This window comes from Lycium barbarum, chromosome 7, assembly GCF_019175385.1.
Source record: "Lycium barbarum isolate Lr01 chromosome 7, ASM1917538v2, whole genome shotgun sequence".
NCBI lineage: Eukaryota > Viridiplantae > Streptophyta > Magnoliopsida > Solanales > Solanaceae > Lycium > Lycium barbarum.
Window position 1 is genome coordinate 133,626,057 of NC_083343.1, and position 72,089 is coordinate 133,698,145.

Consider the following 72,089-nt stretch of genomic DNA (forward strand, 5'->3'; position numbering starts at 1 on the left):
TCATACTTTGAACTAAACTACAAAAATCTTCATATTAAATCTTCATATTATTAAATAAAGTTTTTACAATAAAATCCTAGGTAATGTCTCTAAAACACATGGCTAATATCTTATTGACTTGAATTGATCCTCACTAATATAAATACTAATGTTACTACATGAAGTAAAAGACAACAAGTATGAAAAATAAAAAAAAGGCAACACTAATTTATTTTTTTATGTAATTTTACCTACTTAAAAATATTTATTGTAATTATATTATTTTATGAAATACAAAAAATTAAATATCAATGGGGCTTACGCCTCGCCGAGGCAAATATAAAATGCCCCGCCTTACGCCCTTGCCTTTTAAAACACTGGTAATTACTAAGCCTAGTAATTATGCAGTATAGTGATTACGAAGACCTATTTGTTTATCATATCGTAATTACAATGTAATTACAAGTGTGTTGTTTGGTTGCACAAATGTAATTATACAATTTGGTTAAATTTAAAAAAAAAATTATTTTCCAAAATTTACAAGTTAACATTTGACAAATATGTACCTTTATAAATGATATCAAATTAGGTATATGAGATAGATATTGTTTATTAAAAATATATTAATAATTATATATTTGTAAATAATATTATAAAAAAATTGACGTATAATTCTCAAATTAATAATATTTTAATTTAATTATAAAACGAAAAGCATGCATTTTGTAAGAATAACATGGATGACAGGTTTAAGAAAAAGATTATTATTTTTTTTTGGTAGTTAAAAAAATTAGTATTTATAAATATAATGTCAAACATTATTTAAATATTTGACAACAAATATAATTTATCAATTCTAATTGGAAAAAAAAATAGCATACAATGTTAAATAACAAGTCAATACTACTAAAACAAATAAATTGGAACTGAAAATATAATATAAATTTAAAATTATTTTTTTAACATAATAGTCTTATGTCAAATTCCTAACAACATAAAATAAGTTTCAACATAACTGAACTAAAGATATTCATAAGAAAAGAAAAACATAAGTGTATAACTTCATTTTAATAACGAAATTGTACTTTAATGTCATCACTCGTTAGATGTCATGTTTGTTTATGACTCATTTTTTTCTAATATTAGAAATTATAATTTTAAAATTAGAATAATAACATTGTTACGCTAAATGAAGATGTTGGATTTCATGGTGTTTCTTCAGAAATTAAGAAGGGAATTGAGGTGAAGAAGATGCTAGAAGAAAAAGATTTTGTTTCTATGTTCCTAGTAGGTGTCTAAATAAGGAAAAGGACGCAAAATTTTACTATGTGTGAGGCATGCCAAGTCATTTTTGTGTGAGGCATTTGCTTGATTGACAAGTGGATTGATGTAGACCCCACTTTTCAAGCAATCAAAGACCCATGGTCTTCTTTTAGGTGAACAAGACCCCACTTTCCAACCAGTCATTTCTTTTCTATTTGTAGTTCACTATTGGTTATCCATTTTTTTTTTGCAACATCTCTTCTTTAATTTATCTCGGCTCTCTCTCTTTCACTTATATTTTCATAGCTATTTTTGATAGTCCTATCAAAAAGATGGATCAATACCATTATTATTTATTTCTCTAACTTTGTTATTCATACACTCATCTGTGTTGTTACGATTCATTTGATTGGCTCTTTCTTTTGCAATTAATCATTGTACCCCTCGACCAAATCAATAATAAAAAAATAAAAAAAATCGTTTTACCTGGAAAAAAAATCAAAATCTGTGAAAGTTCTCATTTCACATTTCACAAATTGAACTCAAAAGATAAATCTTGAATAAGAAACTCGCGAAATTTATATTTGCAGTAATCATTGGATTGACACCAAAGCAACGAGAAAACTAACAAATATGAAAAGAAAAAAATTGCTCAGTAAATTCTTCTTCTAATCTCTAATAGTTTCACCAAAATATCTCCTCCTTATTCATGAGCAACTGAAAGCACACCTGTAAATACTCTAAAACCTCTATTGTCATTGTCTAGCTTCAATATTCTTCTTTTTTTTAAAAAAAAATATATTTTGAAATTCTATAGCAGTGTTGAGCTTATTGTTAAAATTCTTTTAGTTATGAAGTCTAAGAATCAACCAAAAAAACATAAATAAGGAAAATAGACCGCAACCTTTATAGGGTCAATCTTTTAAGGAATAAATTTCATGAATGATTATATAACTTTGCATTTTTTCACCAAAGTGACATAATTATATTTTTTAGCAAATAAATTCACCTTTCTATACAAAAGTCACAATTGCCCGAAAACTCAACTTTCCGACGACGTGATAATTTTTTACTTCTATATTTTAACAATTTTTTTATTTTTAATCTAACAAATACAGATCCAATTAAAAGAGGACTGATCTGATCCAATTTTTTGGTCTTCAATGAGTGATGATCCATAAAAACAAAAATGTAATTATATAACCATTTATAAAACTTACCCCTTTTTTAGAAATTGTACAAGAAAACACTTAAAAAAACTGGATTAACATTACTCCATTTATCTCTATTTGATTTTTGATAAATGAAAAACAAAACTACAAATATAGAAGGGGAGACAAAATATACAAGATGAAAAGGGGTGTGGAGAAGAAGAAAAGAACGGAACAGAAGAAACTCACAACGGGAATTTGAGGAAATGAAGCTGAATGAGAGAGACTACTGACAGGGGCCCACAAAACACTTGTAAAAAAAAAGGTACCCTCGTACAAGTAGGACTTGGCATGCCTCACTCAAAATAAAACTTTTCGAAAAGGACCATTTTATGTGTCATTATGCTAGAGTCGATTGAAACACAGCTGGACGAATCAGGACCGTAGACTATCATTATGACAGATTTAATTTGGACCCTACAATTATTTCTCGTCAAGGGCATCCACTGAAAATTTCCAAGCACATGTTTGGCATATGAGAATATTTATTATTAGCTAGTTTGTTACTTATCAACCAATAAAAAATAAACAAATTATATTGCATTATTTTATTTTTATTTCTTTATTTTCTTAGCTGCTACAATCGTCAATCTATATATCTATCCATCCATCTATATAAAAGAGAAACATAGATCCGTCACATGGCACTCTCACAATTCAGTATTCTTATTTATCTTCTCACATTTTTTTGGGCCAATTTCCTTAATTAAAAAAAAAAAAATCGCCTTATTCAACAAATTGCCTCTCTACCTCTTTTTAATTCCACACACTGCTTCGCTTTCACCCGTTACAAGTTTACAACGCTTCCTCCTATCTTCCTCAATGGTTCTTACTATTCTTTCTTCCACTTCCACAAAAGGATCCCAATATCTATTCCATATAGGAACACAGTGGCGCCTGTTCAAAAAAATTGATTGTACCTAAGTTGTATTTTCCTGGCAAAATTTGCTAGAATTTAGAAGAAGCCATTCCACTCAATTATTTAAAATCGACGAAGGAATTAAACTGCAAATATAATTTGATGTTCTCATCAACCAAGCTACAAAAAGGACATTGCCATCCTAAAATCCATGCATATCGAGGGGATATCCATCAGTTTAAAGCCAACAATATTCACAGATTTTTTTCACTTCTGACAAACATAAGTTTCAAACTGTTCCATTCCTCCATTTGTTCTACCAATAGCAAAGAGTTAAAAAAAGAGTAGGAAAAGTTGTACCAATTTGTTGCCGGAGATGAAAACAAAAGTGTGAAATGTTTGGTATTTGTCCATGAATTTCTTTTTCACTAGAAAGAAAAATTGTGCCAATTGGTAGCCATGAGATGGAAAAATATCAGAAAGTTTGTTGTTTGTCCATGAATTTCTTTGACCTATTTATTTCTCTTGTACGTGAGAAAATCTTCATAACCCAAATTCGAAATTTTATTATTTTTTGACGACCTGATTTTTCTGATTAGTCTTCGTCACTTCTACTGCAGGGTCATGATCGAAAATGCCTGTTGTTCAAATGCCACCAATGTTATGGTAAGCATAATTTACTGGTGTCTTTGAATTCTTTTAATAATACAGTATTATGTGTCAATCTCGATAGTTGAGGTCCATTTTTCCAGTGAAACCATTTATACTATACAAATAACATAGGTGCATTTGATGTATACTTTGAAGGTCGGTAAAATTAAACTTCAATACATTTTGATTAGTCCTAATCTCTTTGGTTTTCATCTTGTCACAATGCCCAATTCATAGTGGAAGAACACATGGGATTCTTTTGGAAACAATTATATTTTGATCGGATTTGTGGTTAGGAGATCAAAGATTGATGCAAAAGTTACCCATTTCACATAGCATTTTCTTGAATAAGCAGTGTACGGTGGCATAGTGCTATATAAATTCTAGGTGGAAGCTGCATTTCAGGGGAAAATTTAAACGACTGGGAGATGAAGGATATTAGTCATTTGTTACATTTACTGGATCCTATTATAGAACTCTCTAATCTGGACAAAAAGAAGGGAGTTTCTCTGTTAATAGCAACTACATTGGGACCTTTCTTGGCCATGGAAAATATTATGAAAAACTAAAGCTCCAACAAAAGTAGCTTACTTTGGCTGGATGCGCATGCCTAATTCAAAATATGGTACAGAAGAGAGGTTTTGTCTTGTGGAGTAGATGTTACTTTTGTGAAGAATATTTTGAGTCCACAAATCACTTACTACTACATTGTAGGCAAACAAGGCAAATCTGGGATCTGTTTTTCAACATTTGTGGAGTACAATGGGTAATGCCTAAAACAGTCAAACAATTACTAGAATATTGGCAGAACTAGGGTGTGAAGAGAAGATTTAAGGTGATTTGGAGGACAATACCTTTATGTATCATGTGGAACATATGGCTAAAAAGTAATTGGAAACTTTTTAATGATAAAAGACTTCACATTTCTTTTGTTTAGAATAGATGTTTACGAAGCTTATACTTTTGTTTAGGAGTAGCTGATTGATAACATATCCCAGTGTTTAGAGATATTTGAGTTTCTTGGTACTTCTTCATTAATGGAATTACATTACTTTATTAAAAACAAAAAAGGCGCAAGCTGACCCAAACACCACGGTTATTAAAAAGAAAGATTCTCACGGATATAAACCTTTCACTTGAAAGTTTACATATCCTTTGATGGTCACTGGTTTATCGACAGTGAGCTCAATTCATTAAACGTTTTGGTTAAAGCATTTTTAGTAACTATTTAAATTTATTCGTTGTGTTTCAACTCTCTTTTATCTGCAGCTTTTCACGTTACTGATTTGAATGGAAATAGGTAAGTGGACAAAAGTGTCATCAGTTACATTGGACAACTATTCCACTTTACTAAACTTTTCTTGCTTTCTAATTCTTTAGTAGTTTATATGAATAGACATTCACTCAAATTTGTCATAATTTATCTTAGGATTTCTTCATTAGGCATACTGATGGAACCCCAATTAGTTCAGATTCTGAAAACAATATGTAATTCTATGCGTACATCGAAAGAAGTGCATCTAATCGGTAATTTCACTGTTTGAGAAAAAACATTCAATTATACACCTCAGTGTGTGTTTAGAATCAGAGGTGACGTTGGAATTCTTTTGGAAGATGTAACCAACCAAACTTATATGAGACAAAAATAGATAATGAGAAAGTTCTACAACATCATTATACAACAAAGACTTGATGAGGGGCACACTTTTACAAGTTGTTACTTTGTGAACGGTTACATGGCAACATAAGACGAAAGACTTCGTTATGTCCAGGATAATAAAAAGAAACTAAAGACTGATCTTTTCCTGGATTGATTATACTATTCTCCAAGGTGATTTTGAGTGTTAAATGGTAGGAAAGAACATTATTGGCGCCTTCGTCGTACACCTGGGGGACCTTGGTATGGGGTACAAGATTTCCAAACTGTAATGCCAATTTGTTGAGATTGAAGTTTTAACTATACTATAGGACTGTCTTCCTTTTTTTGTGTTTTTTGTTTACATTCTATAACCTTCTTTAGTACTTTAATGTTCAAGTGTAGTTTCTCTGTTGAATTTGGTGTTGAGATTTTGAAGAAGAGTCTGGCAGAATATATCACAGATTAGTATATGCAATTATTGTTTTTGGCCTTTTTGTATTTCTTCATTAGCCAGAGAAATAAGGGCGAAGATTACTGGAAGACCACTGTGCTCGGCAATTTTCAATGAAGACTATTATTCACTTAAAATTCTGATTAATTTTTTTTGGTGTGTTGTTTATTAACGAGTCCAATTTATTTGAACTCACCATTAATTTTAAAACGGTGATAGTTTTATGAAACCTTCACATCATGAAAGTTCTTGAGAAAGAGTATAGGGCACGAAACTGATAGCTTTAGGGATCTTTTTTTCAGCACGTTCAGCTAATAAAGAAATTGGTGCTCCCTTATTTCACGAAAGATCATTCAATAATGAGAAGTTATCTATATCAAGGAACAAATGTTACTGTCGAGAATATGGAGAAGATAAAATTTATCACAAGCAATCATTCATTAGAGCTTTTTGAGATATGTGACAATTTTGAATCCTCTAATTATTTTAGAATATTCTTAATATTTTAATTTTTACTTGAACTAACCTTTTCGTTCTTATTTATATTTCAATTTTAGGAAAGAATCATTCATAAGCTTAAATACGTCATTCATAACCGCGCAAAGCGCGGGCAAATTACCTAGTTATAAATATAACAAAGCATAATGGTAAATTTGAAAAAAAAAAATAACCAAGAACGCCACATATAAAGAAGTATTAGGTAAGAAACAATCATAAATTCATAATATGTACATGTTCGTACCAAATAACATCAAAATTAATCTTACTACACATTTTATAACCTGACTAACTAAATTGACTTGTTCAACCTCGCAAGTTCAGCGTCATCTAATTATTTTACATTGAACAATCGTGTCCGTGATATATGCTCATCAATTGTTTTCTTAAATGAATTAGCAACTTAGCTAGATATGATCAACTGCTTTCAACAACTTAAATCTTTTCCTTTAATTTTAATTTTATAATTTAAATATTAAATAGAGTAACATTTACATGATTCTCTTTAATTCTATAGGGATACACGAGTTTTGCATGTGTCCAGAGACTAGTTTTCCAAAAACCTTGGACTCTGTCTTTACATAATTTCGAATAGAAGACAACAGCTTCAAGCTATTTAACTCAAAAGAAATTAATCACATGAGCTAAAGTATATATAAAGAGATGCAACTACTACTAAAAAATCTCTATTTTTTCCTGAAAAATGTTTAGTGGTTATTTCTCATTGAATGTCGGTAGGAGAAACCTAAATAGTAGTGGTTTTACACGAAAAAATTACGAAGTTTCCTAGCGTTTCAAAGGGAACCTGTTTCCCACCATGCGCTTTCCCGGTGAGCTGGTTCAGTGGGAATTAGGTAGAAAATCATGTTTTATAGTACAAATTTTGAATGTCGATGGGAAAAATTTCTATTTTTAGTAGTGAACCGTCCAACATCGGTGTAAGACCGATTGATATTTAATTCTGTCAAAGGATAGCGTATGAGTATAGCCAAAGATCCCAAAAAAAAAAATAATAAAGCACCCTTCAACGGGGGAAATAGCTTGGGGAAAGAGGAAAGAGCAGTAACAAGGAAAAATAACGAGTCTGCGAGAAGTGATCAGATTAGAGGAGATTTAGTGGCCAAGGGAATTGCTTTAATGGACATAGGAACATAAACAATTTGGAGGCCTTGAGTGAGATTTGGACAATAATTTTCCACATCTGCCAATTTCACTGATCGGTAATTCTTTATTTTTAGAGTTGGATGAGGTGACTTTGCCTGATAATGAATTTGATGATCATAAATTATTAGCTGTGTTTAAAATTCCTGCAGATGATTAATATTCGCGTTACGGAGTATTGATTAAAAAATGAAAAGCCTCACATAAAACTGCAAAAATATTTCACTAAAATCTGATTCTAAAGGATGTTATGTGTGGTCTGATTTAGGCACCAGCACAACCGTATTTCTATCAGAAGAAAACAATCATCTGAAGCTTATTACAGTCAAAACTCTTTATAATTGTCATTCGTTATAATAACATTTCACTATAACGGTATGATTTTCTCTGAAACCGATTTTTCATGTTATATTTTACTCTCTATAACAACACTCTACCTATAACAACAGTGACATTTATTAGGGGTACACTCTTTGTAAAATTTACCTCTTTATAGATATACTTTTTGTAATAATATTTTGTAAGAGATAATTATGTATAAAAATAAAATATTAAAATATTTATGGTAATCATCAATGGAAAGCTATTGAATTCATTTTTGCTGCAAGTTTGGACAAACATCTTTCAAACTGTTACAGTTTTTGGAGCAACATTGTGATGTAGATGATGTTTGATCAGTTTTTGGACCTTTTGGTATGCTTCTAAGCACTGATAGTATTACAGTTATTTCATTAATAAAAAATGCATTAAGTGGTAGATTTACCATCTTTAAATCCTGATTTACCTGAGATTTCACCTCATAATCATATCTATCTATCTACATATAGTAAAAATACGAATAATTTTTGCTAAATGTTGAACGACGAAAATATCCTCTAAATGTTGATCGACTTTTATGCCTTTAATTATTTATATTAAATTTTATAAGAACTAATAAGAGAAGGACACGATTGAAAATACACATTAGGATAAAGAGTTGGACACGATTGAAAATACACTTTAGGATAAAGAGTTTATATTAGTAAAGGAATTAAACTGTACGTGGAAGAAGTAGATACTAGAATTACAATGGAACACAAATTGCTTTTGTGTAAGAGATAGTGATAAGCAAGGAGTCTATAATCTATCACTAATTAAATTTGAAATGACCTAATATTAACGACATTATAATGAGCTGATGTGTGAATATATTACTTTGACTTTTCATTTAAAATTTTATTAGCTTTGAACTTGAAAAAGATTTTACAATTTGATTCCCAATCGAAGAGTGTCAGCTTTATATTATTTTACGTCGCAAATAAATTGTGCAGATCTATAACATAGAATCACATTGTCATGGATGTTTTGCAAGTTAGTTACTATTGGTCTGAGTATAAAAAATTTACACAATATTATAAAACTCAATATTTGGAAGAGTCGTGTGTCTTAGGAAATTAAGTGGATCGGAGAATATAACAAATATCCTCATGATACTTTCAAAATTGACTCAAATTCATAAGCAGAGGAAATAAAATAGCAAAATTGATTAACTGAAATAAGAAATGACGAAAGAATGGGGATGCCATGCATTTATTAAGAAGTTAGAGCACAATATAATTCTATTACTGCTTTTATTACAAAAATTTATGGATAGAAATTCTGCGAACCAATTTTGGTTTAAAAAAAAATGGTTTCTTATCTCATTTAAAAAAAAATTATGGAGCGTTTGTCTAATTTACACAAGGAAAACAAATTTCATTCATTATGCTATTGGGTTGTATGTTGCGCTGCACGAACAATTGGAGGATGCACGGTTTCTCAAGTCTACTTCCTCCATTTCAATTTATGTGACAAAATAAATATGGAGTAAAAAAGAAATGAGATTTTTGATATTTATGATCTAATATTATAGTATTTGTATGGTTATAAAACTTTTGTAATTCGTGGTTTTAAGCATAACATAATATTCTTGTGGTTATAATTGCTTCTCATTAAGTATAAAATGAGAAGCGTATTTTGATTTTTGATTTTTTTTTAAAAAAATTGAAGTGTGTTTGGTATTGCATATATTGGAACAGAGAGGGAGTACTTACTTTCACCTTTGAGTTTTATTCTTGTGTTTGAAATCTTAGGGGTTGTTCAGTAGCTGTTTGGAGTTGAGTTATGCAGGTATTAAATTTTATATAAGTAATATCATGTTTTGTAGTTTATACAGTGTTTGGTTAGCAATTTAGAAATATGCATAATTAATACACGTATAAGTTATGAGGGAACCTATGTATTATTTTATGCAGGATAGAAGCTGGAATAACTAATACATGAATAACTTATACATGAGTAAACTAAACTCTACTTAACTAATACTTGCATAAAATAATATATAGATTTCCTCATAACTAATTCATGTATTACTAATTCCTGCATAATTCTAAACAGTTGCCAAACGACCGCTAAGGGTTTGAATCTATAGATTTTGTTCATTTAATTCTATTGAATAAACTTTTGTTTGATGATGTATATATATATAGTGCAGAGAAAAGTGGCACATGATATGTGATCGATTGGTGCAGGATGCTTTTCGAAACAGAGTCATGTTAATTACACTTTTTATATAAAGCCATGAGCGTGACTATATCGAAACAATTTAGTTAAAAGTAAATCAAAATGAATTTAACAAATTGATTTAAATATAAATTGGTCTGGATTGCATTTTCAAGAGCGATATAGATGCAAGAGTCTGGTTATAGCAGACAAAAATATATATATCAAAAACACCGTCTTAGAAATATACTAGGTAAGGTATAGGCGCATTACATATTTCTATTGTTCTACACCATCTACAAATACTAGCTAACTTAACTAAATTGATCATATTTGCAAGTTCAGAGATGTCTAAATTTTGATAATTTTAAAATCCAATATTATACTAATGCAATAACATTGACTTTTTTTTTCGCATTTAATTATTATTTCATTTTTTAACGTCAATTGCTTTACAACGATTTCTTTTTTCTGTATACATTTTGAAATAAATATTTTTTTCCTTAGGTATAAAATAATTGACTAATGATCTACGTGTGAGGCACGTACATAGGAACTAGTTATACGAAAAGTGGAAAGCTCCTACTTTCAAAGTTGTATTACGATTTTGCCCTGCAGTAAATCAAAATGTAATAAACCATCTAGTTAATTCCTCTCTCCGGATCAAAAAAAGAGCCCACTTAACCTTTTTTTGTTGGATCAAAAAAAGGGTCAACTTAGCAAATCAAGAAAGAATTAACCTTGCTTTACCATATTTGCCCCTATTAAATATTATATGATCAAATCCCAATGTCTATTTAATGAGGGGTAGTTTATCAAATTGCCAATTTTTTTCTAGGAGTTAATATTTTCTTAAGGGGTGTGCAAATGGCTAAATGAACTCTTTTTTTTATCCGGAGGGAGTATTAAATAGTACTCCCTCCAGATTAAAAAAAACGTCCACTTAGCCTTTTTTTCTTGGATAAAAAAAAGAGTTCACTTAGCAAATCAAGAAATAATTAACCTTGCTTTTCCATAATTGTCCCTATTAAATGTTATATGATCAAATCCCTATACCTATTTAATTAGGGGTAGTTTAGTCAAATTACCTATTTTTATCTAGGAGTTACTATTTTCTTAAGGGCGTGCAAATGGCTAAGTGAACTCTTTTTTTGTTCTGGAAGAAGTAATATTTTAATCTATCTAAATATATAATTAAAGTTTAATAGTTATTACTCCAAAACTTTTCATGTAATGGCAGCCAAGCAGTGAAACTGCAACTTGAATAGCCATAGGAACAAACAGCGATTTCTATTTGTTACTCCACTATTTTGTGTATTAACTAAAGGACTACAATTAATGTACACTGAATCTGCCAGAAGTAATAAACCCAGGGAACGTGCATTCAATTACTAACGCTAATTACATACATGAACTTAATCATCTATCTATCTATCTATAATCTTCTATATATAACATAAAACATAATATAGAGTATAATATTGGAAAGCCCCTATAGTTAAAGTTGAATTACTAAAATGTCCATTAAAAGTTAAACGATCTTTATATCCTTTTCTTGAATCTTAATCCTATAATATTCTTGTACCAAAACGACCTTTTAATCTCTCTATTTATATTTTTTTAATCTTTTTTTGGGATTTTCCTTCATTTATTATATTTTTCTATATCAGAGCAATTACGTACTTCTTAATTAGAACTGTTACAGCTGTTTTGGGAAGACCAAGAGTTATCTCTTAATAGATTTTGAACATTATTAAACGTGAACCCAATGGGAGTTTGATATTCCAACTTGGTGTCTGTCAGATTTCTAATAGCAATTCTTCATTTTCTTTCTTGCTCTATAACAATTTGGGTATTTTCAATATCATTTATATTGAAAGAGCTGTTGATTTTTTGTTTTTTTGGGGGTGGAAGTGAACAATTTCTCAGGTATAATTTTTCCGAATTCTTTGTTTGCAGATTTGTCTTTCTAGAGGACAGTCCGCTCACTTTCTTAAAGAAGGTTTTATATGTGATAATGATATAGTTTCTTTTGTTTCATTCACACACACATTCTTTGATAAACATGTGACAATAACACTTAATTATTTCAGGGTCATGCGAAGCATAGATAAGTATATGCTTAGTATTCAAGATTTTAGATCTGGATTCATCTAATGCGGTAAATTTAATTTACCAGGCAAAAGCTTCATTATCTCCACTTCAATTTTTGGTGCCTTTATTACTCAAGATTTTATATTTTTAAGTTGGATTTATCTAACATATTCATATGTTGCAGGTGTAACGACTGATGCTAAAGCTTTGTCTTATCGAGTTGAGGATGCAGTAGGCGAAGCAACTGAGAATAAATATCCTTGACATGTAATGAGATAGTCTATGTGTTGATGTAAAATCTTCTCTTCAGTTTCTTAAATTGAAAAGAAATTTCAAGAAATATTGTACTCTAATGATTATTGTGTTCTTATAATAGCCAATTACATTAAAATTTTAAATTCCTGTATTAGAGTGAGATAAATTTTTGTATAATCTATTTATTTAGTTCCATGTGCGAAAATATGCTTTGTTGAAACTCTACCCTCCTCTCTTAGTTGCTTTCGAACGATGCAGAATTTTATGAGATATGAATTTTCACTAAAGTAAAAACCAATTAGGGAGTAGGGCTGTAAATGGTCATTAAAATGGAAATGCAACAGACTTAGCAAAATACCACCCAGAAACAGCTTGGTAATTTAGTGGAATAGGTTTTTTTTTTTTTTTTTTTTAGTTGAGTTAATATTTTCTATGTATCATTTTCAGAAGCATATAATGTTCTGCTTAAACTTCAAGACATGACAAAATGGACATTGCTTTTATTCACATTAGAGCTATATGTTGTTGAAATATTGAAAAACAAAGAAATGATCAACCTGAATATTTAATATATTAGAAGATCTTGCTACTCATTAGTTCTATGATTTAATATTTACACTAGTTAAAAGAGTATGTACAATTTGATATGGGATACACATGTAACACACGTTTTGAGAAACTAGTAATATATAAAATTCACTATTACACATACGGGTGCATATGTCAAAGTTGTGTAGTTAGAACAGAGACAATCAAAAAATGTGACTTCTATACAATGGGAAACATATTAGCAAAGTACGAAGAGATTCAACTCTGAAAAATCGGTCCGAGACCAATTGAAATTTAATTGTATCAAAATATTCGAGTATGAGAATATGTAACTCTGCAATATCTAATACTAAAGGATGCTATATGGTCTGATTTGGGCACAACCACAGTCAGATTTATTTTCAAAATGTTAATCTGTTTGAAATATTAAAATTTCTCAGTGATGAGTTCCTTTATAGCTCATTCTGTAACTGACCTATTATGAATTTGAACAGAAAAAATACTAGCTATTGTTTTTTTTTAACAGATAGCACAACATTTAAGAAAAAAACGTACTTCGCCTTGAAATCTTACAATTGGCGGCCTGTGAAATAAAAGAATTAACTAGAGTAGAATTTTTATGATTGTCAAAGCAACTTTGTGAATCTGTAATGTTTGCAGATATGAAGGTCCCGAAACAGGGGAAATAAGTGAGGGGGGTTTCCAATTTCTAACCCGCTCAAGAAAAAAGAGGTAAAACAAAAGCGTCTTTCCAAAAAGAATCCTCACATTGAACTGCAAAAAGGTTTTCTTCAACAACTAATGCTAGAAAAATAGGTAAACACAGTCGAAGAAGAAATGGCTTTGAGGCATGAAAGAATCGACTTTTCTTAAAGAGATATTGCTCGAATACAGATTAGAGAAAATACAAGCAATTCCCTTCATGATACAATAAAGCCAAGATTATACCTATAGATTTTTCTGTATTATACTTCAAGAGTGTCCTTATATTTATAGAATTTGAGAGATGACTTTTCAGAGTAGTCATGTCCTTTCACTAATAGATGTGTCTATTCAATTTAAGACCTCTTATATTACAAACTATCTAACATCCAATACCTAAAGGATGATACATATGGTCTAAATTTAGGTACCACCAGAACCATGTTTCTGTTTCCGAAAAAACGATCAGCTGAAGCTTGTTATATCCAACCAACACATCAGCACCACAACGACACGAAGGATGTTGGCAGCAAGCGATCACCATATACACACACACACACACACTCTTATAAATTCTTAAAATAAGAAATCCAGACATGAGAAATAACTCAACAGTTCATTCAAACCTTAAGATGCACCCACAGTTTACAAACTTTTACAGGGCGCTACAAAGTGCTTATCAGTATTCAATACTTTTTTAACCAGACACTAACGACAGAAGCTTTCCAACACGTGACCTTTTTCTAGAAGAAGAAAAGACTCAAAAACGACTTTGCAGAATTGTGCATCTGTTACCCCAACTGTTACGGATGGCACACTTGGCTGTTTTTTAAAGTTCAATGACATATTTAGATCTTTTTCTTTTATAAATATCACCTAAAAGTGTTTTTCAGCACTTAATACTTATGCAATTTTTAATCAATCCTAAATGGACCCCATATTTACACTGTCTCTGAAAGTGGTTGCTTTTCCATGCTCGTTACTTTTCCACAAGTAGAAAGATTTCCACAACTTTAAACTTGACAACTTAGTAATTGCCAAACACATTTGAATTGTTAGTCTTTACTTTTGCATGGAAAGTGCAACGTTGACTCATTGACTCCTCAGTCATTCTAATTCCATTCCGTATTTCACAAGCTAAAAAATATTTATTTATATATATGCCATTGACTCGCAGGACTTGTGATGTACTCTGCACAAGTTACTTAATTTTGATCAATGTAAAGCCAAAATAATCAACTCAAAATATGATGATGGTTTTAACGACCACCACGGTTTAAAGTGCTTTTAAGTTGCAATAGAAAATAATTTTTAGAAGTTTAAAAAGTAATTTTTTTCTCATAAAAACTTTTGGAACCTTGGCCAACCAAAAAATACTGCTCTCCAAAAGTATTTTTCCGAAAAACAATATATATATATATATATATATATATATATATATATATATATATATATATATATATATATATATATATATATATATATATATATATATATACACACTCTGCACAAGTTACTTAATTTTGATCAATGTAAAACCAAAATAATCAACTCAAAATATGATGATGGTTTTAACAACCACCGCGGTTTAAAGTGCTTTCAAGTTGCAGTAGAAAATAATTTTTAGAGCAACAATGTATGCATATACAACAATACTTAGCCACTTGGATAGGTCCTTGTCTGAATTAATTGCTACCTTGTCCTGATCTTTTGCTACTTAATTCAATTGAAAGTTGCTCTGATTCTATGCCGTATTTTACACGCAAGTCTTGTACTGGTTTACTACAATATAAAAAGCGAGATCTGCACCAAGTTCATCCATCAAAAACCAAAATAATCAACTCAAAATCGTTGAGCAATATATGATGATAGTTCCCAAATTCTTTTCTATTTTTCAACTTTTTTCCTTCTTATATCTCTTTACAGTTAGCTTTGCTTCCACTAAGGAAGCAACTTCCCTTTTGAAATGGAAAGCAACTCTCCATAACCAGAATAATTCCTTATTGAATTCATGGAGACCAAGTTCTAATGCATGCAGGGACTGGTACGGAGTTATATGCTTCAATGGTAGTATAAACAGGTTGAATATTACAAACGCTACTATCTTTGGTACACTCTATGAGTTTCCATTTTCATCTCTCCCTTTTCTTGAGTATGTTGATCTTAGCAGGAACAATATCTCTGGCACCATCCCACCTGAAATTGGTAATCTCACTAATCTTGTCTATCTTGACTTGTGTATGAATCAGATTTCAGGAACAATCCCACCACAAATCGGCTCACTATCCAAGGTTCAGACCCTCCGCCTATTTGACAACCATTTAAATGGTATCATTCCTAAAGAAATAGGTTACCTAAGGTCTCTTACTAAGCTATCTTTGGGTACTAACATTCTTAATGGTTCTATTCCTGCATCATTGGGGAACTTGACCAGTTTGTCTTTTTTGTATCTTTATGAGAATTACCTTTCTGGCTCCATTCCTGAAGAAATAGGTTACCTAAGGTCTCTTAATCAGCTATCTTTGCGGAATAATTCTCTTAATGGCTCTATTCCCGCTTCATTAGGGAACTTGACCAGCTTGTCTGATTTGAGGCTTTATGATAATCACCTTTCTGGCTCCATTCCCGAAGAAATAGGTTACTTAAGGTCTCTTACTAACCTAGATTTGAATACTAACTCTCTTAATGGTTCTATTCCTGCTTCATTGGGGAACTTGACCAGCTTGTCTATTTTGTGTCTTTATGAGAATCACCTTTCTGGCTCCATTCCAAAAGAAATAGGTTACCTAAGGTCTCTTAATCAGCTATCTTTGCGGAATAACTCTCTTAATGGCTTTATTCCCGCTTCATTGGGGAACTTGACCAGCTTGTCTGATTTGATGCTTTATGAGAATCACCTTTCTGGCTCCATTCCCGAAGAAATAGGCTACCTAAGGTCTCTTACTAGCCTAGATTTGAGTACTAACTCTCTTAATGGTTCTATTCCCGCTTCATTGGGGAACTTGACTAGCTTGTCTAATTTGAGGCTTCATGAGAATCACCTTTCTGGCTCCATTCCCGAAGAAATAGGTTACCTAAGGTCTCTTACTAACCTAGATTTGAGTATTAACTCTCTTAATGGTTCTATTCCTGCTTCATTGGGGAACTTGACCAGCTTGTCTTTTTTGTATCTTTATCAGAATCACCTTTCTGGCTCCATTCCAGAAGAAATAGGTTACCTAAGGTCTCTTAATCAGCTATCTTTGCGGAATAACTCTCTTAATGGCTCTATTCCCGCTTCATTGGGGAACTTGACCAGCTTGTCTGATTTGAGGCTTTATGAGAATCACCTTTCTGGCTTCATTCCTGAAGAAATAGGTTACCTAAGGTCACTTACTAACCTATATTTGAGTACTAACTCTCTTGATGGTTCCTTTCCTGCTTCCTTTGGCAATTTGAGAAATTTGCAATATATAATTCTTGATGCTAACAATCTTACTGGGAAAATTCCTTCATCTATGTGCAATTTGACATCACTGAAAATGCTGAATCTGGAGAGAAACAACTTGAACGGAGAAATCCTGCAATGTTTGGGTAATATTAGTGGCCTTCTGCTTATGAAGATATCACAAAATAATCTTAGTGGAGAGATCCCTTCATCTATTTGCAATTTAGCATCACTGCAAATTCTAGATTTTAGTAGAAACAGTTTGAAGGGACCAATTTTGCAATGTTTTGGCAACATGAGTGGTCATCTTGAGGTTTTTGATATGCACCACAACAATCTTTCTGGGACTCTTCCAACGACTTTTAGAGTTGGAAGTTCACTTAGAAGCCTCAACTTGAATGGTAATGATTTGGAAGGAGAAATTCCCCAATCTTTGGCCAATTGCAAAAAGTTGCAAGTTCTTAATTTAGGAGACAATCACCTCAATGACAAATTCCCCATGTGGTTGGAAACTCTACCAGACCTACAAGTTTTAAGTCTCAGATCAAATAAGTTGTATGGATCCCTTAAAAATTTAATGATTGAAAACCTATTTCCCAAGCTTCGGATCATAGATCTCTCTTACAATGCCTTCTCAGGCCACTTACCGACGAGCTTGTTTCAACATTTGAAAGCCATGAGGACAATTGATCGAACAACGAAGGCACCAAGATATCTTGGAGATTCATATTACGATGATTCTATAACAATTGCAACCAAAGGATTGGAGCTTGAACTTGATCGAATATTGACTGTTTATACAACTATTGATCTTTCAAGCAACAGATTTGAAGGACAAATTCCAAGTATTATGGGAGATCTTATTGCGCTTCGGGTGCTAAATTTGTCTCATAATGGATTGCAAGGTCATATACCACCATCACTTGGAAGTTTATCTGTAGTCGAATCTTTGGATCTTTCATTTAACCAGCTTTCAGGAGAGATACCACAACAACTAGTTGCTCTTACGTCTCTTGCATTCTTAAGTCTCTCTCACAATCATCTCCGAGGATGCATCCCTCAAGGATGTCAGTTTGCTACATTTGAGAGCAATTCATATGAAGGTAATGATGGATTACGTGGATTCCCTGTTTCAAAAGGTTGTGGAAATATTTTGATACCAGAGACAAATTATACCGATTATGCGGTAGACGATCAAGAAAGCACTTCTGAATTTTTCAATGAATTTTGGAAAGCTGCTCTTATGGGCTATGGAAGTGGACTATGTATTGGATTATCCATAGTTTATTTCATGATCTCGACTGGAAATCTAAAATGGCTTGCAAGAATCATTGGAGAGTTGGAAAACAAAATTATTATGCGACGGAGAAAGAAGCAGGCACTACAGTACAGTAGAAGAAATAATCGCATCTAGAAGAGTTAAACATTCAGGTATACAATTAAATTCTAGTTTGATCTTTAGTTTATCGCAACTATCTATGTTAAAGTTTTCATATTAGTTATGTCAGCAACTAATTAAATTCTCTACAAAGCATTGCTTTTCCTTTCCAAAATCAATTAGTAGAAGCAATTAAAATGGATTAGCTTTTTCAAAATTTAAATATGTTTTAAGCTAGTTAAAGTTTAATTTGATATGCACAGAGGTGGAATGATGTAAAAAAATCGAACCTCTGCAAATTTAGTTGGTCCAATATTCTAGTTAGAGGCTGGTTTAACTAGTGCTTCAAGAGCAAACCAACTGATTATTTCATTTTGGTGTAAAGTAAACGTCAGACATAAATAAATACAAACATGCAGGTGCTTGGAGGAGCATTTGGTGGAACGGTCATCGGAGATGCAATAATATCATATGTTGCAGCCTATGATGCTGGATCTGATTAGTTTCAATTTACTTTTATATGTTAGCTTTGTCACACCCCTTTTTTCGCCCCGCGCGGGATGAACGCGCACGTGTTTTTATTGTTTAAAGGATTTTTCCATTTGAAGTGATTGTTTTGAATAGGAATTATTTATTTACAGAGTCGCCTTAGAGTTGAGTTTTGGTATTTCAAGTCACCTTATTGAATCCCTAATCAAAAGAAAATGACTTTTTATTTTTTGCTCTGCGAAAACAAAAGACTGGGTAAGAAATTATGTTGATCGAGGAGAAGGTGTTAGGCATTCCCCGAATCCCGTGATTCTAGCACGGTTGCTTTTATTGGCTTATACTTAGTTATAATCAATTCTTGGATAAAATGTGTTTTAATTGTTTAAACTTAGAAGCGTGTATGCACATAAGGTCTTTCATTTATTATTAGAGTGTCAAGGAGTGGGGTGACCTACATGACTTTTCTTTAATTATATCCATTTAACTAAGAAACGGGTCTGTCCACATGGTCAACACAATTATTTAAGCGCGCTTAAATTTGCCTAGCGCTTTCATTTAAAATAACTATTGAATTACTGAGTCTTCAATAAAAAATAAAAAAAGAAATCTGATTTTTATTTCATGCATACGCCAGCAACTCGAAATCAAATTACCACTCCGTCTACTGTTAGTTAAATGAAACAAAGCCATAAACAATTAAATATAGCCAGAAGTAATTATTCATTTGATAAAGTCATTCAACAATGATAAATATTACTGTATAAACGATAAACAAGAAAATATAACCAGAAGATAGAAAAGAAAGCTACTTGCCTATGAATCGCACCTACTGTGTATCAACCTAACCATTTCTAAACACCTCAAAAACACCAAAGCAACAAGTATAAAGGAAATAAACATTTTAGGTATAAAAAACATTCTATGGAGCTCTTTTTTTTGGTGTTAATGGAGGTTTGGAGGTGAGTTTATATGGCTATTTTAATGGAGTTTTTGGGCTGGTTTCCATTGGAGCTTATGGGTTTTTAATGTGGTTAAAACGGGTGAGTTTAATGGTGTTTTATATGGTGATTTTGGCACGGTGAAGACAGTGGTTTCACAACCCCTATCTGAAAATAGGGCTTGCATGGTTGACAGATCTGAAAATGGTTACTTTGACGTGAAACTACCGAGTAAGGAAGAGGATAGGCGCTGTGATTTCTTTTCCTGCTATTCTACTTTTTAGGAAGGAAAATGCGGCTGATTGTTGTCTAGAATTTCTAGGTGTAGTGTTCTTGTGGATGATGAATGTGTAGAGTCTCTACGTTAGGAAATTAGGGTTAGCTTCCTTTTTATAGTGTGTCTAATTTTGGTAAGTTTCCTAAAAAGTCCTTCTAATACTAGAGTATTCTTATTCCTAAAATGAAATATGCCATGGATATGGGTGGGGATGAAATTTGTCATGTGGCGGGCTATCATCGGTTCAATTTTCTTTTTCTTTTGATTAAATAAAAATGCCAAGATAAATTATTAATCAATTACTTTTAAATCAAAAAATAAGAAACTTAAATCATTACACTAACGAAAAATTTATTAGGTAATTAACTAAAAAAAACTAGATTAAAAGAAACCTTTTTTTGTTATTTTTCTTTTGTTAAAATACAAAACTTGTACTCTAAAATTAGTGAATATTTTTGTCTTTTTTTTCTTCATAAATAAACCTACTGTCATACCCCTTTTTAACCGGGATTAAAGTAGAAGTACGACATATTGGAGATTCCTGTTTTTGTTGTTTTTAAGGAGTCGACACCTAATTATTTATGGTGAATTAGGACACCTAAAGTTACTTAAAGTTATTTTCTAAAGTTAGCTCTGTTTAAGATCTGCGAAACTTAAGATTCTAGGTAAGGGTTCAATTAGTCTAAAGGGAAGGTATTAGGCATCCTTTAAGACCCATTAACAATGGTTGACCGACCGGACTTATGATAATTAGGCTAAGGGTAAATATAGTATTATAAATGTTTGAAAAAATAACCTATAAATATAGCTAAAGTTTTTTAAAGTAAAAGGTAATAATGTTATTAGAAATAAGACATGTAAAGATAATAAGTTGTATAAAAGAATATTCCTAATGTTACTTTGTAAACACGACTTATAAATGTTGTTGATTTTTAAACGAAAGTGTAATAATAATGTTTAAAATAATACTTGTAGAAAATGTAGTGATTTAATAAGAGTTTAATTATAAATAAACCAAAATAAATGGGATGAATGATGTTTCATATGTATTCCGAATATGAATTACGCTAACTAGCAAATTAAAATGTATTTGTAAAGTTATTGCAAGATTTACATTAATGTTTTAACAAATGTGTATTTCAAGTGTTCTAAGATAAAGGAATAAATATTGATTCTTTTAACTCAAATATATATAGTCATGCTATTTAAAAATTATTCCAAATAAATGTTATCAATACTATATAAGTAGTTTAAAACATAACTAGAAGTGAATGTAATTTTGTGAAATTAACTACCCACAACTAAACTAAAACCCTTAATGTTACTAAAGTTTAATTAACCAAGGGCCAAGCGCCATTGATAGGTTTAGTAGGACATGCACATGCTGAGGTCAAGTTGTATTGAAAGAGGATCACTAGCACATTTCATTCACACAGGTCCAAGGTAGGTTAAAGTATATATTCTGGAGGAAAAACAAGATAATGCAGAAGAAAGAAAGAGAAAACACATAGGGATATGGCAGAAGCAGTGTCAAAGGAACAACTCAGGCTTCAATAGTAAAAAAATGTAAGAAAAAGAGTACACTATTTCAAATCAAATTCAGTATCCTAGAGCATTTCCTATTTCAATGAATTAGAAGAGTTTTAAGGAGAAAAGTTCAGTACCCAGATTCAACAACAGGTCGAGAGAAAAAGAATGCAGCGTTCCCTTTAAAAGAAAGGGGACCTTCAAAATGAACTCTGTCTCTACATGTTCATTTATCAAACCCCTACCAACCCACAGGATTTTCATGCATTCATACAAGTCCAAAGAATACACTTCAAGAGACAGAAAATAATGCAGAGAAGAGAACAGGAAAGGGCACACATATTTCAACAATTGTAGTGCTTTGGAATAGTCCATACTTCAACATCAAACATATGTAAAGGAAAGTTAAATGTTCCAAATAGTACTCTTAGGGACTTAATCCAGATTATGAGGAAATGATTTTGGTTCCCTTTATTATCTTTTTACAGTCAGAATATTTGATAACCCATGAACACATAAAGTTAACTGTTAGTCTTTTCCACTTTTGTTCAACAAAAATCATTCAAATGAACTACATGCACACATACGAGGATCTCGAAAAGAAAAGAAAAAAAAAAGACAGCAAGCAGGTTTATTGAGTTTTGAATCCATTATACATGAGGTAAAACTTGATGCCATGAGATTAAATGCAAGTAAATGTCCTAAATTGCACATGACAGATGACTAAATTATAGATTAAGCAGAGAAACGTATCGAACAAATATATAAAGGGCCCTTTAATAGACTGTTCTGCCCGAAATCAATAAAGTTGCACTAGGCATCATATTAAGCCAACCAAACAGCACCTAATACATAATTATCAATCTAATCTAACAACTTAATATGATAAAATGTCACGCTTACAAATAATTGGCTGGACCACATCTGACTAATATTAAACATACTTAAACTACTAAAAAAAACTTGGATAATGACTAACGAATACCAGCAGAATCACACTAATCACTAAGCTAATACTTAATGGTCAACTATGCATGAGTTAAACAGATGGGTAAACACAAAGCAATGATCACACATGTATACAGATATCAAATTGCAGGAATTGAATCAACATGAGTTTGATTGAAGAATACTCTGACTTCAAACACGAAAATCACCTTAGACGACAAACAGCCAATGACTAAACTAATCTAAACAGGTCCGAATAAACATAACTATGTCAAAACACCATCATCATGATCATCCCCACGTGAACTCGTACGGACATCTAAATACCAACAAAACTGAAATTGAACTAAGCTAAATTTAAGACATAAACAAATAGAGTCTATCAACTTCTAAACTGCAAAAACCCGAACTAAATTAAGACACGAACCTACAGGAATCATTAAAACCAAAATCAAACTAGCCAATCCTGAACATGCTCGATACTACAAGTTATAAACTAAGATTCAAACAAAACGAAACAAACATGCGAACACATTCGAAATTTTCGATTTGAAAGAAAAAGAACATACCTTTTGGGGATGCAGTGAAGTGGGCGTCGAAGCCTCGAATCTACTCTCGTATTGACAGATTCGAAACTCGAGTCAAAAATTAAAATGTCTTTGTTGTAATTAAAGCTCTTTGCCGAGCAGCGACGAAAGTTGATTGAATTGTGGAAACTTTATTTTCAACACCAATCTCATAACATAGAGTATTCTCTGATTTGAAACAAAAGTTCAGGACCCGATTTTTGAAAGTGAGAGAAAACTTAAGCCTTTTAGAAAATACTCATGTATCACCAATCCCCCCTCCAAACGATTCAACTTTGGATCCCATTTATAGGGTTTTGTTTGTATTAAATAAAGGGGAGGAGCGTATGAGAGAGATGAAAGAGCGGGGGACAAGGGAAAGTGGAGATGGCAGAGAACGTGAGGGACAACAGTGGAAGTGGCAGAGATGAAGTGGGGGTGCAGAGGCGTGGATGACGAAGAGAGGGAAGCGGGAAAGAGAGAGGGAAGGGGAGCGGCGGCGAGAGTAGAGAGAGGAGAAAGAGTGAACTGAAGAGGAATGGGGGTGAAGGGTTAGGTTTTAGGAATTGGGTCAGGTCAATTTCGGGTATGGGCTGGACCGAGTAGTTTTTGGGCTGGCCAATAATTCGTTTGGGCCGGTCTATTAATTTAAATATGGGCTGATATAAATGTGGGTTGTTTGTTTGGGTAGGAAATAATATTGTATTTGTATTTTAAGCCATTAATTGGCTGAAAATTGTAGACCATTCCTCCGCTATTTAATTATTCTTGGGCTTCTAATTTAATAACTGGTAAAGATGATAAATAATTAATAATGTAAAAATAAATATTTTGTAAAGTGTTGTCTTGTAATTAATTTAACGAGTCCAAACCCGAAAAAATGAAATGATGACGAATCATTAAAAATTTGTGGTAAAGTAATACTCGTAATGTTAAAAATAAAAGTAGCGAAAATAATAGTAGTGAAAATAAAGTATTTGGCTCGTCAATTAGACTCCCCGAGTGAATAAAATTAAATAAAGGAGGGACAAAATTGGGTGTCAACACCTACTAAATACTAAATACTAAATATTTTATGTGTACCAAAAGGGACTATAGACTAATGCTATGTCATATAATTATGATAATGAGTATATAAAGTGTATTAAAAATAATTGTTATCAAGGTGAATTGAATAAATATTACGGGTGCACAATTATCGTGGGAAACAAAGTGAGGCAATTTAGAAACAAAGTGGACAAGTGTAAAGATTGATGAGTCCATGTGGGCCATGAAAAAAAAACAAATATAAAGCAATGCATGGCTGTACTATATATTATTTGGTGGGTGGACAGTTGGGACAATTACAATTAGTAAGCAAGAATGGGGCTGGATGAGTCATGCACATTAAAGTGCATAATGACACGTACAAAAGAAAGAATGTTGAATCCCTTTCTCTTTTTAAGCATTCAAACTTAAATCTTTCCCATTTTGCCTTAATAACAAACGTACCACACCATTATTTTCTCTCTAGCTAATTATTTTGTTGTTTCAATATGCAAGGAAGCAACAACGTGACTTCCATTTATATGGAAACAACGCAGTTTTGAATTGATAGAGCACCAACGTGACTTGGTATTTTACGGAAGAAAAATGTAGTTTTTTTTTTCTCAAGAACAATATTCGGATTTTGCTCACTGCTTCGATCTCGTTATTCCGTCTTATCGTGTTGTTGAATCCGGGCTTTCTTCGTAGTGAAGTAAGGTGGAAGAAGATTATTTCTTGGAATATAAGGTAAGAATTCTCCTCTACTAGATATATTTAAATTCATCTAGGCCATAGTTAAATTGAGAGACGGGAACTACAAAATTAATTGCGAAAAATCAGATAAATTGTTATTATTATTACCATGTGGACTGTTTGGTGGTTGTCATAAATTGTTTGGTGTGCTGGAATATCGTGATATGGGCTGTAGTTGTTGTTGTTGTGTTTATTGTTATATTATGGATATACGAAAATAAAGAAGTGTATACAAGCATTGATATACGAATGTATATTGGGCTGTTTTGGAAGCGATTTAAGAATGGATTTAATTCTAGTTTGATATGAAATTGTTGGTATTGTTGTTGCTAGTATTTTTATTGATGTTTGGCTAAGTTGGAATTTCGAGGATTGTTAAGTTTACAGGGGAAATGCTGCCCGAATTTTGTTAAGTTCCATTCGTACTTGGATTGGTTAGTAAGTGATGTGGATAATCTAATTGTGGCCTATGTTGTCTTAATTTTAGACCTGCAAGCTCGAGAAGTAGACGTTGGACATTAGATAGAGTTCAAGGTATGTGAGGCTAGTCCTTTCTTTCTAATGGCATGAATCCTATAGCATGAGTTCTTTTCCTCTTCATGAGTTCCTATTTTCCAGAAAGCTAGAAGCCTAAGTCCATAAATGTCTATATAAGATAAGAGATATGATATGATGATGCCATATTGATAATGATGTTATTTATTGCTTACACTCACCTTAAGTACTAATTCCTTAAAGGTGAGGCAGAATGTCAATAATTGTTCCATAATGAAATCGGGGGATCACGGCCTTAGGCCACCCCGATAGAGTATAGTTGATCTTGAGTCTTATGCATGTACTATGATAAGCATATTATGATAAGCATATTATTACAAGTATTTTTGATGAGCATGTCATGATCATATTACACCGCGCCTAGTTGGCCGGGCAGTCACCGCTAAGGCGGGCAGCTATACGGATACACCATGACCTTTTGGCATGGGCAGACACGACTAGTGGGCGGCATAAGATGGTACCCCGGACGCGGGAGGCCTGGACGCGGGCTAATGTTATTGATTATCACACTGTTCCGATATGGACGGGCAGCTTGCATATTATGCATATATGAGATTATGATGAGTATGAGTAAGACAACATGCATTACTTCTTTTATGATTGTCATTCAGATTCATATGTTTCATATTGATGTTCACATTATATTATTAGTGTCTTTCTTCATTGTTTATGCCTCTCATACTCAGTACAATGTTCGTACTGACGTCCGTTTTCTTCGGACGCTGTGTTCATGCCCACAGGTAGACAGGGAGGTGAGCTTGATCCAGATTCTTAGTAGCTGTCAGATGATTGAGAGCACTCCATTGTTCGGAGGTGCTTATGATTCTTCTTTTGGTATATATGCATATTTTGGGCACAACGGAGTCTTGTTCCGTCTATATGTTTAGTATGTCAGTAGAGGCTCGTAGATACGCAGTGTGGGTCAGATGGTCTCACAAGATGTTATTATTATGTATATATTATTTTGGTGGCCGAGAGGCAAAAGTGGTATAAGTATTTATGTTTCTATATAAAATATAATTTTCCTACAATTCGTGTATAAAATTGGTAAAAGAGCATTAAATGAGTAAGATGAGTATTAGAGCGAGTGGTGCTCGGTGGCTAGCCCCGGGTACCCGTCACGGTCCCTAGCTGGGTCGTGACAAAAGTGGTATCAGAGCAGTTCGTCCTAGGAAGTGTCTACGAGCCGTGTCTAGTAGAGTCTTGTTTATGGTGTGTAGCGCGCCACGCCAATAAACAGGAGGCTACCGGGCATTTAGGAAAAATGACCATCTTTCATCTTAAGAGATCGTGCGATAGAGCCAAAAGATAGGAAATGGTATCCCTTATATACTGAACTTTGATTTCAGCAAGAGAGTGGTGTCGACAAGAGAAGACAAATAATGCTACTGGAAATTACAGAGATTAATATATCATTGAGGTTACGTTATCAGAAATTGTATATACGGAATGGCGACTGGTCATCATCACGGTTAGTAATTGTGAATATAGTAAGAAAATGGATTGAATGTATATATATTGATGATAAGTTCAGTTACAAAGTGTGAACAGAAGAAGCTGAAGAAATTAGTAAAAAGATAAGTAAGCAGGGTATATGTTAGATATAGTGCGAATGTTGCATGTATGATTGAAATGTCGCTAGAGATTAAAAAGGGAAAGTGAACAGAAGAGTATAACAGGTACAGTTTGAATTGGACATACGAGGTAAGTTCATCATTTCCATACAGTTGTTGATATCGGGAGCCCTGTGTGGCTATGATATGCTACATATATGTTGGCCCTGTGACGCATTGTTGGTATTTTCTGCGTGTAGGTTTTGGGATAGTAAGAAATACAGAGGAAACTCTATCAAAAATTTTCTTAAAAAAAAATAAAAAAAAATAAAAAATCTTGAAAAGTCATGTCAACAGTAGTGATAGGATTTGATCAAAGAATAAATTTTATGCATAATTGATTAAGGGGGGCGTCTAGTGGAAGTAAATATATCGATTAATAGATAAGTTTTATTAAGGAATATGTAATCCACGTGCCACTGGTAAAATAGGACCAAGAGACTATTTACTATTAAGTATAGCTAATGGTGACACATGTAGGACCAGACATTATTTCTTTAGAGTAACGGCAAAAGGGGGGGGGGGGGGGGGACCCCACGGTCCACTAATATTCTATAACTATTGTCATACCATTGATGAATATACTTACCTCTTAAGAATGTATGTGTAAATGTTCATATGACCAGCAAACGATGAGCTAGCATGGAAAAATATGTATTTTCCTTTTTCTAAAATTAAGTTAGGCAAAGTCCCCTTAAAAAAAAAAATTGTGTAATTGGCTAAATGAGAAATATAGTGGAGAATGATATTAAGCTAAGCAAGGAGAGACACGACATGATAGAAGAGTAATTGATTCTTCATAAGATAACCATATCCAGTATACTTATACAAGACTAGTTTAACATTCGAGGACGAATGTTCTAAAGGGGGGAAGAATGTTACATCCCGTATTTTCGTGCGTTGCAAAGCGTGCGAGTTAAATGACATTAGTAACGGAAGCGAGGTTATCCCTCAACCTTATAGGCGGTATTGATGGGACAAATGTGTTATAAATATTAGAAGTTAAACAAAGCTAAGAAAATAAGTTTCGTCGAGGTTCGAAATTTATTTAAATGAAATACAGTCCAAGCTATAATATCCTGTATTTTTGGACTAGGAAATCGAATCGTCCAGCATGAGCAAATTGTACCGGCTGTAAGTTTTGGTCATAGTCAAACATGAAAATAAAAGAATTCGGTGTATACGAGAAATGGAGTCCCGAGATGATTTAAGAAGGAAAAGTGTGACGACGATGACTGGAAATAATATTTTATGTGTACCAAAAGGGACTATAGACTAATGCTATGTCATATAATTATGATAATGAGTATATAAAGTGTATTAAAAATAATTGTTATCAAGGTGAATTGAATAAATATTACGGGTGCACAATTATCGTGGGAAACAAAGTGAAACAATTTAGAAACAAAGTGGACAAGTGTAAAGATTGATGAGTCCATGTGGGCCATGAAAAAAAAAACAAATATAAAGCAATGCATGGCTGTACTATATATTATTTGGTGGGTGGACAGTTGGGACAATTACAATTAGTAAGCAAGAATGGGGCTGGATGAGTCATGCACATTAAAGTGCATAATGACACGTACAAAAGAAAGAATGCTGAATCCCTTTCTCTTTTTAAGCATTCAAACTTAAATCTTTCCCATTTTGCCTTAATAACAAACGTACCACACCATTATTTTCTCTCTAGCTAATTATTTTGTTGTTTCAATATGCAAGGAAGCAACTGTTAGGATTTAAATCCCAAATCCGACCTTTGTAAGCAGGTTCGCAGGAAAGATTGGAGGGTCACAGCTGGACCACTTAAATACCAACCTCCTTAGACAGAACCTACTTACGCCGTGATGTAAGCGAAGAATAAATGACACACACAGATTTATAGTGGTTCACCCTCAATGTGAGAGCTACGTCCACGTTGCTGTTGCAGATCTTATTAAAGAAGAAATATTACAAGTGTTTACAACACTCAACCTCACAACCCCAATCCCAATTACACTCAAGAATTTTACCACAGAAAATTCTCTCAAAGACCTTCTCTTACTTAGGCCTTTCACTAAGAGTATTTCTCTTAGATTTTCTCTCTCTTGGGATGTGTATAGCAAATGATCTTAATGATATCTTACAAATGAACCATAAGCTACCTATTTATAGGAATGAATTTCCTATGATGAGGTAAGCGCTTACATCACAACTATTATGAGGTAAGCGCTTACATCACGACTATGTGAACAAAAGAATTGACTTGTTTGGCCAATTCCACACCTAACAAATCTCCCACTTGAAGACTAATTTTAATTTGTCTTCACACTTTGATCGATGCAGCAGCTCTTTCCTACTTTCATACTTCGTGCAGGCCAACTGAAGTTGAGCATAGCTTCAGTTTGTCTATCGTCACTGCCTTTGTCAGCATGTCTGCTGGATTCTGACTCCCTGCGATCTTCTCAAGCACTAGCGCTCCATCTTCCAAAGCTGATCTAATGAAATGGTACCGGAGTTGTATGTGCTTCGTTCGAGCATGGTAAACCGGGTTCTTTGCCAAATGAATGGCGCTTTGGCTATCACAATATAGCACACTTCCCTCGTGGTCCTGATCCAATTCCCGCAGAAAAGATTGTAGCCACATCATTTCCTTTGTGGCCTCCGTCACAGCAACGTACTCAGCCTCACAACTAGAGAGAGCTACTATCTTTTGCAACTTGGAAACCCAAGAGATTGCAGTACCTCCGAAGGTGTAAACATACCCGGATGTGCTCTTTCTGCTATCAATATCACCACCGTTGTCAGCATCAACATACCCTTGCAATCCTGTTTTTGATTTTCGGAAATACAGAGCTGAACTCGAGCTGTCTTTCAGATATCTGAATATCCACTTCACAGCCTCCCAGTGTTGCTTTCCCGGATTGCTCATAAATCGGCTGACAACTCCCACTGCATGTGCAATGTCTGGCCTTGTACATATCATTGCATACATAAGACTACCTATTGCAGATGCATAAGGTATCTTGTCCATCTGCTTCTTCTCATCCTCGGTTGTCGGCGACTGATCCTTTGACAACCGAAAGTGTCCAGCCAAGGGAGTGCTGACTGGCTTGGCATCATGCATGTTAAACCTTTTGATAACTTTCCTCACATATTCTTCTTGTGAGAGTTTGATGCCCTCCTTGCTTCGGTCGATTCTCATCCCAAGGATTTGCTTTGCAGCTCCCAAATCCTTCATTGCAAACTCTTCCGATAACCCTTTTTTCAACCGATCAATCTCCTGTAGGTTTGCTCCTACGATTAGCATGTCGTCGACATAGAGTAGCAGTATCATGTACGAGTCTTCAAATTTTTTGAAGTAACAGCAGTGATCTGCCTTGCACCTTGAAAAATCAGCTTTCTTCATAAAGCTGTCAAACTTTAAATACCACTGTCTTGGAGCCTGTTTTAGTCCGTACAGACTCTTTTGAAGTTTGCACACCAGATTCTCCTTTCCTTTGATTTTGAATCCCTCCGGCTGTCGCATGTAGATTTCCTCGTCTAGATCACCGTGAAGAAATGCAGTTTTCACGTCTATCTGTTGCAGATGTAGATTTTCCTTTCCTACCAACCCAAGGACAGTTCTGATAGTCACCATCTTGACTACGGGAGAGAAGATCTCTGTATTGTCAATGCCTTCTTTCTGTTGAAATCCCTTTGCAACCAGCCTTGCTTTATAACGCTTGCTTCCATTGGGTTCTTCCTTTATCCAATAAACCCATTTGTTTTGCAATGCCTTTTTATCCTTTGGCAACTCGGATAATTCCCATGTATGATTTGCTGATAGTGAATCCATTTCATCCTTCATTGCCAGCTCCCACTTAGTCGATTCATCGACTTGCATTGCTTCTTCATAACATTCCGGCTCTCCTCTATCAGTGAGTAGAATGTAGTTGAGGGATGGAGAGTACCTGTGAAGCGGCTTCCTGATCCTGGATGATCTACGCAGCTCTGTGATTGACGTCTGTTCATTTTTTTCAGAATCAGCACTTTCATCAGCACCTTCTCGGATTGTTTGTTCCTCTGCCTCGGTTGTACCTGGCTGCGGCTCAGGTGCCGGAAAGTCCCTCAAATCGACTATTTCCGATTCCTTGTCCTGACATTCTGAATTCTTTTGCAGCTTGTCTTTGTACAGTACCTCTTCGTTAAAGACAACATTCCTGCTTCGGATGATCTTCCGATTTTGTTCATCCCAAAATCGGTACCCAAGCTCGATGTCACCATAGCCAATAAAGTAACACTTCTTTGATTTTGGATCAAGCTTGCTTCTATCCGTATCATCATTATGAACATATGATAAGCAACCGAACACTTTCAGAAATGAAAGATTTACCTTCTTGCCACTCCAGACTTCTTCTGGAATTTTGAAATCCAAGGGAACTGACGGTCCTCGGTTAATTAAGAAGGCCACGGTATTGACTGCATCTGCCCAGAATGTCTTGGGCAGTCCAGAGTGTATTCTCATACTCCGAGCACGCTCGTTCAACGTTCGGTTCATTCTTTCGGCTACTCCATTCTGTTGCGGCGTTCCACGAATAGTCTTCATCATCTTGATCCCATTATCGGCACAGTACCATTTGAAATCACCATCAGTGTATTCTCCGCCGTTGTCGGACCTCAAACACTTCAACTTGAGGTTTGTTTCATTCTCGACCATAGCTTTCCATCTTTTGAATACACTAAACACATCAGATTTATTTTTCATAAAATAAACCCATACCTTCCTGGTTGAATCATCAATGAAGGTCACGTAGTAGTGTGATCCTCTAAGGGAGGGTACAGTGGTAGGTCCCCATACGTCTGTGTGCACCAATTCCAGCTTTTCGACCTTCAACTCTCTGCCTGCACTTGAGAAGCTTACTCGCTTTTGTTTTCCGAGAATGCAGCTCTCACACGTATGAAGGTCCACCATCTTCATCTCCGGAATTAAGCCATTTGTCACCAACAGCTTCATCCCCTTCTGGCTGATATGCCCAAGCCGACAATGCCACAAATCTGTCTTCTTTGTGTTGTCAACCACAACAACAATATCACGACAGCTATCCGTCATGTAGAGAGTGCCAATCTTCTTTCCTCGGCCAACTACCATGGCACCTTTCGCCACCTTTCAAGACCCATTACCAAAGTTGAGATCATATCCCTCATCATCAAGCTGACCTACTGAAATCAGGTTTCGCATCAGCTTTGGAACATGTCTAACTTTTGTAATCTTCCACGAGGATCCATTTGACATCTTCAAATTAATGTCTCCCGTGCCAACAACGTCTAGCGGCTCTCCATCGGCTAAATAAACTTTGCCGAGATTCCCAGCCACGTAGTTTGTCTTTATATCATGATGTAGGGTGGTATGAAAGGACGCTCCTGAATCAAGCACCCAAGAGTCTATCGGGCTGTCAACCGATAGCAACAACGCATCGCCAATGTCTTCCGTAGCAGCGTTGATTCCAGCCCCCTTGTTGTCCTCCTTCTTTGGCGCCCTACAGTTCTTCTTGAAGTGACCTGGTTTTCCACAGTTCCAGCACTCATGTGTTCGTCCTGGTCTAGATTGACCCCTGCCATTCCTTGACTTTGATCTGCCCCTATTTCGGTTGTAGTTTCTGTCATAATTTCTGCTTCTGTTTTCAACATTAAAAGCAGAACTCGTCGATGCCTCTCCCGAATCTGTCCTGCGCACCTCCTCAGCAAGGATACGATCCCTGACATCGTTGAACTTTAGTTTGTCACTGCCGACAAAATTACTAACCGCTGCTCTCATTGGCTCCCAACTATTTGGTAGGGATGCCAACAAAATTAGAGCTTGTACTTCATCATCGAAATCAATTTTTACCGATGACAATTGATTTACAATGGTATTGAATTCATTTATGTGTGCAGCAACATGAGCATTTTCCATCATCTTTAGATGAAATAGTTTCTTCATGAAAAATACCTTATTATTTGCCGAAGGTTTCTCATACATGTCAGACAATACCTTCATCATATCTGCGGTGGTCTTCTCCTTTGCCACGTTGTGAGCAACGTTCTTCGACAGCGTCAGTCGAATGACTCCCATAACTTGTCTGTCGAGGAGATCCCAATCTGCTTGCTTCATCTCCTCTGGTTTCGGACTCAGAGGTTCATGAAGCTTTCTGCCATATAAATAATCTTCAATTTGCATTCTCCAGAACGCAAAGTCTGTACCATCGAATTTACCGATGCCGTGCGTCGTACCATCTTCGCCTCCCATCGTTTCTAAATCACAACACAACATGTTGCTCTGATACCAGTTGTTAGGATTTGAATCCCAAATCCGACCTTTGCAAGCAGGTTCGCAGAAAAGATTGGAGGGTCACAGCTGGACCACTTAAATATCAACCTCCTTAGACAGAACCTACTTACGCCGTGATGTAAGCGAAGAATAAATAGCACACACAGATTTATAGTGGTTCACCCTCAATGTGAGAGCTACGTCCACGTTGCTGCTGCAGATCTTATTAAAGAAGAAATATTACAAGTGTTTACAACACTCAACCTCACAACCCCAATCCCAATTACACTCAAGAATTTTACCACAGAAAATTCTCTCAAAGACCTTCTCTTACTTAGGCCTTTCATTAAGAGTATTTCTCTTAGATTTTTTCTCTCTTAGGATGTGTATAGCAAATGATCTTAATGATATCTTACAAATGAACCATAAGCTACCTATTTATAGGAATGAATTTCCTATGATGAGGTAAGCGCTTACATCACAACTATTATGAGGTAAGCGCTTACATCACGACTATGTGAACAAAAGAATTGACTTGTTTGGCCAATTCCACACCTAACAGCAACAACGTGACTTCCATTTATATGGAAACAACGCAGTTTTGAATTGATAGAGCACCAACGTGACTTGGTATTTTACGGAAGAAAAATGTAGTTGTTTTTTTCTCAAGAACAATATTCGGATTTTGCTCACTGCTTCGATCTCGTTATTCCGTCTTATCGTGTTGTTGAATCCAGGCTTTCTTCGTAGTGAAGTAAGGTGGAAGAAGATTATTTCTTGGAATATAAGGTAAGAATTCTCCTCTACTAGATATATTTAAATTCATCTAGGCCATAGTTAAATTGAGAGACGGGAACTACAAAATTAATTGCAAAAATTTAGATAAATTGTTATTATTATTACCATGTGGATTGTTTGGTGGTTGTCATAAATTGTTTGGTGTGCTGGAATATCGTGAGATGGGCTGTAGTTGTTGTTGTTGTGTTTATTGTTATATTATGGATATACGAAAATAAAGAAGTGTATACAAGCATTGATATACGAATGTATATTGGGCTGTTTTGGAAGCGATTTAAGAATGGATTTAATTCTAGTTTGATATGAAATTGTTGGTATTGTTGTTGCTAGTATTTTTATTGATGTTTGGCTAAGTTGGAATTTCGAGGATTGTTAAGTTTACAGGGGAAATGCTGCCCGAATTTTGTTAAGTTCCATTCGTACTTGGATTGGTTAGTAAGTGATGGGGATAATCTAACTGTGGCCTATGTTGTCTTAATTTTAGACCTGCGAGCTCGAGAAGTAGACGTTGGACATTAGATAGAGTTCAAGGTATGTGAGGCTAGTCCTTTCTTTCTAATGGCATGAATCCTATAGCATGAGTTCTTTTCCTCTTCATGAGTTCCTATTTTCCAGAAAGCTAGAAGCCTAAGTCCATAAATGTCTATATAAGATAAGAGATATGATATGATGATGCCATATTGATAATGATGTTATTTATTGCTTACACTCACCTTAAGTACTAATTCCTTCAAGGTGAGGCAGAATGTCAATAATTGTTCCATAATGAAATCGGGGGATCACGGCCTTACGCCACCCCGATAGAGTATAGTTGATCTTGAGTCATATGCATGTACTATGATAAGCATATTATGATAAGCATATTATTACAAGTATTTTTTATGAGCATGTCATGATCATATTACACCGCGCCTAGTTGGCCGGGCAGTCACCGCTAAGGCGGGCAGCTATACGGATACACCATGACCTTTTGGCATGGGTAGACACCACTAGTGGGTGGCATAAGATGGTACCCCGGACGCGGGAGGCCTGGACGCGGGCTAATGTTATTGATTATCACATCGTTCCGATATGGACGGGCAGCTTGCATATTATGCATATATGAGATTATGATGAGTATGAGTAAGACAGCATGCATTACTTCTTTTATGATTGTCATTCAGATTCATATGTTTCATATTGATGTTCACATTATATTATTAGTGTCTTTCTTCATTGTTTATGCCTCTCATACTCAGTACAATGTTCGTACTGACGTCCGTTTTCTTCGGACGCTGTGTTCATGCCCACAGGTAGACAGGGAGGTGAGCTTGATCCAGATTCTTAGTAGCTGTCAGATGATTGAGAGCACTCCATTGTTCGGAGGTGCTTATGATTCTTCTTTTGGTATATATGCATATTTTGGGCACAACGGAGTCTTGTTCCGTCTATATGTTTAGTATGTCAGTAGAGGCTCGTAGATACGCAGTGTGGGTCAGATGGTCTCACACGATGTTATTATTATGTATATATTATTTTGGTGGCCGAGAGGCAAAAGTGGTATAAGTATTTATGTTTCTATATAAAATATAATTTTCCTACAATTCGTGTATAAAATTGGTAAAAGAGCATTAAATGAGTAAGATGAGTATTAGAGCGAGTGGTGCTCGGTGGCTAGCCCCGGGTACCCGTCACGGTCCCTAGCTGGGTCGTGACAAAGGAGTCTATAATCTATCACTAATTAAATTTGAAATGACCTAATATTAACGACATTATAATGAGCTGATGTGTGAATATATTACTTTGACTTTTCATTTAACATTTTGTTAGCTTTGGACTTGAAAAAGATTTTACAATTTGATTCCCAATCGAAGAGTGTCAGCTTTATATTATTTTACGTCGCAAATAAATTGTGCAGATTAATAACATGGAATCAATCACATTGTCATGGATGTTTTTCAAGTTAGGTACTATTGGTCTGAGTATAAACAATTTACACAATATTATAAAATTCAATATTTGGAAGAGTCATGTGTCTTAGGAAAGTGGATCGGAGAATATAACAAATATCCTCATGATACTTTCAAAATTGAATCAAATTCATAAGCAGAGGAAATAAATAGCAAAACTGATTGACTGAAATAAGTAATGACGAAAGAGTGGGGATGCCATGCATTTATTAAGGAGTTAGAGCACAATATAATTCTATTACTGCTTTTATTACAAAAATTTACGGATAGAAATTCTGCGAACCAATTTTGGTTTAAAAAAAAATGGTTTCTGATATTTAATATTTATACATGGAGCGTTTGTTTAATTTACACAAGGAAAACGAATTTCATTCATTATGCTATTGGGTTGTATGTTGGGCTGCACGAACAATCGGAGGATGCACGGTTTCTCGAGTCTACTACCTCCATTTCAATTTATGTGACAAAATAAATATAGAGTAAAAAAGAAAAATGAGATTTTTGATATTTATGATCTAATATTATAGTATTTGCACGGTTATATAACTTTTGAAATTCGTGGTTTTAAGCATAACATAATATTTTTGTGGTTATAATTGTTTCTCATTAAGCATAAAATGAGAAGTGTATTTTGATTTTTGATTTTTTTTTAAAAAATTTGAAGTGTGTTTGGTATTGCATATATTGGAACACAGAGGGAGTACTTACTTTCACCTTTGAGTTTCTATTCTTGTGTTTGAAATCTTAGGGGTTGTTCAGTAGCTAGTTTGGAGTTGAGTTATGTAGGTATTAAATTTTATATAAGTAAGATCATGTTTTGTAGTTTATACAGTGTTTGGTTAGCAATTTAGAAATATGCATAATTAATATATGTATAAATTATGAGAGAACCTATGTATTATTTTATGCAGGATAGAAGCTGGAATAACTAATACATAAATAACTTATACATGAGTAAACTAAACTCTGCTTAACTAATACCTGCATAAAATAATATATAGATTTCCTCATAACTAATTCATGTATTACTAATTCCTGCATAATTTTAACCAGCTGCCAAACGACCGCTAAGGGTTTGAATCTATAGATATAGGCAGAGAAAAGTGGCACATGATATGTGATCGATTGGTGCAGGATGCTTTTCGAAACAGAGTCATGTTAATTACACTTTTTTTTATAAAGCCATGAGCGTGACTATATCGAAACAATTTAGTTAAAAGTAAATCAAAATGAATTTAACAAATTGATTTAAATATAAATTGGTCTGGATTGCATTTTCAAGAGCGATATAGATGCAAGAGTTTGGTTATAGCAGACAAAAAAATATATATCAAAAACACCGTCTTAGAAATATACTAGGTAAGGTATAGCCGCATTACATATTTCTATTGTTCTACACCATCTAATATTATTAGCTAACTTACTAAATTGATCATATTTGCAAGTCTAGAGATGTCTAAATACTACAAAAAAACTGAGTAATTTGCGGAGGTTGAAAGTTCCAATTTGCAGAGGTTTTTAGCCTCCACTATTTGCTAGCGAAAAATAAAACCCTCGCAAATTATAACTTTCAACCTACGTAAATTATTCATTTTTTTGTAGTGACATTTTGATAATTTTAAAATCCATTATTATGCTAATGCAATAACATTGACTTTTTTTTTTTTTTTTTTTTTTTTTTTTTTTTTTTGCATTTAAGACATTATTTCATTTTTAACGTCAATTTCTTTACAACTATTTCTTTTTCTATATACAGTTTCTAATAAATATTTTTTTCTTAGGTATAAAATAATTGACTAATGATTTACGTGCGAGGCACGTACATAGGAACTAGTTATATTAAGAGTGGGAAGCTCCTATCTTCAAAATTGTTTACCATTTTACCATACAGAACACTAATTATATACATGAACTTAATCATCTATCCATCTATAATCTCTATATATAACATAAAATATAATCTATTTATCTATATAAAGCCAGGACATAGGCCCAGTGTCGTGACGCTCTCTAAGGCCTGAAATCCTATTTATCTTTTTTGTGGTGTTTTTGGCATTTAATTTACCTTGAATTCTACCCCCGCTCTAATATATGAAGAAATAAAAAGAGTCGCAACTACTTGAAGCCACCCCGTCGTTCCTATTACCAAAAGAAACAAACACCACGCATTCTCCTAATCCCTTAGTGGAAAACCCAATAGCCTCATTAACTTGCCACCGTTTAAGCAAACCCACTTCATAAATCAAAGGAGATGAACAAATCAATAGTCGCTGACAAATTTTCCGCCAGGACATAGGCCTAGTGATGTGGCGCTCTCTAAGGCCTGAAATCCTATTTATCTTTTTTGTGGTGTTTTTGGCATTTAATTTACCTTGAATTCTACCCCAACTCTAATATACAAAAGGCCGAAGAGTGGCAACTACTTGAAGCCACCCCGTCGTTCCTATTACCAAAATATTACCAAAAGAAACAAACACCACGCATTCTCCTAATCCCTTAATGGAAACCCAATAGCCTCATTAACTTGCCACCGTTTAAGCAAACCCGCTTCATAAATCAATGGAGATGAACAAATCAATAGTCGCTGACAAATTTTCCGCCAGGACATAGGCCCAGTGACTTGGCGCTCTCTAAGGCCTGAAATCCTATTTGAGTATCTTTTTTGTGGTGTTTTTGGCATTTAATTTACCTTGAATTCTACCCCCACTCTAATATACAAAAGGCCGAAGAATCGCAACTACTTGAAGCCACCTCGTCGTTCCTATAACCAATAGAAACAAACACCACGCATTCTCCTAATCCCTTAATGGAAACCCAATAGCCTCATTAACTTGCCACCGTTTAAGCAAACCCGCTTCATAAATCAATGGAGATGAACAAATCAATAGTCGCTGACAAATTTTCCGCCAGGACATAGGCCCAGTGACTTGGCGCTCTCTAAGGCCTGAAATCCTATTTGAGTATTTTTTTTGTGGTGTTTTTGGCATTTAATTTACCTTGAATTCTACCCCCACTCTAATATACAAAAGGCCGAAGAATCGCAACTATTTGAAGCCACCTCGTCGTTCCTATTACCACAAGAAACAAACACCACGCATTCTCCTAATCCCTTAATGAACCACCGGAAACAACCATCCAAACAGAGGATTAGTGGAAAACCCAATGGCTCATTAACTTGCGACCGTTTAAGCAAACCCGCTTCATAAATCAAAGGAGATGAACAAATCAATAGTCGCTGAAAAATTTTCCCATTTAACTTCAAAGATTCCTGCCAAACAGCCTCTTCATAAATCAAAGGAGAAGCAGAATTTTCTCTGGTTTCTTATCCCTGCGAAAGTGACGTCTTTCATTACAGACTTTGGGAGTTGCATACACTGAAAGGTCATGTCGAATATATTGTGGAGTTGAAGGGTCTCGCCATAGAGATAGTTCGACAGGCATACATTGTTTGCGAAGAGTATGCTTGACTGGTGACATTTAACCGGTCAAAAGTGATGATGATTAAAAACATTCTCGGTGCGCAATTGTGGGTATCGTTGCATTGGCCAGTTCACACTAGCGATGCCTTAAGCACTTAAAACAGTGCCATCTAGATATGATCTATTCCTGAAGTTCTTTGTTTGGTGTTTGCTTGTCTCATTTCTTGGCTCCATTAGATTAGTAATCTAGAATTGTGAACATTTTTATTTTTTTATACAAAGCAAATTCATTGCCTATTGATTTTTTTACAGAAAGTGGACTTTTATTGTTCCGAAGTCCTTAATGAAGGAGTCGAAGCAGAGATTCAGCCGAAGCTTCTCACTTATACCTTTATCTCATATTTTGGTACGTCACCTTAGAGACTAATTATGATTCTTCCAATATATATATGTTGGTTGAAAATCTCTGATTATTTTACTTAGTTTTTCCATGGGCACGTCAGTATGATTTTGTTGCCTCTTGTGTTGCTAACGAAGATTATTGCTCTTTTATTATGTAAGTCTTGATATTTTCGATTTAGATAGTGTCGATTTACTTGACAATTTTCAAATTTTAATTCTTTTGTGACTAGACATCATAGCTTCTTGGTAACACTGTTCTCTTTTTATGAACTCGGAGAATTTGGCACTACACTATATCATTTAGCAATGATAGGGTTGTTTCAGAAATGAATAAAGTCTGTCTTTGTCCTCCTATCTCAAACATCAAATAACTTGGGGGGGGGGGGGGGGGGGGGATGCGTAGGTGGTGGATGATATTTTTGGAAGCGTGACAGTCTTAGACAGACTTTTCTATAAATAACTGCTTATGCTCTTCTCATACCAAATATAGAAGAATATATTTATGTTACTTTGAAGTTTTGTGCGCAAACTGAAGCATCAGCTTGTGTTTAATTGCCAATAGCTACCACATAAGGTTTAGTTTATGCTCCGTTAGATGTCCTATTCCTTGAACACGAACATGTGTGTTTATCTTTTGGTCATCCTTCAGTTCCAGCATAGTATTATTTTTATTGATGACAATTGCAGGCATTTGAATTTTTATTAAAAGAAGAATTTCAAGATCATTGTTTGGCTCTCCAATTGATTCTTGAATAATGAGTTTCTTTACATAATTTTCTAGGATATTATTTGGTACTGCTTAGAACTTTCCTTTACATCTCTGTGGATAAAAGAACAGGATGCATATGTGAACGATTGCATATTCGAGGTGTATGAGCAATAGGCATGGTGGATATGCAGGATATTATGGTTTTAATGGATTTGGGATGAGGCAATTCAAGGAGTATGATGAGAGGGTGCTTGTGGAGATTTACAAGTCCAAGGTTATGGCACAGGGACAGTTAGTTCCCCATGCTATTGCTGCTACAAATTTGGCTCTGAAATTACGCGCCACGGTAATTAATCCCAGCAGAAAGGGTACTTATTATCCATGAATCCATAAATTTTTGTTTGGTTGGTTGGTTTTTATTGATTTCCCTTAACGAATAGGCTAGCTTTATCTCTCAATTTCCTTACTGATATCTCCAAATGTTGTGCAGCAACCGCTAGAACAAATCTTTTCAATGCCAACATAGAGGGAAAGAAGAAGAGGTGAACTGCTCTAATAAAGGTAATGGGTCCATAACGGGGCAGGTATGTTAACATTCCAATGACACAAAAGAGTGATGCCCATATTGCAGGTCCATGTAAACTCTTAAATGTATTTTATACATATAACGAGACTATCCTGTCCCTAAACAGCTGATGTTTAAACTCAACGTGGCTGCTGTTTCTTCTACTAATACAATATAGATACGCTAACGAAAGTAAAAAGACTTCTACCTCATAGTTCAATTAAGCATGTAGGTTATATTTCACTCTTTTCATTATGCTACCATATTATTAAGCATTGAGTTATTATTAACTGATGTGAGCTCAAGATCATACATGTCATAGTTCAAGAAGTTATTAACAGCTGCTGCAATCATAGTTGATTTACCGTAAAGAATATAGCTGCGCTTCCATGCCTTACCAACCTTGGAATAATAGTCCTTCCTCATGCAAAAAAACAGTGAGATCGTTGATTATTCCTCCTCCTTCTTAGGGTCCATATCCAGGTATTCAATGTTGCAGGATGCTCGAAATTGATGTGGTTCCACATGCCATACCAATACGAATACACCAATTATTCCCATTGTCATTAGAGTAAATCCTATGTCTCGTATTCTTGAACTCAATGGCCTTGCCTTCTTCCCGCACATGCCTCGGGTATTGTCCAGTGACCACGTCTATATATTGTTGATTGAAAGTCAGCGTGTAACATATCTTTTCAATCAGAAGTTGGAATGGCTGCGCCCTATAGAATCACCAGGCAATGTTTCCTTGTAAGAGTGCTACCCGAGTTTGGCACCTTGAAATCATCAATGACCTCTTCTCCTTCATCCAAGCTAACAGACTTGCTCTTCTTGAATTAGTACTATTTTGCGTTTTTTTTTTTGTTTTTTTTTTAGAGAAAAACAATGAGGGAATTGACAAGGACTCTCCGAATTTTTGTTCGGGACACATCTTTCGGTGGGGTAATATTACAAATTTACAATATTGATTCACACGGGATTCGAAAGTGAGCCAGTGATGTTGTAACAATAATATATATAGATAGATAGATATCTATATCGGCTGTTTACAAATCATACTAATTCATCATGTTTAAGTTTATTAGGGTGAGAATACATTACTTAACCATGATAAGTAAGACAAGTGTAGCTTGAAATTAAAATTAGACAAAAAAAAAAAAAAAAAAAAATACAAATTTGCATCGTGTTTCGATTTTCTTTCTAATGTAGTCTTACATTATATATGTAGTTTCACTTTTCGTATTATGAAAATTTTATTTTTTAGCTCAATTTTGTCAGTTCAGGTGTTGACCGCTTGAAGTGGGATAAATTGACTAGTATAGAGTATAATATTGGGAAACTCCTATAGCTAAAGTTAAATTACTAAAATATTCATGAAAAGTTAAATGACCATTTTATCCTTTTCTTGAATTCTAATCCTACAATATTCTTGTACCAAAAAGGTAAATTTAGCTCCGAATCTCTCTATTTATATTTTTTTAATCTTTTTTTGGGGATTTTCCTTCATTTATTATATTTTTCTATATCAGAGCAATTACGTGCTTCTTAATTAGAACTGTTACAGCAGTTTTGGGAACTTTTAATAGATTTTGAACATTATTAAACGTGAACCAATAGGAGTTTGATATTCCAACTTGGTTTCTGTTTTTTTTTTTTTTTTAAATGCAGTGAACAATTTCTCAGGTATAATTTTTCGGACTTCTTTGTTTGCAGATTTGTCTTTGTATAGAAGAGTCTGCTCACTTTCTTAAAGAAGGTTTTATATGTGATAATGATATAGTTTCTTTTGTTTCATTCACACACATATTCTTTATAAACACGTGACAATAACACTTAATTATGTATCGGATTTTTTTAGGGTTGTGCCAAGCACAGATAAGTATATGCTTAGTATTCAAGATTTTATATTTTTAAGTTGAATTTATCTAACATATTCATATTTTTAACCCCAAAATGTGTTGAAGTTGGAAGTTTTTGTTGCAGGTGTGATAACGTCCAAATCCACTCCTCAAAGAGAAAGTATACACGGTCGTATGCAATATAATTTATCCAACTATGAGTCGGGGTCGATCCCACAGGGAACAATATACTAGGCGATTAAGAAAGTAAGGAACTTTCACTTACCAAGCTAAGCCAAACGATAGATAATATTTTGGTTTTTGAGAAAATTATAACTAATGCGGAAATGTAAACTAACCTAGAAAGCAAGTAAAATGATCAATGGCCACAAGCATGGATACAAGAAACTCTCAAGTAACGATCCAATGTATTTTATGATTTTACAACTAAGAGTCGGTTTGTGTTGATAGATAATGATTTCTAAAATCTCATTGAAAGTCTTCCAACCAAATCAATGAATTTCACTCTAAGCTTTTCCAAGCCTTAGAGTGTGATATTAGGTACAATCAATTTAACCTCAAGTAACTATCCTCTTCCGAGCTCAAGTTATTAGATGGGTTTAATGACCCAAATTCTTGTTAATTAATCTTTCCCAACCTAGAATTCCTCTTCCGAGCTCAATCAAAGTAAATGGGCGAGTCTTAGGGTTAGCTAATCCCTTAAGAAACATTAAAGAACAAGATTAAATAAAACAACAAAGACCCACTTCAATAGCAATAAAGATCATTCAATACATAAGCATAACAAGAGGTTTCATCCAACTTTGCAAATGAATATTTTCATAACAAGATTAAAGTTATGGAATAAAATTCTACACACTTAGATATACAATACAGAGCAAGGAATTGAAGAAATGAGTGAAGGGTTAAGAAATTTCTTATCAAAACTTCAAATCTTCAATCCCCAAGTGTGATGTAGGAACCCTAGTCTCCAAAACTTGTGTTGAATGGCCAAAGATGAGTTTTACAAACCTTAGCATTCTATTTATAGAAGTGTCAAAACGGGAACAAAATCTGGACAAAAATACCCTGCGTGCACAACATGCTACTCGCATCTTGTGTCGCATGTTGCACCAAACTGTAGCATGTTGTGCAAATATCTCTGTCAGCACATGCTGCAGCGAGTGCTGCTCGCATGCACAACATGCTACTCGCATGTGCTGCTAGCATGTGCCGCATTTCAGCCATTTTTGTTCCATTTTGCTCCGTTATGCTCTCCGGACATCTTATCCTATAAAACGACATAAATACACGAAAAATAACAACAAAAGTGCTTGAAGAGTCACAAAAGCTTAAGGAATTAGCATCGAATATCCCGTAATTTCACGGCACATCAAGGTGTAAGGAGTGATGCTAAAGCTTTGTCACATCGAGTTGAGGATGCAGTAGGTGAAGCGACTGAGAATAAATATCCTTGACATGCAATGAGATAGTCTATGTATTGATGTGTATTCTTTAATCAATCTTCTCTTCAGTTTCTTAAATTGAAAAGAAATTTCAAGAAATATTGTACTGTAATGATTGTTGTGTTCTTATAATAGCCAATTACATTAAAATTTTAAATTCCTGTATTAGAGTGAGATAGATTTTTGTATAATCTATTTATTTAGTTCCATGTGTGAAAATATGCTTTGTTGAAACTCGACCCTCCTCTCTTAGTTGCTTTCGGACGATGCAGAATTTTATGAGATATGAATTTTCACTAAAGTAAAAACCAATTAGGGAGTAGGGCTCTAAATGGTCATTAAAATGGAAATGCAACAGACTTAGCAAGGAAATTGTCAACCTGGATATTTAATATATTAGAAGAGTTGCTACTCATTAGTTATATGATTTAATATTTATACTATGTACAATTTGATATGGGATACACGTGTAATGCACGTGTTCAGAAACTAGTAATATATAAAATTCACTGTTACACATACGGGGGCACACGTCAAAGTATGAAGAGATTCAATTGTGAAAAATCGATCTGAAACCAATTGAAATTTAATTGTATCAAAATATTCGAGTATGATAATATGTAACTCTGCAATATCTAATTCTAAACGATGCTATATGGTCCGATTTGGGCACAAACCGCAGTCATATTTCTTTTCAAAATGTTAATCTGTTTGAAATATTAAAATTTCTCAGTGATGAGTTCCTTTGATGAGTTCCTTTGTAGATCATTCTGTAACTGACCTATTATGAATTTGAACAGGAAAAATACTAGCTATTTTTTTTTTCTAACAGATAGCACAACATTTAAGAAAAAAACATACTTCGCCTTGAAATCTTACAGTTGGCAGCCTGTGAAGTAAAAGAATTAACTAGAGTAAAATTTTTATAATTGTTAAAGCATCTTTGTGAATCTGTAATGTTTGCAGATATAAAGGTCCCAAAACAGGGGAAATAAGTGAGGGGGGTTTCCAATTTCTAACCCGCTCAAGAAAAAAGAGGTAAAACGAAAGCGTCTTTCCAAAAAGAATCCTCACATTGAACTGCAAAAAGATTTTCACCAACATCTAATGTTAAAAAAATAGGTAAACATATAATAGTCGAAGAAGAAATGGCTTTGAGGCGTGGAAGAATCTATCCTTAAAGAGATATTGTTCATACACAGATTGGGGAAAACACAAGCAATTCCCTTCAGGATACAACAAAGCCAAAATTATACCTGCAAATTTTTGTATATTCTTCTTCAAGAGCGTCCTTATATTTATAGAATTTGAGAGATGACTTTTCAAAATAGTCATGTCCTTTCACGAATAGATGTATCTATTCAATTTAAGTCCTCTTATATTACAAACTATCAAACATCTAATACCTAAAGGCTGATATATATGGTCTGAGTTTAGGCAACACTAGAACCATATTTCTATTTCCGAAAAAACAATCAGCTGAAGCTTGTTATATCCAACTAACACACTAGCACCAGCAACGGCACGAAGGATGTTGGTAGCAAGCGAGCAACATATATAATATAAATTCTTAAAATAAGAAATCCACACATGAGAAATAACTCAATAGCTCATTCAAACCTTAAGATGCACCTACAGTTTACAAACTTTTACAGGGCGCTACATGCTTATCAGTATTCAATACTTTTTTAACCAGACACTAACGGCAAAAACTTTCCTACACGTGATCTTTTTCTAGAAGAAGAAAAGGCTCAAAAAAGACTTTGCGGAATTGTGCATCTTTTACCTCAACTATTGACGGATGGCATACTTGGGTTATTTTTCAGTGGCCTATTTAAATCTTTTTCTTTTATAAATATCACCTAAAAATGTTTTTCAGCACTTAGTTCTTAGCTATTTTTAATCAAATCCTAAACGGACCCCATATTTACACTCTCTCTGAAAGTGGTTGCTTTTTCCATGCACGTTACTTTTCCGCAAGTAGAAAGATTTCCACAACTTTAAAGTTGACCAATTAGTAATTAACAAACACATTTGAATTGTTAGTCTTTACTTTTGCACGGAAAGTGCAACATTGACTCATTGACTCCTCAGTCGTTCTAATTACCTGGCGTATTTCACAAGCTAAATATATATTATATATATATATATATATATATATGTATGCCATTGACTCGCAAGACTTGTGATGAATCACTACAATATATTTAAAAATGTACTCTGCACAAGTTACTTAATTTTAACAACCAAAATAATCAACTCAAAATATGATGATGGTTTTAACAACCACCATAGTTTAAAGTGCTTTTAAGTTGCGGCGGAAAATAATTTTCAGAAGTTACCAAAGTAATTTTTTCCTTATAAAAACTTTCGGAATCGTGGCTAAGCAAAACATACTGCTCTCCAAATTATTTTTCCGGAAAACACCTGTGACAAAAAGCAGTTTTCAAAATAAACATATTTTGGAAGTTTGACCAAACAGACTATTACTTCCTCCGTTTCCTTTTACTTGTTCAACTACATTTTCACTCTCCTTAAAAAAAATATTAATTAAATGCAAATATTACCAAATTATCCTTGTGGTACTTTGGAAATTTAAATTCGACTACTAGCAGCGCCGGCTCCATGCCCAGGCAAGTAAGGCATATGCCTTAGGCCCCCAATTTGGGGGGCCCCAAATTTTACCAAGAATTATGTGTTAATTTTTTCTAAAAGAAAATTAATTACTCATTATAAAGAGTACAATATTTTTCATAAATTTATATCATTTTATTATCTTTAACCTTTTTCAAATAGAAGAAACCAAGAAAATGTTGTTTTGCCTTCTTACATTATGTCTGGTAACACTCATATTATTTTATCTCTTTAACTCTTTTTGTACTCTATTTTTTCAAATTTCTAATAAGTTCGGAGTAATACTCTGTTAAAAGTAAGAGCCAATTATCATAAAGCATTGAATAAAGTGAATCGAAAATTCTTTTTGTTTCTTCTTAGGTTTTCAAGCATTACAACAAACATATTAAAGTGTGGGTATACCAAGTTATCAACTTTTTAATTTAGATTTTATGTTTCTAAATCTATTCTTTTTACTTAAAATTTACCAATTTATTGCGTATAGAATCATGTTAACAATTCATGTAATAATTGCCTCAATGAAAGGATGTTTTTCAACATTGAAAGAAATCATTTATAAGAAAATTATTAAGTAATAATTTTGCATCTAATGAAAGTTAGAAAAATAGATTTCAAATACAACATCTCGAAATTCATTTAGGTTTTAGGCCTGTAGTTAAAGTTTCGCTTTACACCTCCAATTATGTTGAGCCACCCTGACTACTAGTACTCCAATTAGTTTGAAAGCCGTTAATTACTTAATGATAAGAGTAAAATTGAAAAAAAAAAAATATCGATTTGCTAGAATGAAAAAGTAAAAGGCAAATTTTATTTTAGTATTTTTTGATTAAGTAAAAGAGGGAATACTATTGTTATTTGCCAAGTGGTGCATAATAGATTGTGAGACAAATCCCACTTATCTAAATGTGGATGGTGCTTTCATATCAAAGTGCATGGACAGGTCATCATTCTTAATTCAAGATTTAAGGGCTTAACATCTTATCCTGTTGGTAAGAAGAAAACATTCTTAATTATCCCGGGGGACAACTATCTAAGCAAAAAGATACTGTCATACATTTCAAGAGAGATTTACTTGATTTTTCAAAAAAAAAAAAAAAAAAAAATCAAGTGAAAGAGATGACATTTACTAAAAGCATCTTATTTTACGGCAAAACTAAGACTATTAGTTTTTTTTTTTTTGGTTGTGATTCACTTAGAATGAATAAGATCCTTTCACCCTTAATTAAAGGTATCAAATTTAAATTTAGTAGGAAAAGCCTCCCTCTTAAGTTGTCCCTACGCACGCAACATCAATTTAATTTACTTGGATTAGTGGCTTTCGGATAAGGGCTGAATCACAATTTTTTATTTATTCTCTTTTTTCAGTGCTAACGATTGACACCTCTTACTAAAAAATTTGGGTACATTTTTGATATCAAATGGTTAAACAATAAAGACTGGAAAATAAATACATTCAATTTTCCTTTTTTTGTTGAACTTTTTAAATCTTTTTTGAAAGAAAGGAGTACTAGCTGTACGATGCAGCGTCTTTCTTGGCTTAATCTACTGAGACCAAAAAATCTTTAGCTTAAACTACTTCCGTAATATTATATTTCAAACTCAAAGTGAACCTTTTTTTAAGATGCTTTATCTTTCTGTCTAAATCATCAAGAAATTTCGCACGATCTTTAGGAAGTCCCCTATTTAAAATCGTCTCATATAAATCGCTAAGATTTTAATTAGGAATTAACACAGAGCTTAGCATTCTTGATATCTTCTCTAATGCAAACTTTTTATATCCTTTTCACAAACATGACGGTTCCCAAGAAAACTTTTCTATTTCAGTTTTTCACCCTTTTATATCTAGTCTTTACAGTTACTTTGGTTTCCACAGAGGAGGAAGAAACAGCACTCCTAAAATGGAAAGCAACTTTCAATAACCAGAATAATTCCTTATTGGCTTCGTGGAGACAAAGTTCTAATGCATACAAAGACTGGTATGGAGTTATATGCTTTAATGGTAGGATAAACATGTTGAATATTACAAATGCTAGTGTCTTTGGTACACTCTATGATTTTCCATTTTCATCTCTCCCTTTTCTTGAGTATGTTGATCTTAGCAGGAACAATATCTCTGGCACCATCCCACCTGAAATTTGTAATCTCACTAATCTTATCTATCTTGACTTGCGTATGAATTAGATTTCAGGAACAATCCCACCACAAATCGGCTCACTATCCAAGGTTCAGACCCTCCGCCTATTTGACAACCATTTAAATGGTACCATTCCCAAAGAAATAGGTTACCTAAGGTCTCTTACTAAGCTATCTTTGGGTGCTAACTTTCTAAATGATTTTATTCCTGCTTCATTGGGGAACTTGACCAGCTTGTCTTTTTTGTATCTTTATGAAAATCAACTTTCTGGCTCCATTCCTGAAGAAATTGGTAACCTAAAGTCTCTTGTTGTGCTAGTTTTGAGTATTAACTCTCTTAGTGGTTCTATTCCTGCTTCGTTGGGTAATTTGAACAGCTTGTCTCTTTTGGATCTTTCTAGCAATAACCTTTCCGGATCTATTCCTTCTTCCATTGGAAATTTGAGAAATATGCAAGGTCTGTTTCTCCATAATAACAATCTCACCAAGGAAATTCCTTCGTCTATGTGCAATTTGACATCACTAGAACTATTGTATCTCTCAAACAACAACTTTAAGGGAAAAATTATGCAATGTTTGGGTAATATCAATGGCCTCCAAGTTTTGGCGATGTCAATGAATAATCTCAGTGGAGATATTCCTTCATCTATTTGCAATTTAACATCACTACGGATTTTAAATTTGGGTAGAAACAATCTTAAAGGAGCAATTCTGCAATGTTTTGGCAACATGAGTGCTCATCTTGAGGTTTTGGATCTACACCACAACAATCTTTTCGGGACTCTTCCAACAACTTTTAGCATTGGAAGTGTACTCAAAAGCATCAACTTCCAAGAGAATGAACTAGAGGGGAAAATCTCTATATCTTTGGCCAATTGCAAAGAGTTGCAAGTTCTTAATTTAGGAGATAATTACCTCGTTGACACATTCCCAATGTGCTTGAAAACTCTTCCAAAGCTGCAAATTTTAAGCTTGAGATCGAATAAATTGCATGGCCCTATTAGAACTTCTGGGAATGAAACCATGTTTTATGAGCTTCGAATCCTTGATCTCTCTTACAATGCCTTCACAGGAAACTTACCAATGAGTTTGTTTCAACATTTGAAAGCCATGAGGAAAATTGATCAAACAATGAAGGCACCAACATATCTTACTATAAATGTTGGAGTAGGACATTACCGCGATCCTTTGACAATTGCAACCAAGGGACAGGAGCTTGAACTTATTGGAATTTTGACTGTTTACACTGATATTGATCTTTCAAGCAACAGATTTGAAGGATGCTATGTATGGGTTGAATACACCAAAGCAATATTTTTTTCCATAAACTATAATTTGAAGCTTATTATATTGAAGTCCAAGAGCCGCTTGATTGGAAACACGATGTATGTAATTGCAAACTTGTTGGTTAACTTAATTACTTCATTCAAAAGACATGAAAGTACAGGAAAATGCAGTTACCGCACTACTCAACTCATTAGTTAATGACATCAACAAGTGTTCGAGTGCAAAAAAGAAAACTCTGCCGCTACACTGTATTTTTTAGCCTTTCAGTGATCAAGGATGATAAGATGAAGATTGGGAGGTATGGGGCTATAATATATAAAATTCACTATCATCATATCATATTATACTAAGAGTGGAAAGCTCCTATCTTCAAAGTTAGATTACAATCTTGCCCCTGCTCTAATTAAAATGTAATAAAACATAAAACATCTTAAATAGTACCTATTAAATAGTTATATTATATTAAAAGTTGAGTGAATTCTATTCTTAAGAAAAAAAAAACTTTCATTAATAAAATCAAATGCATTGAACCAGATAAATTATAAATGAATTGATTCATCTCCCAATAATTAATAGGCATAACACATAAACAAGCCCTTAAACTTGGCCTCAACTAGCAAGTATGTCCTTCAACTTTGGGTGTGTACAAGTAGGCACCTCAACTTGAATAAAGTTGAACACGTAAACACAAATGCTGACATGGCATTGAAGTGGCCCTCCAAAATTTATGTGCCGTGTCATCATTTGTGTTAATGTGTTCAACTTTATACAAGTTGAGGTGCCTACTTGTGCACACTCAAAGTTGGAGGGCATACTTGCCAGCTGAAGCCAAGTTTAAGTGTCCGTTTATGCATTGTGCCTTATAGCTATACAAATCCATATTTTCTTGATGGCATTTTAGAAAACTTTTTCACGTTCCAATATTTATTAGTTTGATCCTCTAAGCTTCTTCTCGGTTGTCAATGTGCGATTTATGTCAAGCCTAAATAATAAAATTGAACGGTCATTAATTCCTTTAAAGACTGTTAATTGCTATCCAGCCAAGTTTCTCTTCGTTAATAATCATATCATGGATAAGTCAAAGAGTTAATTAGAACTCTTAAATTGTATTGTGTTGTACAATATCCAATCGGTTAAAAAGAAGCCAAGAGTCATTACTCTTAAATGAAAAAGAGAAGTCTAGAGGCATTACTCGTGAATTAACATCTGTTTTTTGACCAAAACAATTCAATGGCCACATTAGTAATTACCATTTAATTGTCAATCAATTCTTGCCTAAGAGAACTTAACAATCACATTTTAATATATATATATATATATATATATATATATATATATATATATATATATATATTAACGTTGTGGTTAGTCATTAGGCATTGTTGGGAAAAGTGACTTTATTTTGAGAAAATATTATGGTTCTCATTTTTTCTTTACAATTGAGTTTTAGAGTACTTTTTAGCTTCATTATATTGTTTACTTTTTCGTTATTCAAACTGGATGATGCTATTTTTTTATAAGAGTGTAAAGCTGGAGATGAAGATTGAAATTTGATGTACCAATTATATATGGGTAAATCTTTCCCTTTTTTTTGTGTGTTCCAGGATTATTGTCCTTCTTTATTCTCCATTTTCCCTTGTTTGGTGGCGGGAATGTTTAGGTTCCGCATCTTTTGAACAGTATAAAACTAATTAGTTTTCCCGACTATTTATACTTCAATAACATAATGAAAATTTTCATGATTTGTTGTATTTTATCTCTTCAGATACAAATTTCATTTTGAGTTATGTCTATTTTTGGACTTTTAATTTTTGCATTTTGTGTATGGAAGATGTGATGAACGCATTTGGTCTTTCTTTCTGATTTAATAATGATAAAAAAATTCTTTCCTTTGAGTTTTAATCTTTCAGCAATTGCTATTCTCATTTTAGATTTACCTATCCTCTTTTTTTCCCCTCTATTTTTTCTTTTTGATGGAAACATTTAGGTTGCACAGCTTTTGAGCCAGCAAACTTTCTTTCCCCTCATTTATCAAGTACCATTTTTTAAAATTTCAAAAGCCTATAAGAAAGTAGTCAAAAAAGATTTGCCATGAATTGTTTCATCATAAATAGCAAAAAATAAAATAAGAAACTTGACTGAGAATTTTGTGTTAACATTAATGATTGTAAATTTAAGGTTTACCTACATAGAAAGAACTTTGCAACAATGAATATTATCTATGAATCAATAACGTGACTTTCTACTTTGCGGTTATAACATTTTTTGGACTTTAAATTTTTGCATATTGTGTATGGGAAGTATACTGAGCACATTGTATGATTTTGTTTTAAATTTATTGGTGATAAATAATTCCTTTTCTATTAATTTCAATTCCATAAATTGCACTGTAATTAATCAATTATAGAATATATTGTTCAAGAAAAATTTAAAAAGAAAAAGAAGATCGAACTAAAGAAAGGACTCAGCAAGTACTTTGGTTTGAGTATGTTTGTAATGAGATAATTTTAATAGAACATGCTATACTCCTTCCTTACCTTATCCAAAATCTTTTCTTTATTGTTAAATTATTTGCTATATTAATCATCTAAATTTGAATAGTGTTTTAAGGCATGATGAAACAACAAGAAGATTTGAGATGTAGTCATACTGAAAATATAAATATAATGTTCATCAATAGGAGTCATAGTCACGATTGAGCAAGTAAAACGTCGAAGTGGAATATGCACCAAGGATTTCGTCTATAAGGAAGAATTAGTTAGGTAAGGTTAAGTACACACATATCATATGTGGCACTTAGTTACGTCAAAATTTATCTCATTAAACATCATTGTTCATCAAATTCGGCTTTGTATTTTCTTTCTTCGAATTTTCAATTACTCTTTTTCATGTTTTAATGTATCTATCTATATTGTTTAAAAAATCTATATTAATTGAATTGGGACACGTCCAAGAACTCGTATAATACTAAAAGGGAATTTTTACTGATTGTAGCTTCTTTTAAGACCTAATTATTAATAATAACTATTCTTTTATTTAATTATAATTAGTAGCTAATTCACTTTTCTAAATTACAATTGATAACTATATCAAAATACATACCCAAATACATATATCGTTCTCTGTTCCCACTCACTATCCATTTCAGATTTTCCATCCTCTCAAAACCCTAAAAAACTTTCTCTCTCCCTCCTCACTACAACCGCTGCCGCCACAGTCCCGGAGCCGCGGCGACGACTCTAGCAAATCCCAACCAAAACAACCGCCTCTCTCTCTCTCTCTCTCTCTCTCCCCCCTCCCCCCCCCCCCCCCCCCCCTCTTCTCTCATCTGGACCGGCTTTGAACATTTGAAGACGAACCTCAGCGTCGCCGTAGATGGCAGCATGAAATGGCAGAGAGAATCAAATCTACTTCCAGATCTGGTCGATCTCCGGCGTCGGCGCATCCAAATATAACTAATTCACTCGCAGGCCAACTGATCTTCCACATATTATACATCATCATTAATCTTCTTTTGTTTATGTAGCTGGCTCAGATCTGCGGATTTGAGTGTTCTTTGTATTTTTTGAGTGTATTTGGCTAAATATATGAGCAATGTATATCTCAGATATGGTGGGAAATGGCTCAGATCTGCGGATTTGAGTGTTTTTTGTATTTTTTGAGTGTTTTTTGTACTTTTTGAGTGTTTTTGTTAACAGTGTATTTGGCTAAATATATGAATAGTGTATTTGGTTGAAACTATGAACATATGTATTTGGCTGAATATATGAACAGTGTTTTCAAATACACGGAAATTTCAATGTATTTGGCTTCATATGCAGTTTGAATGTACACAATGTATTTGAAATTTTGTTGAAATGGCATCAAATACAACGAAAACCAATAAATGTAGCTGCAGAATCAATATATATTTGAAAACAAACAAATACACCCATTAAAATACATATGTTCACTAAATAGTAGTTATGGTTGGTAATATTGAAACGGTAGCTACTAAAGGTAAGGAACTACTAAAGGGTAGTTATTCATGTGAGTTTACCTACTAAAAGTGGGAAGATCCATCTTTAAAGTTGGATTACTGTTTTGTCCCTGCAGTAAATCAAAATGTAATAAATCATCTAATTAATAGTATTATCTTAATTACATAAAGATTGAATTACAAGTTCAGCAATTAAATAATTATTTCTTTATATCCTATCTTATCTTATATATATATAATATAAAGCTAGGAAAAAGAGAAGTGATGTGGCACATCTCTTTGGCCAGGAAACTCATTTATCTTCTTTTTTTTTTTTTTTTTTTTTTTTTTGAGTTTTTCCTCATTATTTTCCTCTTTATCTTAATTTAAAAAGCCTAAAAATACCTACATAATTATTTAGTTAAAGCGGAAAGCAGTTACTAAAATGAAAGATGAAGTCATTACTTTCAAAACGTTTTCCTGAATGCATTACTTTGAAAGATAAAAGATGAAAAGTCATTACTTTTCCAAACGTTTTCCCCTTATTTACTGTATTACATTAACCATCTTCCTATTATTTATCCCATAACATAAACCCGTCAATGTTTTTAAAAAGTACGTTTCATCTTTACAAATATAATGAAGAACCAATTTTTAACCAATGTCATTGTTAGCACTAATTAAATTCTATAGAAAGTGATGCAAAAGTGTCCGTTAATCTCCATCAATGACATGCTGGTGGAATGCGGAGGCCGCTGCCAACTCCTTCGAATGGAAGTAGCAAACAAGAAGATAAGGTGAAGATAATAAGATAGTAAATATTTTATAATATTCATAAAATGTTAAATTTGTGATTTTCCCGGTATTAGGATGAGGTTATTAAAAGGAAGATTTTAGTGAGAGACTGCATAAGTGATTCACGATGGTAAATGAAATATCTAGCTTCCCTGGTACCTTTTATAAATCAAGAGTTCAAGAAAAACTTAGGACCTTTGGCTGGTGAAAGAGTGCAACACCATAGGCAGTGTCAATGGTACAGGAGAAGATTTAGACTGCCTGAGAAAATAAAGGTCAATTTACGGTCACAACATACAGACGTATTTTTTATTTCTTTTTCTCAATCTTTTTTTTTTCACATTTTCTCATGTACTCCGAGCTTGTTTCCATTATTACATACAAGCGAAAAATAGAGGACACACATTTCAATTTTCTTATTTAGAAGATTTCTAATTTAACTTCATACTAGAGAATGAAGGAATGTACTACATTAATAGCTGCCTCTACGTTAAATTATGGACTAATAATTTTTTGTTCACGTAAAGCAATACAATATTTGTCAATTCAGATTGTTACGTGTTTAAGAAGCAGTACTTTAAGTGCAAAAACTGATTTGTAAATAAACACTTACGCCGAAGAAAAGCTATTCAATATTACATCTTATAAAGGGAAAAAAAAAATAACATGAAGATAAAGATTGAAAGGAAGGTACCATGTAATTCTCATAGAAAGGAAATCAGTAGTAATTTTTTGGAACTTCTTGTCATTTACAAAAAATAAAATTAAAGAGTTAATTTAATTTAGACGACAGCACGAAGCGCGAGCAAATTTACTAGTATATATATATATATATATATATAATTGCAGGCACTTGGCCCAGTGACGTGGCAGCCTCATTGCCCACTAATAACATTTATCTTTTTCCTCATAATTTTGCCTCTTTCCATCTTAAAATAAGAAGAAGAAAAAATTGAAACTAAGAAAATTAAACAGTCGCCTTCATGTGTCGCTTTGTGGACACCCGATTAAGAAAATAACCGTCCCTTGCCTTTAGCCTGCTATGTACACTCGAATGAAACCACAACATGAAAAAAGGCATTAAAAGAAGGAGAAAAAGTGTTTCCGAAACTGCCACCCCTATAAACAGTTTAAAGTATCTGGATATGTTTGCATCTTAAAAGGCTAGCCTATGGTGGTCGTGGAATACAACGTTATATTTTAGGATGAACAGTCAGTGCCTGTCGCCATGCTCCGGAAATGTCGAAATGGGCTGCATATCACAGTGTGGTTACGCCTCTGAGATTGTTGTGTTGCAAACACATTAATTGTTCTTAAAAAAGAATGAAGAAATTCATTCAAAAAAACATAAAAAAGAGAAGAACCAAATGGAACCTACAGCGAAGATGTGCATACATATAACAACGTGGATCAAGTCACAATCATTCATGGATGATTACAACCAAGCGGCTAGAACCGTTATTAATTTCTTGGCATGCCAGCCTCCAACAACTTCGACATGCATCTTCTTGCTCCGGTGTTTGTTGTACTAATTAAGCATTTTTCCTAGTATATTATCTTCGTATTATTTTGTATCCGGTATTTTTTGTTGGATATATGATATTTAGCACTCATTCTTCTTCTGCAACTGTACATTTTTTTTTTATATATATACAGTATAAGTTTGTCAAAGTGTATATGGAATCCTATTATAGTTTGCCTTCATTCATATATGTGAATGAAGCATTTCATACTATGCACTTTGTTTATCGTTATAATTATGACAGATGATCTTATTTGTTCTATATATTGTGTATGATTAGATTCTTTTTCCTATGGTCGTAAGGATTGGTGATAATTTATGGCCCTCTCTGGAGTTCCGTGGATATATTATATATGCTGCAACCAATTAAGTAAACGTACACATACGATGAGTATGCCAATGCTGCTATTTCCTTAAATCTCGGCATTATCAATCTATTCCTTTCTCTGACGGTCCTCAGGGTTGCTGAAAGTTTAAGAGGTACACCTATCTTCCTGCATGTTTTTTTGTTTTTGTTTTCTTACATTGCTTTTCTTCAATATGTCATGCATACTTTGGTTTATTACCCATTTTACAAATTACTCTCTTAAATGAAACTGAATTCCTTACTTGTATTCATTCTGGAAGTCAAAATAAAAGTAAGTTTCATTTGCTCCATATATAAAAGACTTCAAAACTGACTATATTTTCTCCCACTTATATGGACACGAAATCTCTGAATGGGTAAATGGGTGTATCCATTTAAATACATGGATTGTTCTTATCATTAAGTAACAATTAATAGTTGGAAAATCATATTCTTTGTCACATTCAAATATATGGATTCTTATATACTGAAGTGGATGACGGATTTTTAATTAACTGCTCTAACAATTGACAAGTAATGTGGAATTTGAATAATTTGAGTTCTTACTTTGAAGTTGTTCTTAGTTTTCGTCTTCCCCCTTCCCCCCTTTTAGGTTTGTAGGATGTAGGATGGTTTAAAAACTTATATGAGGACAGAGGACAAAAATAATGAAGATTTGAGCCAAGTTGTTAGAGTTTGACATTTTTCTTTAATTTTAATGCTGATACATTGCGAGTTGGTGCGTATTATTTGTGTTCAAATCTTGTTTCATAAGTATATGTTTTTTGGTATGTATGGGAGTTGGGATTGAGTCGTAATATCATTGTATGTGACTTATTAGAACATCTATGGTTTTAATTATTAATTAGTAGCATCCATTTCAATAATGGATGTGTTAACCATTTCCATGGTGCTTCATAGGGTGTTCATGGATCGTTTTGAGTCGGTTTTTGATTAAAACCAAAATCAAATCAATTCAATCGATTTTTTAATTACTAAAGTCAAATCAAATCAAATATAATATATATTCATCAGTTTAATTGTTGTCGATTTGGTTCGGTTTTTTGATTTTTAGTGATATTACTCTCTTTCACTTTATTTCTTTTAGGGAATATTTTCCATCCTTTTCCAACTTATAATTAATTAATTATTACCCTTTCATTGTGGGAGCTACTTTCATGGATTATGGGAAAATGTCTTACGATCTATAAAGCTTTAATCAAGTGAATAAAGTTTATAAAAAAATACAATCTTTTTAGGTAAATTTCATAGCTGTTTCTTTGACTATATTCATGTCTTTTTCTCTACCATATTTGACTTCAAAAAACTCATATCCATTAGAAATCAATTTAAAACAAATCAAAAAAAACGTACAACTACATCAATTGAAAATCATATAATTACCAAAAAATAACATATAAATGAATCACCCAAATATAAAAATAGGGTAAAATCTAAAAAATAGAAAAGAACAAATAGCATTTGGAAACAACTATTATCATACACAAAGTAACACAGCAAGATATTACCAAAAAAAATGCAAATAGGGTAAATGGAATTACATTCTAAGTAACAATAAATTCTAGCCCAAACAAATTTTAAAGAAATGAAGAACTGAAAAAAAAAAAAAAAAAAAAGAACCCAGAGAAATTGACCTAACGTCAAAAGAAATGACAATGAATAGCGCATGAAACTCCGATTTAATACAATGACACTTAGAAAAAGAAGGTAACAAAATTACACTGATTTTTTTCTCCAGAATTGCTCCAACTAAATATGCATTAGGGTGATATTTTTGGTTGATAATTATGTACAGTTCAAAAATGTGGCACCTAAATGTTGTCATCATAAAACAATGAAAAAATAGAGAAATAAAGAACAACAATCTTAAAACACAAAAAAAAAAAAAAAAAAAAAAAAAGCAAAAAAGGGACATACCTACTGATCCCCGAAAATCCATTAACGTTGAAGGGTGTAGTATTTTCACCCATACATATTGGGGACATCAGTATTTTAACCTGCATCTCAAATTACACTATAAGCAAAATTCAGCGTTAGTATTGGAAAAGTAAATAACATAATGAAGCTATCCAAAGTACTTTAAAACTCAATTAAAAGAAAAGATGAGGACGATAAATAATTTTCTCCAAGTAAAACCACTTTCCCAACAATAGCTAATGACTAATAAGAAGGTTTATATACACCATTGAGTTTTTCTAGACAAGAAATAATTGTTAATTTAATAGTAATGACTAACGTGGCCATTGAATTCTCGCCAATAACGGTTGTTAATTTAAGAATAATTACTCTTGACTTCTCTTTCACATTTAAAATTAATGACTGTTGGTTCTCTTTTACCGGATGTTCCAAAGGGACATGGTTTTTGCACTTTGAACATAATTTAAAAAGAAAAAAAATAATTGAAAAAAGATTTTAACAAAAATAAATAGGTTTGTTGGCCTTTAATAGAAGAGAAGGGTAATAGTCGAATGTAGTCTATGTAGAGTCATTACAACTCTTCAGATTCTTCCGTTTTCAGTCCAATGAGGGAGTGTATACGGTAAAAATCGGATGTGAACCAAACCGGTGGAACGGGAACCGGAGGAGGGAATAGGAACGCGCCGGATGCTATTCGCCCTTAGCCGGAACAATGCTTAGGCCGAAGCTGAGTAAGTTCACCGACTGATCTGCCTTCTGCATCGTTGAAATGGCCAAGCCCGAGGACTCGGGCTTTCATGGCCGTTGGTCCGAGTTGTCGTTGGTCCGAGTTGCCGTTGGTCCGCGTGGCCGTTTGTCCGTGTGACCGTTGCAGTCGATCCACGCGCCAGTAACGTCCAGTCATGGTCAACTGCCCACTATGCGTGTGTCAGACGGCCCCGTCAGTCTAATCCCACCAAATCCGTGCAGAACAGTCCTTGTTATTATTATTTTATTAGTTCATATTGTATGGGAACCATGGGAGTGAGACTATAAATAGAGCACATCCCCCTCCTTTGAGGGGGTTGGCTCCTTTCATTTTCCAAGAACACCTGTAGTATAAGGATTCATATATACAATTTCCCTCTTAATATTTGATTAGGCCGAGGCCGCTGGTTGCTATTATTATTGTGTTTCTCCCCTCAAGTGTCTCACATTATTCACAAACGCTTACATTATTAGCAAATTGCCATCAGTAGCCGTTTTACTAAGAAGCTCTCGAATACTTATTTTCTCTATCTAATACACATCAAGATCCAAGCACATATCCTATACCCACTTACAAATTTAATTGATTATCTGAATCCGGGATAAACAGTTTGGCGCCCACCGTGGGGCTAGGATAATAGTGGCTTTTGGCCCTTATTTCTACCATATTCATTAAAACCAAAAACGTCCCTACCCATCCCTGTGAAAATGGATCAAATGGCTGACGTCGAACAGTCCGGTCATATCAATAACGCCGAAATTGTGGCGGAAAACGAGGAAAGCGGACTACGGGCATTGCCAAATCCCGCTGACCCGAACCCCGTCGATTCAAGGGAGGGGCTCAACCGGAAAAACACCGTGGATCAAGAGAATGCCACCCTACCAGCCACTGATCCTCTAAATACTCACAACTCCGCTACATTGTCCCGGGATCGGGGCCGGAGAAAACCGGACGCATCAAACGACGGTGTTAACTTACGTTTAATTTTTGAAATGTTGCAGGAACAGAGAGCGGCAATCGCCGAGCAAGGGATAGCAATCGCTCAGCTGCAGAGCGGAAAGGATGAAGCAGGGCCGGGAAAGGCAAAGGGCACTGCCAAAATCGGAAGAAACGAGGCGTGAGTGGTCGAGAGCGACGGCTCAGGAGCCGGCTCCTCTACTGAGGTCCTGAAGATGCTCGAAACTTTGGAAAAACGGGTGGATTCGACCGAAAAGAGGGTCGAGACATACAATTCTCGGGTGGACCAGATACCGGGGGCTCCACCTTTACTGAAGGGGCCGAATTCGAAAAGGTACATCCAAAGGCCTTTTCCACCAAGTGCGGCCCCGAAACTGATCCCAAAGAGGTTCAAAATGCCCGACATACAGAAGTATGACGGCACCACGGACCCACACGAGCACGTGACCTCATATACTTGTGCCATAAAGGGCAATGATATGGAGGAAGATGAGATCGAGTCGGTGTTGCTGAAGAAATTCGGAGAAACTCTGTCGAAGGGAGCGTTGACGTGGTATGACCACCTACCCAAGCACTCGATCACTTCTTTCGAAATGCTCGCCGATGCCTTCGTAAAAGCACATGCCGGTGCCATAAAGGTACAGGCCCGTAAGGCCGATATCTTCCGAATAACTCAAAGGGACGATGATGTCACGACCCAACTAGGGGCCGTGACGAGTACCCGATACTTGTACCGAGCACCCCTTGTCTATCGTTTTGCCTTTACCTCTTAGCAAGCCGTATAAACGGTGCCATATTTTTTTTTTGAACATTAACATTAGCAGCGTCATTATGGACATAGACTAGTAAACTTCGTTATCACTTTATACAACAACATTAACATGCTAAAACACCATATATCTAACTGTACCTGACTGACTGTACATATCTGTCTACGAGCCTCTAGACATAGTACGCTTATACATAGAAAGGGCCGAGTACTGTCGTGCCCGAGAATACATACACAAAATAGTACCACTGAAGTGAGGCTCCGGAACAACTGGAGCGCTGTAGAGTACCGCTGGTAGAGCTCCTAAGGATCAAGTCCACCTGTCCGCTGACCTGCGCGGCATGAAACGCAGCGTCCACAAGAAGGGACGTCAGTACGAATAGTGTACCGAGTATGTAAGACATGGAAGATAACACCAACAATAACATAGTGTATAATTAATAATGTCATGGAGTCATAGGACATAGAAAATAGAACTTATACCATGTCATGTATTATCATATCGTATCATATCTTATCTTGTCTTGTCGTAGCATATCGCGTTATAGTATATCGTGTCATAGTATGTCAGGCTATAGTATATCATATCATAGTTCATCATATCATAGCATAGCATGTTATAGCGTGTCGTGTCATAACATAGCGTGTCATAGCATGTCTCACCATAGATTAGCATGTCATATCATGTCCTGTCGTGGTAGATCATAGCATATCATGTCATAGTATAGCTTACCATAGCATATCTTATCATAGCATGTCTGGTCATGACATGGTAAGTCATATCATAGCGCCGAGCAATGTCGGCTCACCCACATAGCGCCGATATACACCGGCTCACCCATATATCCCGCGTCCGGGCACCCCGCGTCCGGGATGATAAGCCAGCTGATCAGGTAGCAATGAAACATGTTTCCCTTCCCATTCCAGGTTCATATACATATCTAATATTTACATATATATTTTTATATACATATACATATCTTATATACATATACATGTTTTATATACATATACATATACATATCTTATATACATATACATGTCTTATATACATTTACATGTCTTATATACGTATGTCATATAAGCACGCAAGAGAGCCCAAAGAAAAATCATGTAGCCATCGGAGTGACGTAAGGTCGGTGACCTCCGATTACATTATGGAACAATCGTGGTCGCTTTGTCTCACCTTGAAGGAACAATTATTTTAAGGTGAGACTATCGATGAAGAATAGAATTAAGAGAAAACATAGAATAGGTTCGTAAATCTCATAAGGCGTCAATTCATATACTTTGGAAGATGTAGAAATAAAGTCACCATCCATGAATAGATTGGGAAATCAATAAATAGCTCGACATTCTCATATCGTCATTGAAATCGTAAACTTGAAACCTTTAAACATAAGATCGTTCTCATCATAGTCATCAAAATGATATTCTCACTTTTGACATCATCGTTGTGATTGTAAAACATATCCCTCGTTGTTGTCATAAAAGCTTACGGAGTCATAAACCTCTGGTTTAGGAAATACGAACATTTTGAAAAAAACATTCATGAATTATTAGGAAGGGGTTATGCCTTGGAATCATGAACATCTAACTTTTGGAAATAAGGAGGCTATGAACACATTTATGGAATTATAATCATAGGAATCATGCCTTGAAAGAAAGGGACGAGCCTTAACATACCTGGAAGAAAGTTCTCAACTTCTAACTTACTTCCCGTCTTGCACCTCTCTTAAGAATTATTCGTAGCCTCGTAATCTACATATACAATCATTCATACTATTATTAGAATCATCGTCATCATACGCTCAACTAGAAACTTTAATTGAAATCCTTTTAGGTTCTGTCGAAATTCGGGCAGCATTTCCCCTGTTTATATGCCTCGCCCGAAATTCCAATTCAATAACCAACAACATCAACAACAATACCAATAGTCGTAATATCATTTCCAACACCAACATATGCCATAAAACAACCCACACACTATTTTCCAAATTTCTCAACCAACCCACTTGTGATACAACTATTTAATAATCTTTACTTTCGTAAGGAAGTTGAAATTAATGCCAACACATCAATAACAACATCTTCAACATTCTACAAGATGATTATATACATATTTTATCCAAAATTTTCTTCAAACCTCAATCCATAATTCAACAACATCAATACAACAAACTATCACCTTATTCTTGCAATTATTTCTTAATCCATGTTGATAAAGAAAGAAATTTAACGATTCATACCTTGTATTTACCAAAGTAACAAATCTTCAATTTTTCACTTGCTCCGAAGCTCCTCCAACTCCAAAATGAAATCATATTTGTGACTATGCGTTGCCCGGACTTCGATTAGTACTTGTAGCTTGAAATTTTGCTCAAAATCTTTGATTTTGCATGAGATTTGAGAGCCCTTTGATGGCTGAACTTTCTGGAAATTTTCAGAGGTTTTTGATGCAGAAAACTTTCTGTAACGTCTATAATTCTCTATTCCGAGGTCCTATCAACGAGCGGTTTGTTGCATTACAAACTAGACTCAACGAACTTCATTTTAGGCTTTTGAAACTCCTTAAAACTCCAAATATACATGGATATATACCCCTCCAAAGTTGACTAAAAATCTTTCCGGTATTTCTCAAATTTTCGTCGAACTTATTTTCTTCAATTCGCTCGATCTCGAAATATTCCGAAACTCTCCATACATGATGTTTATCCCTTATTATACTAATAATGGCCATGTTCTCGCGTTTCAAAATACTCTTTCCCGATTACGGCTTACGATATCGCAATTCACCCTTTTTCTTCGTTGTTATGTACTTTCCATGGCTTGTGCTTTTCAAAACATTATGGGACGTCTCCGACACTCCATTACTACGGTGAGTTCAATGTCATACTCGTGCTCTGAAAACGCGGGGTGTAACAGATGAGCTACTACGGGAGTTCGTCACCCGGTTCCAGAGGGAACGGATGGAACTCCCCCCGGTGCCAGAAGAATAGGCAGCACAAACTTTCACAAAGGGGCTCAACATGCTAAGTTCAGTTGCCTCAGCCAAATTGAAAGAAAATTTGTTGGAATACTGTTGACACCTAATTTTGGCTCGACGTGCTTAAAATTAACGTTTTGGGGGGCCCTGATTCGTTAAAGAGCACGAAATGCATTTTTTAAACATTTTTTTGCATTTTTTTTATAATTTATTGATGATTATCCTTATTTTAGAAATTTTATCAATTTATTGTCATTTTCCAAGAATCATTATTTTGCACACGTATAGCGTAATACTACCATTTTCGTGTAATTAATAATTGTTTCTTAATTTTATAGCAATACATTTTCATATCTTGCACCTTAATATTTATATTTTATACTTACGTTATTATTTATACATGTATTAATTAATTATATTTTAGTGCAGCCTGACAGTGCAGAGAAAATCGGAGCAATTAATTTTTAAACGCAGAGTAAATTCGATCAAGTTGAGGTCTCGTCACTTTTTTTAAAAAAGTTAGACATTTTGAGGTGATGGGTTGGGGACAAAGAGGTATGGATTCATTATTTTTTGGACAAAAAGGAGGGTTTGTTCACATTACAAGGAAAAGGGGGGTTGATTTAATCTTCTACACATACACACAGACAACACACACTACAGATCTGATATTTTTGAGATTTCAAGTTGCTCTCCCTCTCTCTTCTAAAAAAACAAAACCCTAAATATTTCCCTCTCCTCACTCCTCTCTCAAACGCCGCCACCCCCCTCCACGCCGGAGCTCCGAGCTCCGGTGAACTCCTACCTCATCCCCACGAACTAAACACCCCAACATCACAACGACAACACCGCCCTTCCCATTTTCCTGCTCATCTCCCCGTCTTCGTCTTCTTCGCTGCTCCGGTGAACCGGAGTAGCCGCCGACAACCACCACAACTCCACTGCTAACTTCGGTCAGCCGCCTCTCCACCATCTTCTCCGGTGAACTCACGTCGCCGGGGCAACCAATAACGCCACCACTGAACAACCCATTTCGTCTTCTCCAACAATCCCACTATTATGCGTTTTTAATTTTATTATAATTTTTTTCCCATATATTATTGTATGTGTATCTATTTGTTTTATGTTTTTGGACTGATTTCTTACAAGATTTTTATGGGTGTTGTTGCTGCCATTGTTGGGCTGTTTTTGGGCATTTTCCGGTGGCTTCTATGTCGCCGGAGAATCTCCGTCTTGCTTCTTGTTGTTGCTGCTTATTGTCACTGTTTTTTGGTTTTTTCCTCCGCTAACGTTCTTGTTATTTTCCAGATTTTAACGAAAAAATTAAGCTATCGCAAAGCTTTGTTTTCTTTACTGGTTATGGTTCGTTGAAGGATTCTATTGGCTTGCTGGATACCTTTGTCTTACTCAATCCAATATGTTCTCTGGTGGAGAATATTTTATCATTGTTGAATCATTGCTGGACATTTCTACTATTCTTGTTTTCAACTGAAAGTTCATTATTTGATGTGTTTCCGTGGACAACATTTCGACACTATTAATTTTGTTGGTTCTTCTCACTGTGACATGTTTGTTTGAAAAGATATTACACCCGAAATGGCCGATGAAGAAATTTTCGTCGATTTCCAAGGCTTTCCATGTACAAAGACGGGTTTTTTATTTTAAGTTTATTCATTATTTATTTAATTCATCCGATAGTTATTTATTATCTTACTAACATTTTTATTAAGTCTCATGCAGGTATCCGGAGTTACTTTTTGAAGATGACACTCAAAAGAAGTTTAAATAGCTTCTTAAATTTTCTGTTTATATATTTGTTTTTTTTACATTCTTAAATTATACAAGCATAAAATATAGTGAAACTTTACTTTTTTAGGGTGCAGGTTGGTGGTATTTATTTATGATCTGCTTAGGTGATTTAAATTTTATGTGTTTTAGAAAAATTAATATTAGGCAGTTATTATTTTCGTAGCTAATATTCTTATAGTTATCATGTTTCGCTAGAGTTTTAATTTAATAGCTTAGCACACTTAAGTAAATAAATAGGGTGATTTGCCTCAATATTTAGGCTTTAGAATGTACTCTCATAATTAATTGATTAGGCGTACATACTTAGCTAGTTAAATTAGTTAACTCACCGTGAGTGCAAAATAATTTCATGTCCATTCCTCAGACCTTTTTTCACATACCCAAGCTCCTAAGTTGCAGATAACTTTTTTTAAAAAAAATAATTATTATATCACATATGTTTTGAATCTTTCTTTTTCATTCAAAGGTAAATCATTTATTGTTAAGTAAATACCTTATGATATATTCATGTAAAGCCAAAATTGTTAGTCACTGTAATTGTGCACTTTGTTCACTCGTAAATAATCATGTAATACGTATTTTATACATATGTAAATACTTACACCTTTTATTACGTGAATAGTCATATTAGTTATCCTTTAGTTTAAATTCCATTAATATTTTTTTGTAAATAATAATCAAACTTTTTTTACACATCCCTCGTATAGTTAAATTGGTCCAGCCGGGAACCACATTTGTGGATTCTGAAGGATGTCTAACACCTTCCCTTCGGAATAATTTGAACACTTACCTAGAATCTCACTTATTTTCGTAGACCATGTTAAGCTGCATATATTAATAATTTATAGGTACCCTAGTATACCTTAAATGCTAGGTGGCGACTCTGTACATAATTAATTATTTAAGAGCTCCATAAGTTGTGCTTTGTTTAGCCTTGGTAAAAATGAGGTGCAACAATATGGCTACTCCGCTGGGGACACTTAGGTTCTAACCATATGGACTCAATTTGTTATTCGAGGTATGTTATCTTTATTTGAGTTTTTGTTTATTATTTTACTTGCCTGTATTTATTCGTCAAGTATATCCTTCCCCTTGTTCCCTTATTTGTTTACGTACATATCTGCTTTTTTTTCATACACTGTATTATTGTCCTTTTTTTTACTAACAAGTTTATTTACCATACTCATTTTTTTACTTCATTGTAAATTATGCATCTTGCTTTTATTTTTTCTCTTTAATTGCTATCTTTTTGTGGTTTCATATTAATATTCATATGTGTTATCGGTTTATATAAATTGTCAATCCGTTTATACTTCTTCCAAATCCTGGAAAATTCACACAAATTCACACACTTAAAGCGGTTTCGCGGTTCGCGGCCGCGCACTACTAAATCACCTTTAGTTGGATCGATCTTGTGGATTTAGTCGATCGGCGGTGCAGTCGATAGCCACGGACTTTCCACTCCCAAGTTGTCCGCTTGGGAGAACCTTGTGTTTCGATAAAACCAACTCTTAGAATTCCTAGGTTACTGTACATTCCATTTTGCAGTTGTTTTTAGCTAGGTTGAATTTTATCCTTTATTTCGAACATTCTTTTCATTTTTCACATACTCTTTATTTGTTACATGTTTTTGTTTTTAAATAAATATTGTTGTCATTTGCTTTGCACTACCTTAGCACTTTATCTAACTATTTTTTGTTGGCTTGTGTTGAACCCTGAATTTTGTAAAATATTTTTTTTTCTTCAATCATGCATTTTATACCTTATCTGCAAGAACTACGCACACCTGATTCTCTTCTTTGATGAGATACGTAGGCAGCCCTTTTGGGTTCGGTATTCATTATTCAAAAATTCACAAAACAAAATCCTTTATTTTGAAAAATCACAAAAATATTTTATTTCTTTCTATCCTATTTGCAAGAACTACGCACACCTGATTCTCATCAAAGATGAGATACGTAGGCAACCCTTCTTGGGTTCGGTACCCCTATTCAAAAAATACAAAAATATTTTTTAGATTCATATCTTTGACTTGGTTGGTACCAACAAAGTTAGGAATGTGCATAGGAAAGAAACAAGTAACAATCAATATGATGGAGAGGACTGACTTCGTGGTAAACTATAAATTCTTTTGGTACCTCTCATTCACACTTTAAGTGACACTTGAAAAGTTCTCTTGCATGCTTGTAAGACAAGAACAAAACCAACCTCATTATTTCATGTGCATTGTGTGGTGAGCTTTAGATAGCGTTCAATTGCATTGCATTGTAATCTAGAACTTGGCCTGAATGTCTGTTGAGGCGAAATTATGAGTAACATTCAGCATAGAAAAGGATCGTAGGCCTTCTTTGACCCGTTTGAGCCTTTCTAGCCTACCAAATGACATTATCCCTAGCATTTTTCCCCTTTGAGCCTAAAGCCTTTTCTTTGACCACCACATCATAAGCCTATACCATTTCTGAGTGCTTATATGCACTATCTCTCTCTTGGCCCAACCTCCCTGAGCGCACTAAAAATGTGCAACCCCGGATAGAGATCTGAGCTGAAGTTTCCAAAAAAAAAATGATTCGACCGTCCCAGAAAAACAAAGGCTAAGAACGACCTCCAAAGCAAGAACACAAAAACACAAAAACACAAAAAAAAAAAAAAAACCTCAGTTATTCGGGATCTCGGACATACAACCCGTTATTCGTTTTTATTTTTCACACTCAGGCATACAATCCGGAATTAGTATCAAGACCTCGGGCATACAACCCAGGTCAATTCTCTTAATCCTCACAGAGTCTCGGGCATGCAACCCTAAACTAAAAAAAAAAGGGCTTTAACTTGCAAAAGAGGTCGCACAAGTACAAAAGAAAGGGACAATAAAACAAAGTAGATCAACGTCAGAGCACACAAAAATACTAAGCACAGACATAGTGCAACGCTTAGGGAAGGTTTAGTCACTCCTTACCCAAATAATATCCTACCCTTTTCCCAAGCCTACATTACAACCCCATAACAAGCCCTACGTGATCCTATGCTAAGGTTTCTCTCATTAGTGGATACTTACATGACGACCAAGCTTATGGTATCACAATTGCAAGCATTGAACATCTTTCTCAGTTTTAGTGTACTTCTCTAGACGTCCCAAAGTTCAAAAATACTGAATACGTGTGAAAAAGGACTTTCTTTTTGGTGAGGGCATTTGAAACATGAGGATATGTATAGTTCAAAGTCTTTGTTTGAAGCAAAATGAACCAATCTTGTCGATCCTTAGGTATGTTTGAGGTACCACTTGAAGCTGTAGGAATTACCAATAAGTTAATCTCGGTTTGTTGGACGATAAATAATAGTGAATTCTTATGCACAATACTAATTGTTCGTACCAATTGAAGTTGAGGCACGTTATATCAATCATTGTTATTAAAAAAAAATCATTTTGCTAGATTTTGCTCTCATGATTTTGCTATTTTTCTTAATTTTGTTTTTTATTATTGCACAGTAAATATAGTTTAATGTTGTTGTGTTGTTACTAACTCTACGAGGTATCGACATCTGGTCTTACCATGAAAGATCCTCGTATTTCTCCGCTGAAGCATGAAATTGGGACAACATTTTTGAGTAGCTTAAAAAAAAAGAACCGCAAGTGCACATCACATTTCGCGGGAAGTATGAGAATTTTTGTTCGTTTGCTAAACTGGGGCAGAATTTTTAAGGGGGCCCTCAAAAATTCCACCAACGGCACATTTCGAGAGAAAAGGCCCGGGCTCGTCCAGCCCCACAGTAGGACACTGCATTGGCTCGTCCAGCCCCACAACAAGACACCGAGGGCGTCATAGTCTAAAGGCATCATTCTCATCGCTTAAAGGCACCATTTCATGGCCGAAGGACCTTACCTTCTGCACTGCATTCACGCCGAAGCAAAGGCGTTATCTTCCGCGCCTGCATTGCTTTATTGTTTTCAAATGCCTTGCGTATGCTCGCAGACGCATTGCACCGCACCTGCAGTGCTTTATTTTCAAATGCCCTGCGTATGCTCGCAGACGCATTGCACCGCACCTGCATTGCTTTATTTTCAAATGCCCTGCGTATGCTCGCAGACGCATTGCACTGCACCTGCATTGCTTTATTATTTTCAAATGCCCTGCGTATGCTCGCAGACGCATTGCACCGCACCTGCATCGCTTTATTATTTTCAAATGCCCTGCGTATGCTCGCAGACGCATTGCACCGCACCTGCATTGCTTTATTTTCAAATGCCCTGCGTATGCTCGCAGACGCATTGCACCGCACCTGCATTGCTTCATTTTAAATGCCCTGCGTATGCTCGCAGACGCATTGCACCGCACCTGCATTGCTTTATTGTTTTCAAATGCTCTGCGAATGCTCGCAGACGCATTGCACCGAACCTGCATTGCTTTATTGTTTTCAAATGCCCCTGCGTATGCTCGCAGCCACATTGCACGGCACCTGTATTGCTTTATTATTTTCAAATGCCCTGCGAATGCTCGCAGACGCATTGCACCGCACCTGCATTGCTTTATTGTTTTCAAATGCCCCTGCGTATGCTTGCAGCCACATTGCACTGCACCTGCATTGCTTTATTATTTTCAAATGCCCCTGCGTATGCTCGCATCCGCATTGCACTGCACCTGCATTGCTTTATTGTTTTCAAATGCCCCTGCGTATGCTCGCAGCCGCATTACACTGCACCTGCATTGCTTTATTGTTTTCAAATGCCTCTGCGTATGCTCGCAGCCGCATTGCACTGCACCTGCATTGCTTTATTGTTTTCAAATGCCCCTGCGTATGCTCGCATCCGCATTGCACTGCACCTGCATTGCTTTATTGTTTTCAAATGCCCCTGCGTATGCTCGCAGCCGGATTGCACTGCACTTGCATTCACGCCAAAGCAAAGGCATCATCTTCTACACCGGCATTCTTCGCCGAAGCAAAGGCGTTACATAGTATGACATCCCGAACTACAGTCAGTCTGACTCCCATCTCAGGGATATGTAGGTAGCTCAAATTTGAGCACGACCGTTCTTCATCCTACACTTTCTAGGACCATTCTAACAACACTGGGGCAAAATTTTGATTGGACGATCAAAATTTGCCACAACATCCATTTGTTATCACCTTTCGAACTACATTGACCTGATTCTCGTGATTGACGAGATATGTAGGAAGCTCTATGCAGAGTTCGGTCACATCGGGACGAGAATCATTCTTTCCCCAGCAAGTATACAATCTTGCAACCCCCAGCATCTCGTAGCTCGATACTTGGGCTATTTTGGAAGCGACGACGTGGGTATGCAAACGTTTTTCGGCCCTGAACATTCCTTCCCTTTTATCATTTTCTTTTTATCACAACCCTGCCGACGGACTGAGAGTATTGTCAAAGCTCTACCAACGTCTGGCCTCTTTCTCCGTACATATCCTTTTAGCAATTCTTTGTCGAGCCAAAATAGGCTACATGTCAACG

General features: G+C 34.6%; 1 protein-coding gene, 2 long non-coding RNA genes and 1 pseudogene across 3 annotated transcripts; all 4 read left to right on the top strand.

Annotated features, from left to right (window-relative positions):
- The first annotated feature begins 15,674 nt into the window (after positions 1-15,674).
- Positions 15,675-19,507, top strand: LOC132602701 (receptor-like protein 9DC3). The gene is made up of 2 exons (XM_060315487.1): positions 15,675-18,690; positions 19,057-19,507. The coding sequence occupies exon 1, from the start codon at positions 15,695-15,697 to the stop codon at positions 18,671-18,673; it is 2,979 nt and encodes a 992-aa protein (XP_060171470.1). The 5' UTR covers positions 15,675-15,694; the 3' UTR covers positions 18,674-18,690; positions 19,057-19,507.
- Positions 19,508-24,844: 5,337 nt separating this feature from the next.
- Positions 24,845-27,301, top strand: LOC132602702 (uncharacterized). Its single transcript, XR_009567866.1, has 3 exons — positions 24,845-25,155; positions 25,649-25,695; positions 26,457-27,301. It is a non-coding gene; the product is annotated as an uncharacterized LOC132602702 (long non-coding RNA).
- Positions 27,302-34,180: 6,879 nt separating this feature from the next.
- Positions 34,181-35,920, top strand: LOC132602703 (uncharacterized). Its single transcript, XR_009567867.1, has 3 exons — positions 34,181-34,383; positions 34,877-34,923; positions 35,685-35,920. It is a non-coding gene; the product is annotated as an uncharacterized LOC132602703 (long non-coding RNA).
- A 13,245-nt stretch (positions 35,921-49,165) lies between these two features.
- Positions 49,166-50,992, top strand: LOC132601996 (MDIS1-interacting receptor like kinase 2-like; annotated as a pseudogene).
- The last annotated feature ends 21,097 nt before the right edge of the window (positions 50,993-72,089 follow it).

Coding starts and splice junctions, on each gene's coding strand:
- LOC132602701 (XM_060315487.1), top strand. CDS start 15,695: ATGATGATAGTTCCCAAATTCTTTTCTATTTTTCAACTTTTTTCCTTC.